General features: G+C 37.3%; 2 protein-coding genes across 2 annotated transcripts; both read left to right on the top strand.

Moving 5' to 3' along the window:
• The first annotated feature begins 36025 nt into the window (after positions 1–36025).
• LOC110910225 (ATP-dependent DNA helicase Q-like 1) lies at positions 36026–41303 on the top strand. Its single transcript, XM_022154920.2, has 10 exons — positions 36026–36177; positions 37098–37495; positions 37663–37929; positions 38010–38173; positions 38854–38950; positions 39024–39067; positions 39180–39294; positions 39371–39724; positions 40488–40709; positions 41006–41303. The coding sequence occupies exons 1-10, from the start codon at positions 36066–36068 to the stop codon at positions 41114–41116; spliced, it is 1884 nt and encodes a 627-aa protein (XP_022010612.1). The 5' UTR covers positions 36026–36065; the 3' UTR covers positions 41117–41303.
• A 25844-nt stretch (positions 41304–67147) lies between these two features.
• On the top strand, positions 67148–68443 carry LOC110913170. The gene has a single exon (XM_022158017.1). It carries the CDS (start codon positions 67148–67150, stop codon positions 68441–68443), a length of 1296 nt encoding a protein of 431 aa, XP_022013709.1.
• Positions 68444–69735: the final 1292 nt, after the last annotated feature.

A 69735-nucleotide genomic window follows, 5' to 3' on the forward strand; every position in this document is an offset into this window, starting at 1 on the left:
CGGTCACCTCTCTGTTGGGCAGAGGTGGGGGATAGTCAGATTACAGGACCAGAAATGGTAGTTGACGCTACTGAACGCATTGCACAAATACGACAACGCATGGCGGCAGCTCGTGATCGCCAGAAAAGCTACGCAGATAAGCGTAGGAAGCCATTGGAATTTCAGGTCGGGGACCGGGTTTTACTTAAAGTCTCACCCTAGAAGGGTGTGGTTCGTTTTGGCAAACGGGGCAAACTAAATCCGCGGTATGTCGGACCGTTCGAGATCATAGAGAAAATAGGCAAAGTGGCCTACAAGCTAAATCTACCAGCTGAACTCGGTGCAGTTCACAACGTATTCCATGTGTCGAATCTGAAGAAGTGCCTGTCAGATGAGACCCTGATAGTTCCTTTTAAGGAACTCACTATCGACGAGCGGTTGCAGTTCGTCGAGGAGCCAGTTGAAATCACGGACCGGGATGTTAAGGTCCTCAAACACAAGAGAATCCCTCTTGTCCGAGTTCGTTGGAACTCCAAACGTGGCCTAGAGTACACCTGGGAACGCGAAGACCAGATGACAGAAAAGTACCCCCAGTTATTCGGAACCAATGCAACTACTACTGAGGCTGAAGCTACTACTGCGGAATTTCGGGACGAAATTCCAAATCAACGGGGGGATGATGTGACACCCCAGGAAAACCAGTAAACGATACAACTTACCTAGCTTCCTCAGTAACCGCATGCTAAATTTCGGGACGAAATTTCTTTTAAGTTGGGGATAATGTGACAACTCGAATTTCCAAGATTTCTATTTCGCATTTATTACACGTTCATTGATTGTTTAGTTGTTTATTTGCACAATTAGTTGCTATGGACTTGTATACGCTTTGATGCAATGAATGGTATTGTGTGATTGTGCATGATTGTTGGTTAAATACTTAAAGACTTGACAAATATAAAAACTTGGTGGTGAAACTGTGAAATTGTTGTGAGATGGTGTTCTTGTATAAAATATAATACTTAGGGTGGTATAGAGTAATTAGTGAAACCTAAGCTATACTTAACCCTAATCCCTTCTTCACTAATCATTTGCACAAAAATCCAAGCACGTACTTTCACTTTCTCTGGCAATCATCACCAAGATATTCATCACTCTTGAATCCTCTCTTTCTCTAGAATCATTCAAGGTAATTGTTATTGATTATTGTAATACTTGTCAATCCTAATTGATTGTTTAATTGTATCAATTCTTGATTCTTGTGAATTCTTGAAAACCCTAGTTCTTCATATAATGTTCTGTGATTTTGATTTGATTCTGGATTATTGTGATTATGATGAATGATTAGTTGTATGCCGATAAGATTGTTCGCATAATGATTGTTGTAATCATCGATTGATTTCTTATGACTTTTGCAATATGCAAGATTGATTAGGGTTTTGATCGTACGAGTGTTAAATCGTAACTGTTGTTGAATTCTGTGAATTTGTCTTGGATAATCACATATGTTGTTAGTCCGACCTTTGATTTTAATGGTCTGAGTTTTGATTATGACACTTAGTCCGACCTTTGTTACACATGGATATAGGTTCGAACTATTAAACACGAAAATGTAATCTGAGTTTTTGATAAGGACTTAAGTCCGACTTCTTTGAACCAAAATAAGCATATGTCCGAGTTTTTATAACCCACATTAAGTGTCCGAGTTTGTGGGGTGTAGTTTGGTCCGACTTTTGTAACCTGCTTGTGATGTCCGAGTTTTAAACAAATAGCAAGGGTCCGAGTTTTATTATACAAGTGCTATCCGAGTTTTATTAGGGGACATGAATGTGGTCCGAGTTTGACAAATGAAATGGGGTCCGAGTTTCATGTTTAAACCCCATGTCCGACCTTTATGACCCCTACCCCCCCCCCCTATGATCTGTCCGACCTTTATGAATGTGATCTTGTCCGAGTTTTGGTGGGGAGCTCATGGTCCGACTTCTTGTGGTTATACTTGAGGTCCGACCTTTTGGAATGAAACAAGATGTCCGACCTTTATGTGTGTTATATCTTGTCCGAATTATTACATGATAACCTAACCCGAGTTTCATGCTTGATGCATAGCTTGAACATTATACTTGATGAATGATCTGACGTTGTAGATGAACTGTCTAAGTTTTAAGTTGATTACATGATCCAGAATGTTTGTAATGATACATACTCTAAATTCTGTTTATACTTGAAAAGACTGTGTGATTGTGGTGTAAGTTCAGAAGTCTGTATGAGAAACAACACACTACTATACCCTACCAGTATGTGATTATATGATACTGTACGTTACTAAATGATATCGTGTGCATGAACGATCCTTATCATATCCTGCTGTACACAATAAACACACGGAACACAATTTCTTGGATATCAACGATTTACAAACCCTAATTGGATGCAAACACTTACGTCAAATCATGTGCAATGTACTTAGGTCGTGAGTAACGGACTTAAACACGAATTAACTCTAGAAGTAATAACATACCGAGCAAACCAAGGTGAGTTCACACCCTTACTAAGGCATGGGATTCCCAGGGTTGGGAATGGGATTGAAGGAATAAGGTTGAATAGATTCATACTGACACTACCACTAGACTACCATACCAGCGTCCTCGGTTGTGCAGGACACATACGTAAACCTACGTATGCTTATACTACTTACTGTCCTCGGTTGTGCAGGACACATACGTAAACCTACGTATGCTTATACTACTTACTGTCCTCGGTTGTGCAGGACACATGCGTAAAGCTCACATATGCATATGCTTCTTACTGTCCTCGGTTGTGCAGGACCCCCACGTAAAATCTACGGATACTTATACTTACTACTATCCTCGGTTGTGAAGGATACTCACGTAAAACCTACGTGTATTTATACTTACTACTATCCTCGGTTGTGAAGGATACTTACGTAAACCTACGTAAAGCTTGTACGTATTACTGTTCTCGGTTGTGAAGAACACTTATGCTTACGAATAGTCTAGTGGTTATACAACATGGGAAGCCCCCACCAGTAGAACGCACTATCGGCCCAGTAGAGCCACATGTTATAAACGAACTTACTATTACACATTTACTTTCTGTGAACTCGCTCAACTAGTTGTTGATCCTCTGTTACATGCCTTGCAGGTCGTTAGATACATGGAGCTTGCACAGGGAGGAGCTGGTCGTTGTGGGCTTGGATCGTGATTGTCTTGTTAAACACTTACGACATTTGATACTTTATTGTGATGGGTTTTAATTATACGCTTCCGCTAAACAACGATAACTTACTTATGTTTTGGAACACCTTTCATATGGATTTGGTTTGGTTTAATGGCAATTACTTTTACTATATATATTGTTCTATGTGATTGGTGGCTTGGTCCTGGTCAGTCACGCTCCCAAGCGGTGATACTCCGCAGGTGGATTTTGAAAGTGTGACACCCTCTTCAGCCACTACTCCATCAGCACCTGCTCCAGCATCACCCCCGGGATTCTTCTCAGCATCAGCCGCTTCCTCCACTGCCTTGGAAGGCTCTTCACCCGCAAGCTTGGCAGGATATTCAACGGGACTTCCCCCGAGGTCTTTCAGTTTTGCCTCCCAAGCCTTCACATTCCAGGAAGGGCATTCAAAGCCTAAAGTTTTGGCTTCATAAGCCATCTTTAGCCTGGCTTGTAGGAGGGAGATTACAACTGATCCCTTGAGACCTTCTCGGTAGGAAGTCTTATCCTGCTCGAATTAGAGTTGGGCGGCGTCCATCTTGGCTTGGGCATCTTCGTTGGCCTTGTTGATAGCAGCTTTGGCTTCTTGGGTCACGGCCTTGAACTTGTCTTCATAATGCTGAGATTGTGCTTTGGCGATCATCCCTTGGTCAGCAATGGTTTCTTCAGCTTTCTTGAGCTTGATCTCCAGCATCTTGTTAAGCCCGCAAGCATCCTCGTAAAGGAACATGAGACGTTCCAGACCCAACAACCTAAAGCACAGGCATCAATATATATGTAAAATAACCAGTATATGCTGCAGGATATAGGTTAAGGATATGAACCTGATTAAGAAAGCCAGTCATGAAGCCGCTGGATTCAACAAACCCTTGGTTTTCAAAGGGGAAGGTCTTAGATGAGGCTGGAGAGTCAGTCTCCTTTCTTTTTCGGGAACTTGAGGCACGTGGCTTGGTAGCAGGAGAAGGCTTAGGAACAACTGCCGGTTTAGGGCCAGATGCTGGTTTGGAAGTAGAGGCAGGCTTGCTGGGTTCCTTCTTCACTTGGACAGGAATGGGATAACTATCCAATTCATCGAGATCAAAGACCTCTTGAGCTTTGACCGGTGCTGCTAAACAGGGAAAATATCTAAAACTTCACTCTTGTCTCTTACTATAATATTAATAAATGTGCAGAATTTATGAGATTCTTACCAGACATATATGACGAGGAGTACTGGCTTGAACTTGGAAGATGCTGTGAAAAGGATCTGTCACAATCAGGCAACTGGTAGATCCGGTTGATTCGTTCTTGAGATTCTTCAGAAGGAGGAGCTAACTCTTTGAAGTTTGCTGCAAAAGGGAGAAATCAGGATATTAGCACAGGATACATCACCAGGATACATTTGGGGATATCTAAAAACCCTGAACCCTACCGGAGGTCAACCATTTCACCGAAAGGCTTTCGCCCTCCGGAATGGAATCCCGTCTAACAAAGAAGAATTTTCGTTGCCACCCATCCTCGTTTTTTGAAGCTTTGAGGATGAGGGGATTGCTAGAGGTTGAAAAAAGCAAGAAGCGACTATTGTCGTGAGATCGGAGGCGGTAAGCAAGTGGAAGGTCTTCGATACAGAGATCGGGGACGTGAAGGGTTTTGATTTGGTTAAGCATAATCAGCACTCTCCAGACGATAGGCATCGTCTGGGCAAAGCAGAGACCGGTAATTCGAAAGAATTCCATGATGAATTCCGGGAATGGATATCGGAGACCAAGAGAAAAAGGATATGATGAGAAGCAAATCCACTCCTCGGAACTTATGTCGGAACGAATGCTCCGGTCGAATGGACGGATAATCGCTGTGTCGGAAAAAGCACCGGAGGTTCTTAACGCGTTGATATCAGCATTATCGAAGGAGCACACCTCCTTCTCGGGATTTTTCAGCAGATTCTGGTTGACAAACGACGAAGTGGACTCGCCGGAGTGAGAACGTGTTCTGGTGGCCATCGGGAAATTTGAACGAGAAAAAGTTAAGAGATAAGAAGAGAAAAGTACCTGAGAATTCCGAGAGAGATGATCGTATATCAACAAGAAAGAGAGAATATATAGGGGCTAAATGGATAGCCATTGAGTGAAAAACGCATTGGAAGTTGCACAATGTCACTTCAAGCGTCAATCCGATTTAATTGCCTCGATGTACGAAATAAATCTTAAAATATATCCGTTGGAGTTGGTATACCAACAGATATATTTTGGGGACAATTGTTATGGGCCATTTACTGAAACCATATCCTGACTAATATTCTGATTGTGATTGTTTATTTGTGATCAGGATACTGGACGGGGATATTGCTAACATCCTGGATAATATCCCGAGGTATATCAAATTAATCACGTGCAGGTTAAAGGCTGGGACTTGCTAACGGTCAATTGGACTTCTTCTCCTCAAGACTCGGGCGTATCTGTTGAGGGAGAGACGCTGAATCCGAAAGACTAGGTCTACAACGTTCGGCTAAGGAATATTCGTTGGATCCCGGTTTTAGAGGATAGTTAGTTACATTATCTTTGCTATAAATAGATGGGGGCGGATCAGCTTAAGGCACACAACTTTTCACTAACACTCTCGTACACTTTCACTCTCGAGCTTACTGCAAACACCACACTTGTATCCGAATTATATTGTAACACTTAGTCGATCCGCACCACATCCTGCACTGTATCCTGAAATTTGAAGCAATAACAAGAACAAGGCAGCTGCGATTGTCAGCTCCCGAGGTTTTATGCCGGAGATCTAGATCAATCAAGGGCTTTCCTCGTACATATCGTGTCAACCCCTTTACTTTTTGCTCATTGTTTGATCGTAGATACAGCTCGATATCCTGAGCCGTATCCTGAAATTGTTTTTTGCAAAGAATTTAATTAACACTTTTTTGAACATATTCTCTTAGCACACTACCTCACAAAACTAATTTGATCACTTAATTACTTAGGTAATTTTTGACCAAAATAAGTGTGAAATAAAAACCTAGGTGCAGAAGGAAAGAAACCTTTTTGTAAGGTATCTCTTTTTGGTTGTTCTGCATACCCCCTTTTCAAGAAATCAGTTTTCAACTCGGTTTTAGAAAAAGAAGTTTTACCTTTCTGATCATCGAGTTTAAAGACTTCTGAGATTGATTGTGGAGTAATTTGAATCGCTTTACCCTGTATAGAGGAGTTGATGGCTATGACGATGTCTCCTTGTTTTTCAAGGGTAGCATTTTTCCAGAACTCTCTCTGGGTTTGTTGGTAAATAGGAGCATCTGCTGTTAGCAAAGTTTTGTACTTTGATGCAGATATGGTGTCGATGATGGAATCGAAGGTGTGTGTGGTAGTTGGTTTTATGATTAAACCCACATAATTGTGAGGAGATTTGTATGGGATTTCAATGGGTTCAGTGGCCATTTGAGTGGCGTCTTTGGAAGCAGAGGATGAGGATGATTTTGATTTTGATTTCGTTATTTTGATGAAGAAGATTAAAGAATGATTTGTAATGAAGAGTGGGAAACTGCTTTGAGAAGAGAATTTTTGGAATTCAATTCGACAGTGTAAAACCCTGTTTGGGGTTTTGATCAGGGTTTTATTTAGGGAAAAAGTGAATGCTGATGTGGCAGCGGTTACAATGATCCGATGGCTAAAAACTGACCACGTGCCAACCTATGATAGAAGGATGAATAATGGAGGACAGTTGTTTTGAGAGCCACTGATGAAACAAACATCAGTGGTTACAACGGTAACAAATGAAACAGTGGGTGATTTTTACTATCAGTGGATAGCATATCAGTGGATAAAACACTAATTTTGAACAACAGTGCTTATCATGAAAATGAGAGAGCAGAGGTTGACTTTCAGCAGTGGACAGTGTTTAAGAAACAGATGTTTGAGCACAACAGTGGTAGGGAAATAGTGAGGTTTTGAAAGGCTATTACATCAGCAACTGTTAGTGCAACAGTGTTTGAACTTTTGACCAAAAATTTGAGCATCTGCTTGTTCAGATGAGGGGATTGATTTTGTCTTGTGTAAACACAATATCATGTCCAACATCTATTGATGGTGATTTATTAAACATATGCAGGAATGCTATACTTAACAAAATACATTTTAGATGCAAATTATCAAGTTTAATTTGTCAGCAGTTTTTCAAGGAATTTATGTTCGAGGTTTTGCCACATGTTTATTACAAGTTTTGAAGCTTTTATAAATTCCTGACAGTGGTTTAGTATCCCAGATGATGAAAACCTTTTTACTAAGGCTACTCATTTTGTGCCTAATTATTTGAATTAGAACATGAGTATCTCAGTAGTTTAAGATCTGTTAGCAATCAATTTTTGATCTTGTGATAAAACAAACTTGAGGTTGATATGACCTTGGCACTAGTACCTTTTCCTTTTGATCTATTTTTAAGGATAATATCACCAACAAAAATAGAGGTCCTATATCCTGACAGGAGATTGATACTTTTACTATAAAAAACAAGTAAAAGTACAAAATATATTATTCTAAAAAACAAAGAATAATATATCCTGTTTTATTGAGAAAAACCTTTTCAAGAAAAAATAATTAAAGGTTATTCTGAAAACAACATCAAAAAGGGTTCTGGTATATTTTCCAATTAAAACTCATAGTCACATCATTCTCAAGTTTTAAGAAAATGGTCAATGATTTGAAATGACTATTTTGTGTGACCATTTCCTTGTTAATTGATTGCAAAAAGAGGAGACATGTGAGGATTCTGAAATATTTGTCTAGTCCTCTTATCAGTTTCATCATTGGTGATACTATTGTTCCCTGAACTTCCCTGAATCAATGAATGCACATAATTGCTTGATGACCATTGTTTACCCAACTTTGGACTCTTAAGTGTTTTATATTTATACTCCTTTCTTTTGACTTCAAAAGTTTTGAGATAAATACACTTTTGAGTTTTGTTATTTTTCTTCTTCCCTTTTTACCCTTTCCATTCTTAATTACTAAAATACTTACTGGGAGGATTTTATTGAAGAAATACTTAGACTAGAATCATTTTTCAGCAATGTTTGGAGAGACTTGGACATTTTTGCACATGCTTATGTCAGATCTCACATTACATGTGATTTAGTCTGTCTTAACACCTGATTTTCTTAATGTGTTCTTAACAAAGTTGATTTGATCCTTTTAACAGGATTCTCAACCTGTTTTTCAACATATAAGATTCGATAACTAAAGTTTTAATTTCCCTCCTTTCATGTTAACAAAAACACTAGTGTTTTTACGAAACTAGGTTTTTGTTTACCAGAGGTTCACACTTTAATATCAAACATGATGGAAACAACACAAACTTCATTTCAACACTTGAAATCAATTTTGTAAATGATTATACCATAGTTATCAGACATATTTTCAGATCTGAGCACTATAGGTACTTTATGCATGATATCACTTGTTATGTGAAGTTTATGTGTCTTATGACATCTTGGTTGTTTTACAGAGTATTTGAATAATCACTTTGAACATGATTTCTCGTATTGGTGCATACGTCTGTCGACTTCGTCTTGTATCGAGACTTGTATTGTAATAGTTAGATCAGGGCACGCAAAACGAGAAATGTAGTTTATAGGTAATTCCGCATGGAATTGTAATTCCGCACGGAACCCTAATTTCGCTTGGACCTAATTCCGTTTGAGTTAATTTCATGCGGAAGCGTTGTAAACGATCTAATATCAATCAAAAGACAGTTTAAAGTGATTTCTTGTGCAATTCAGCTGAAATAACACCGATACATCTGTTTCCGCCTTTTGTATTGGTGAAGACCTCTTCTGATCGACTCGTTTGGGTCCCAAAACGATCCTACAAGTGGTATCAGAGCTCAGGAGGAAGAGTTCTTACCATTTCAGCTGCAATTTCTGATTTCTACACCTTCTTTTCACAATTAAACTTGATTTCACGGTCAAAATGGCTTGATTTTCAAATATGACGTGCGTAACAGTGTTTTAACAAACCCTTGAAAGTTTCAGACATTAATTCGGCTTAAAACAGTTAGAAAGTCTAATTTCGTTTGAAAGTTGATATTATTCCATTCGAACAATTGCTGTAATTTCGCACGGAATTAGTCGTAATTTCGTTTGGATCTGTAATTTCGTGTGAAAATCTCATACGAAATTAGATTTCGTTTCAAGTTACTTAATTTCATTTGAAACCAAGTTAATTCCGCACGAAATTATATTTCGTTTGAACCATTCGAATGAAATCACTAATTTCGTTTGTAGCTGATTTCGCATCAAGGGTCTTTTCGTTTGAGAGGGTAATTTCGCGTGGAAAGGGTATTTTCGTTTGACTGGGATTTCGTTTGAGAGAAAGGAATTTCGTTTGAAACTTGATTCCGTTTGAAAAGTAATTTCATGTGAAAGAGGAATTTCGTTTGAAACTGATTAATTGTGAACCTTTGAAAACCGAAACATGGAGAACGAGTTTTATAATGCCTTTGCTAGTCCAATGACTATTACTCAAAGTACATTGCTTGAAAATGAGATGGGAACAACACAAAAACCGCCTAAGCTTTTGGACATTGATGATTTTAGTGGATGGGCTGAACGGTTTGGTAATTGGGTTGAAGCATATCACTTAGAGGGATGGGATCATACTGAAGTTCAATATACTAGACCAGTTGGGAACAACAATGTGAAAATACCAATTAGAGAGTTGAGTGATGTTGAGAAAAAGAAATACAAAGATGAGAAATTGATGGTTAGTTTGTTGTAGCAAGCTATTAAAGAAGATATCTTGATCTTACTTCAACATAATGGAAGTGCACATTCGATATGGACAGAATTAGAGCCAAAGTTTCTTGGTAGTGATGACATGCTCAAGAACAAAAAGTCGCTTATGAAGAAGGAATTCGATTTGTTCCGGGGTTTAAGAAATGAAAGCACCAAGCAGATCATTGAGAGATACTGCAATTTGTTGAAGAATATGAAAAGATTGGGCATCAACAAAGATAAAGATGAGTTGATTGAGAAACTGGCTGATGCGTTGCCACATGATGTTTGGGGGGCGTATCTGATGATGTTGAAGAATAAACCAGAGACATCACGCTGAGCGAGTTTATTAAACATCTTGAAGCTCAAGAGATGGAACAAAGGAAAATTGCTAGAATGAAGAACTATGATGGAGAACAAGATATTGGATTGTATTACAAAAGTGGTGTTAATGATAAAACCAATATATCTCCAAAAGTTGAAACTGCATTTAATGCAACAGGTTCTTCTGACAAGTCATCTCAAGGATCAAGTAGTAAGATGGGATTTTCATCGTATCCATCGTTTGATCCACACTTTACAGCAACAAAGAGTGGCAAAGTACTTCAATGCAACATTGCATTAAATCTAGAGAATGATCAAAACTATTCAGAGGAAGTAGCTAAAAGCCATATGTCTTTATTGGTTACTGTACTTGAATCTTATGGTAGTTTAGTTGCAGGGAGAATCGGGAATCCAATGCTTACAAAAGAGGATTACGATCAAGTTGATGCTGAGGAGATGGAGTTGATGGATATAAAGTGGTGCTTGGCGAGCGTGTTGAGAAGAGCTGAAAAGTTTAAACAAATCACAGGCAGAGATGATTTTCGCGATGCAAATGTTTCTACTTTAGGCTTTGATAAATCTAAAGTCACTTGTTTTCGTTGCAGAGAAAAGGGGCATTTCAAGAGGGAGTGCACAAATCGCGAAGCAAGCGGAGCTCAAAATCCTTTCGGAAACAACGACTACTATCGAAAGGCGATTTATCATCAAGTTGCTCAACAGCCACATCAACAACAACAGTCACAAACTGTACATGCTAGAAAAGAGATTGAAGATTCAAAGAGAGCGTGTTTGGTCAATAAAAATGATGGAAGTTCATCAAAGGATTTCAGTTGGGATAAATATATTCCAGCTGATAATAAAGCTTGTATGATAAATCAAGATGATGAGAGATTACCAGAAGGTTTTGAGCTGGGAAAACTTTAGCCGGGACAAGTTTTGTCCAGACAAAGAGATTTTAAAAGCTAAAGTTGTTGTTGCTCAAGTTATCAATGATTATACTGATGACTATTGGGCAGAAAAGATTAGAAAACGGTTAAATGCTGTAGCTGAGAAAAAGAAGGAAGTTGAAGAAGAAGTTCAAGTGAAAGTAGTCAAAGAAGTTCCAGAATTTGAAATTAAAATAGATGCTGATGCTGTCAAGGTTTTTGAGAAATGCATGAACTGTGAATCTCTGATAAAGCAAAACAATGAACGGCTACACAACATAAAAAGACTGAAAGAATCATATGATGTGTTGAACAAAGAGATGAATAAATACAACGAGTCGAGAATTGAACAAGTTGTGGCAATGAATACACTTAAAGGAGCATACATGAGATAGCTTGACAATGTCAACTATTACACTGAAAAGTGTGCAGAACTCGAATTGAAGTTGGAAACACAAAGAATTGAAACTGAGAGAGTTAATAGTCTGTTAAAAAGTTACTTATGTTCTACTTTTGTGGTTGACAGGATTTACCCGATTGTGGAAGGTTTGAAGACGTTTGAAGAAGAAAAGACTTCTGAAGAGAAGAATTCTGAAACAATAAAAGATGATGAAGTGAAGACATCTGGTAAGAAACCAAGTGTTGTCTATAACAAATGTCCACCCCCGGTCGAAAATGGATATTCTCCTCGAAATCCAAATTCAGAAAGAGTCAAAAAGGCAACAAATTTACAGTGGGAGTCTGAGTCGTCAGATAACTTGCCAGAAAACATTGATGTCACGTTCACATCATCCGATACTGATCATGAGTCTGAATTAATAAAGAAAGTGGTCGATCAGGTGTTGGATAAGGATGAAACAGAGGAGTCCAAGTCGGAGTCAAAGTTTGAGTCCAACACGTCAAAGTCAACAGTCAAAAGGGACAAACGGGTTTATGATAAAGAATTTTTGTTATCAAAAGCTAATTTGAATGACGAACCGATCAAAGTAGCATATACTTTGAAAGATTCTGACAAATTATATTCTGATGAAAATTTTCCAATAAGAGGTGTCAAAACTGAAATGATCAAAAAGGTTTTCAAATTAATAGAAAGCGATATTTCTGAAATAAAAGATGTAGATCTTACTGGAAAACCCAAATCTTACACCTCAAGGTTTCAACAAAGGATAAACAAGAAAATGGGTTACGGTTCTGGTTATGGTTTTCAAAAGAAACCAAACCATAATGGTAATTTCAAAAAGAAAGGTCTAGGTTTTATTTCACCGTAAAATTATAAAAATGAGAAAAATTATAAAAATGAGAAAAATTATAAACCAAAAACTGTATTTGTTTTAGGTACTTATGCTGAGAGAGAAGAAAAGAGTTCATTATGGAAGCAGACGAACAAAGAATTCCTTGCCAAGAAACAAGAAGAAATGAAGAAGGAATTTATTCAGAAGAAGACAGAGACAAGAATTTGTTTTTAGTGCAAAACAGTTGGTCATATTGCTAGGAATTGTCCAAAGGCAATACAAACAAAACAGGGAGTCTCTGGTAAACTGAAAGAAAAAGTGATTGAATTTGAACCACCAATTGACAGATCTAAAGTTTTCAAAAATTCAAAATTTGAAATTGGTGAATGTTCAAAGACTGGTGTTAAAAGAAAAGAAAAGCTTAATAATCAAAAATGGGTTTTTAAAAATTCAAGTGACAGTTCAGGTGATGAATCTGATTCCACAAAATCAGAGGAGCCACAAGTTGAAGAAAAAGTTGAGAAAACAGTTCCGCCTTTGGATGATGAAAATTTCCACCATTGCGGGTTGATAGTTTTAAACAAAAAGTTGGGAAAGTTGAAATTTCAAATCAATTTTATTCTGAAAAGAATAAGTTTGATGTTGAAAAGACTTTCAACGGAAATGTGAAACACATTTTTGGAAAAAATGGTCAATGGTAAGGCGAAAGGAGTGAAAGAATTCTATGCTTCCAAAAAGCATGTTCACAAGTCTGGTGAAAGTGACAGTGGAAAAGAGAAAATTACACCTAAGGATGGTCAGGCCTGGGTGTCAATATTTTTCGAAGAATAAAAACCTGACTTGCCGGAGCTCCCAAGTTGGTAATCGCGGAGCATGAATCAACATCATTCTTGAAATATTTTTGAAAATGGTTAAGTGTGACTGGCCGGAACTCCCAGGTTGGTAATGTGGAGTAGGAATCGGCATTTTGAGATTTCAACCTACAAGTGGTAAATGTTGGTAAGCAAACCGCCAAGTGGTTGAAAGAGAAGTTTTATTTGCAAGAAGTTGGTAGTTATTTCTACAAGTGGTTAATCAAGGTCATTAAGTTGAACTTGATTTAACTATCATTCAAAAGATTGAAAAACAAAGTGATGAATGAATCCCCATCTTTACAAGTAGTAAAATCAACTAAACATATTTTCCGGAAAAAACCATTTTGATTAAAAGAACTTAAGTGTTTTAAAATCATAATGGGAAAATAGTTTGTTGACAGGGAGATTTCTGATTGTTTACACCAAGTGGATGGCGATTTGAAGCGATTTGAAATCAGTTGTCACTTTGTTTGTACAGTTGGTTTTCAAAATTTTCTTTTGATATGTTTGAATTTTAGAGATTGTAAGAATTAATTTCAGAAAATCCAAAAACATTAGAAAATTTGAAAAGTCAAAAACATGATAAAATCAAAAATGAGTTTTTGTTGTAGAAAAGAGGAAATGATAGTACATCAGTGGACTATCACAACACGCTAAAGAATTGGAAGTTCAAATGTGATAAACAATCTCACTGCGGATATGTCAGTAGGTTTTTATACATTTAGTAGATTGTGGTCGAGATATAAACCTAAATTTCAAACTTACTTATATCATGGGGAACATTTCTTGGATATATGGGTAACCCCCGAAATCTTGTTTGAAAGATCCCTCTTTCTGAGATACTAGGTCTTTATACTTAGTGATATCTGGGGTATTATTCCGGGACTTCTGATTTTGCGAAAGCAATGGCCTAGTCCCCGTATAATACTTTCTGCTTGCTTGAAATATAGCGCTGCCCTCAGTACAAAAAATGAGAAACATTGAAAAATGCTAATCATGTGATGTCGAAGAAAAGATTCTCTAAAGGGAACACACCAAAAGACGAGCCGTCATCTCTTTGCTGAACGAAAGTTCTGACATGAGCTCTCACGGTTTCGCATTTAACCCTTTACAGATATCATCTAGGTATACTCACCTGTAAGACTGAATATTGGGATCTGGATACGGGAGTATTGATATTCGCTAATTTACACATATTTTAGTCCCCCATTTTATCCCCATTTTATGCGTTTTCGGTCGTAAAACCGTCATTCGGATACTTAATCATGTATACTTTTGTTTACAGGCCTAAAACAGCATACCAGAAAAGATGATAGTGAAAACGAGGACTTTCCGGACGAAACGACAAAGCTGTGAACATTCTGTTGGAATTCTGACCTGGGCAAGCGGAACGGTCGTGCGACCTAATGAACGACCGTGCATCTCCGACAAATGCTGTCCAGCCTGGTAGTGAACGAGGGTGCGACCCGGCGTTCAAGCTTATCCCGGTGATGCACGGGCGTGCGTCTGATCGCACCCCGTGCGGTTTCGATGATCAGCCAAAGTCCAGGAAGGCACTGCCCGTTCAAGAGTCTGTGCCACCCCAACCCGGAGATGCACGACCGTGCCTCCAGCAGAACGGCCGTGTGACTTCGAAGACCAGTCAACTCTGCTGATGTCACAAAAGTATGGTGCAACGTAATGTAAAAGTGAATGGTCGTGCACTTTATTGGCACGACCGTGCGATCGCAAAATGTTATAAAAAACAGACAGTAGCATTCTGGTCGTAACTCTGGAATTTTGGAGAGCAATTCAGGTGATTTTCAGGCTCCGGAGGCGTTAGCTTTCACCCGGATTCAAGCCACATTGTCTCGTTTAGCTCGATTACTATCCGGATTCTCATTCTTATGCTTGTTTATGGTTTGAATTCTTAAGTCTTTCCATAATTTTGTTATGTTTCAAGCATTGAGACTGATTATTATGTATTAATGTAAGCCTTTGGGCAAAAACACAACAATCCCTTGCTTGATCTTAATCATTAGTATGTTAATCTTTGTTTGTAATGACATTTGGAAGTATTTTCTATGATTAATCTTTGATGATTAGTTTGCAACCTTGTTATTAATATTGATTTCTTGATTATAAGTAATTGTGTTGGATGATTGGTAATTGGTTAGTTGAGATAGTTGAAAAATGAAGCTTAATTAATCATGTATTAGTAAACTTTAAACTTGGTTAACTAGTTTAGCTTGGTTAAAATGTGGGCACCATGATACTAGAAATGGTTAGTGGTTTAATAAAATGTAATTATTGTTAATCAAGAAAGCTTGCCGTCACGTAAGGACCTTAACGAGTTAAATGGTGTTGTTATGAATTCTTGCCATGATTTGTTAGCTTAGTTAGTAGTTTAGGCCAAAATTGCTATCTTGGTGAATTTATGTGCAAGATTTGTAAAATGAACTTGGTTGTGATTTAATCTAGTTTATGCTTGTCTCGGTGGTTGCATTGTGTTTATCGGTGTCGCTTTCCTTGTTTAAGTGAGGTTAGAAAACCCCTAACGGATGACTAACTTATTTCTAAGAGATTTTCATAGACATTTATCAATTGCACGTTAAAGAACAATTTTAGGTGGTTAAAGTGTGTTTATCGTTTTAGCTTTCCGAATGATTGTCATGTTAGGATTCCCGAAAGGGATACTAATTGTCTTAAAAATGGAGAATTGACCGAATGCTTCTAATGCCAAAACTGACTTAGTTGACATGCTTTGGTTGTGCCTTATCTATTTTAGTATTTGAAATCTACTATGTTTTATAAATTATAAGTATTTATTTATGCTTACTTTAGTTTATTAAAAACCAAACAACTTATTTTTTTACCGGTATTTTAGTGACAAAGGTCTAGTATTATTTCTCCGCCCATTTCCTTGGATCGATACTTGGTTCTTACCGATACTTTACTACATATATGATGTGGTACACTTGCCTCTTTCGTGTGTGTTTTGATGTAAAAGTAATAATCACTTTTATAAATTTAAAACCAAATCGTGTGTAATTTCATTGTAAAAATATGTATACTCGCGCACACGTCAAGTATATTCAAGTGGTGGGACACGCGAATAAGTTTAAGTGCTTAAAACATTAATCTCGTATCTCAAAACAGTTGAACTTTGTGTGAAAATTTAAGAGGACCAGTATACTGACAATCTAGGTGAATTGTTTAGAACTTAAAATGTTGAAAGCTTAACGGTGTTGGTGATTTGTCTCAAAAACTGATATGATCCTCTTACAAAAGCTCACAAAAATATTGTTTGTAAATATTTCTTTACTGCATTTATTTTCATTCAAAAATCCAAAAAGATATTCGGAGTGTTTTAGCATAAATTTTGAAAAATTCAAAAAGATTTTCAACAACTGATTTTGAAAAGCTGATGTTCAAAATTCCAAGTGCTAAATATGAAGAACAGATTTGGAAAAGAGTGGGTGAGAATGATTGTATTTTTACAAGCGGTTTTCAAAGTCTAAATAGTTTTGAATGATTCCTGCAAGTGGTGTCTATATTTTAATTTTTGAGAAACTTATGTGTATGGTAGAGATTGTGCAGGAAAAGCCAGGTTCCGATACCAGAGCAGATTGTAAGCCAGGTTAAGATTTTAGAACCTGAAGATGGTGAATTCCATACTACGATCCCAGTATATCGAAAGGGGGAGTCTGAAGATTTTCAAAAAGAAAAGATTAGATCAAGTGTTTGAATCTGTAAATGTGAAAGAGTCAGATTCAGATCATTGGAATAAAAGAGATAAGAGAAGAAAGAAAGATTGATTGAGGATGCTTACAATGGAGAATCTTTGGAGAGAGCGAGCAGACTGATAAAGACGGAAGGTTTGACAACCGAAGACTCGACACTGAAGACTCGTCAACATCCGAGGGGGAGTCTGTTGGTGCATACGTCTGTCGACTTCGTCTTGTATCGAGTCTTGTATTGTAATAGTTAGATCAGGGCACGGAAAACGAGAAAGTGGTTTATAGGTAATTTCGCATGAAATGACATGTTGGTTATTTCATACGAAATTAATTAATTCCGCACGGAATTGTAATTCCGCATGAAACCTAATCTCGCTTGAGTTAATTTCATGCGGAATTAAATCTTGCTTGGACTATTTCAAACGGAATTAGTTCACCTATAAATACCTGAAGTGTCTGATTCATTTGTAACGAAATTAGTTCCGACGACGAAGCTCTGTCGAAGTGTCTACAGCGTTGTAAACGATCTAATATGAATCAAAAGACAATTTAAAGTGATTTCTTATGCAATTCAGCTGAAATAACACCGATACATCTGTTTTCGCCTTTTGTATTGGTGAAGACCTCTTCTGATCGACTCGTTTGGGTCCCAAAACGATCCTACATCTCGTTACTATGTTTTTCAACGAAATACAATCAACCTTAATATCAATGAATTTTGAGCTGAACTGTTATGTCAAATTTGACTGTTAGATCGAATTTGACTGTCCAAGCTCTGATACCAATTGTTAGGATCGGAGACTGTCATGATTGTGTTTGTTTGTATTATTTGAACAAATCAGTAGATATGATTTGAGATTGAAATGCAGCGGAAATGAAAACAAACTTTGTAAACACAATCAAAGGAGAAAATAGTTTTGATAAACCAATGCTTCATACTGAGTCAAATGATTACAATACAAAACAAAAGATTTACAGAGCATGCTTACAAACTAAACTCCCCCTCAACCTGATGCTCCAAGGTTGATTGCACAAGATGAAAGGATTAGACATGAGGAGAAGAACCCACTCAGTTAATCAAATGTAACAGTACAAGGTACTGTTACATTAATAGGCAAACCAAACCACTGAAGCATCTCAGCTGACGTCACCATGAAAGTGACATCTAACAACCTAACAAACTCTATCCACTGATTTATAACTACTGGCCATACAGACACTGATTACATTCTAATCACTGATGTATAAACACTGATTCTTCATTCCACTGATGTAGTCAACCACTGATGTTTGAGCATCAGTGCTTTCTTCAAAGGGTGATCAGACCTTGAATGGGCAGTGCTTTAACTCTTCAGCAGTGCTTGGATTCCGTCAGTAGATTGAGCTTCAGCCTTTAATCTTCATCAGTACTTTAGTAGAAATTGTCTTATTGAGCAGTGCTTTGAAGTCTGTCAGTTGCCAAATAACCACTGTCAAGGGGAAAGCTTAATGCAAACAGCTGCTTATGAATAATCCTCTGTTGTGAACCGGTTTTGGCTTTCATTATCTGTTCCTTTGGTAGGGTTCAATCCCAATAGTTAAAATAATTATTATTTTAACGAATAATTATAACTTGGAATAACATAAGAAATGTGACATCTGTGCTTGTGATGTCATTATACAAACTCTGAACAATACAATATTAATAAAACAGTGTATTTTGATCCCAATGTTTGTCATTTATGTTTGATTTTATGCACATGTTGATTTTTGATCGATTTTGAACTCCATATTGCTTTCTGGGAAGTTATACGCAAACGGATGCGTAAACACGATCAGTTTAATGCGAAAAACACTCCGGAATAGCAACATAAGCTTAACATAACTTAAATAACCTTTACATAACTTAGAAATAAGTTCTAAAGGCTTTGGTATGGCAAAAACAAGTTTATTCGCACTCAGGGACTATTTGCGTCAATTTGCAAAAGTCTGCCGTTTCGTATAGAACCGTGCAGTCCGGAACTTGATCATAAGTTAAACATACCATATATAACCTAAACATATCTTAGAAATAAGCTTTGATAGGTTCGATGTGCGAAAACATGCTTATATGATCTTACAGGGACTAAAAGTGTCAAAAACGGCGTAAGTTTGCATTTTCGCGCATATCTTACGTTCTGACCACATCTGGACATCCAAATTTTTTGTACACACTAAAATATTTTTATTTTAGTGATCGGCATGCAAAAATACCATTTGTCGCTTAATTTGGTTCGTTTTCGCCTCCGTTTGAGTTTCGTCGTAAATTAGCGAACAACGCGACCGTATGACCAAACGAGTCGACATCCGAGAGTTCTCCGAGCATATTTTGAGTCCTCTAAACTTTATTGACCTTGTAGAGCCTTGAAAATGGCTTAACGGGGGTCAAAAGTGCCAAAAATGGACTCAAATGCATGCAGGGACTAAAGCTGTAAATATGTGAAACTTTGCTAAACTGGGGAGCCCAGGCGGGGCGTGTAAGGCCCATGCCTATCCTTATGCGGGCCGTGTGAGGTTCCCAGCGACCAGAAATGTGTTTTTAGCATTCTGTTGCTAATTCAGGGGCTGTTTATGCAAATTTTTGGCGTGTTAAGCAAGTTTAAGTGATCACCAAGGCTTCTAATCATCTCCTAACACATGGATGGCCATGATTTAATCCCTTGGAGGTTACACAAACACTTGGAGTGATCTTGTAACTTTGCTACAAGTATAAATAGCCACACCAATTCACTCATTCCTTGCTCATTCCTCATTTCTCTTCTCTTATCTGCTTTGGAGCTCTCTCAAACTGATTTTGGGACTTGTCTTCTTTGTAGAAAAGATAGCAAGGACTTTAGTGAGCATTCTTTCATTCCTTTTATTGCTTTCTAGTTTAAAAAGTCAAACAAGTGTTTGACTTTCAGTTTGTCCAATCTTTGGTCAACACAAAGTTCGGTTGAACTTTGCAACGTGATTGTAATCACGTCGGTTATAATCCTTAGTGATTATACCCGCTGATTACCATGTTAACTAGGTGTAGTGACGAGTCAAAGTCCCGGTCAAAATGCGTTCTAGCATGCATTTTGCGACGGAACTACTTTAGGGTATCAAAACACTTTGTTTTGATACCAAATCAGTAGGTTAAACATGTTTTGACATGTTTAACTCGTCACTATTAGTTTAGTGCTTGTTTAGGCTCGTAAGTTAAGAAGTCTAGACAACCGCTTAGACTTTCGAATCCGACCCGTTTGGTCGATCTTTAGGATCTGACCAAGCTTGCTTAGTGATCATAGTTGCATAGGGAATAACCTCTGAGGTTATACCTTGTGATCACATAGGATTAGTTAGTCATATGCTAGTTAGCTTGTATGCCCATAGGAAATGACCAAAATGCCCTTTTGAAGCATAAATTCGTATTTTGACTATGTGAACATATTTTTGACATATAATCTGATTTAGTAACATGTTTAGGGAAAATTGGGCATGTAAGACTTGGCATAGCACATAGTTAACCATCCGAACATAGTTTTACGCTAACGACGCCTTATAGTAACTTATGTTACCATAATGTGTCGAAACGGGTCAAAAGCACTTAGGTAAACTTTCCAATCAGAATGTAGGGCCTATTAAATCATACCATATGAGTTCAAATACTCATTTGATTTATAGAACCTCATTCTATCCTATCTCCCGATTTAGGAATCCGATTATTAACATAGTTACCTATACTAGGTGCCGGTTGATTCCGTGATACTTGGAGCTTTAATTGGTCTTATTCTCAAGACTAATTAGCAATCCCAAGTGAGTACATAGTTCCCCTCTTTTACCGTTTTCAAATACTTTGGGGTGGTACACATGTACATACGTGTTACTTTTGTGCATTTCATGCTTTTATGACATAAACATGCTAGTTTCACCTAGTACAATTATAGTACATGCTTTCAATTATGTTTTGCTATGTATGTTAAGCAAGCTAGCACATTGATTTACTACACATTTGTTGCATATGTTTACTTAGCATATGTACACATTGTTTTACATGACATTTTTGCTATGTATGTTTACTGAACATGCTAGCACATCGTTTTACATGAACATTTCTACTAGGCATGTTTACTTAGCATTCCTAGTACATGGTTTTCACATGCTACATTGGTTATGACATTTGGTATGTTAAATTGGGACAATAATACATTCATTAACATTAGCTACGCCACTCGGACTTATGTAATGGTACCATAGGAATTGACAACTCCCGTTTCCGACTTCCTAGGTTTGTTTGAGAGTTGGGAATGACAGAATCCGACTACATAATTTAGATAAACCTTTAATTCGTTTAAGGGTTTGTCGCCACAGTCGCAAGGCTTGAATGTATACGATTAACATTACTGCATAAATGTTTGTAATCATAAAGCATTGTTTTTCTGCAAAACATAACATTTGATTTAAACTTATGTTTATTCAAAAACCTTGTTTTGTACATTTTTCCTATGGTTGAGTAATTTCTTGTTATTCACCATACATGACATTTGTTTCACATTGGCATCATCACATAGTTTAAGTAGATGATTTCCTACTTACTATGCATTACATTGGTTATACATGATACATGTTATACATGACATTTAACATGGTTTTCCCATGAACATTTGACATCGAACATTACATTTTGGTTGGTTATTGATAAGTGACTTATGTAACGGGGCTATGTGTTATATGATAAAAGCATGGTGGATACGCCGCTGGTACTTCCTATATATAAGTGCTTTTATCATATCATACATTGTTGCGTTATCTAAATCACTTGGGGCAAGACATGAAACATTTTATACAAGAACATGACATTGTTTTACAAAGTACACATTTTATCCAAATTCACTTTCACTTGGTTATTCATTTAACCATACATTGTCCTTTCATTATCATTTGATTTTCATATCGATTTTTACATGGTTTTACAAAAGAAAACATTTTACAAGGTTCATGACTACATTTTATTAAACACTTCTTTCAAATACAAGTCATGAATTTGCATAAACAAAATCTATGTATCTCACAGGCATTTTTATGCTGACGTACCTATTTTTACATGTGTTTTCAAGTGCTAATGCATGATGATGTTTGTGCTTCACTTAGGCGGACTCGGGCCTTAGTGACTTAAAAGACAGTTAATTATGTTATTTTAGTTTGAACTTAAAGACAATGTAAACTCTTTATTCAATAATACATAACTTAAATTGCCATGGTTGTTGAAACAATAATTCTGTCGCAATTCACTCCCCGGCGTTTCCGCCGCGGTTTTTTTGTTTTGACGCGGCCGGGGTGTGACAGAAGAGTTGGTATCAGAGCCATTGGTTATAGGGAATTAGGTTATTAGTAATGCTTTGACCTAGACTATAACTTTCTAGGACCCTAACACAAGTTTACTTGTGTTTAGATCTTAAAACAATACCTGTCACCTATCCTTAGGGGATTACCAAAACTTGAACACAACTTCCAAAATGATTTTGAAACCAATCATCTATCCTTAGATGATTTTTTTTTGGCTTAACGCCTTCCAAATTTTCAAAATCTCGTTAAAGTTTGGGTCTAAATAATGTGAACACGTGCAAACTGGAAGAGTGAATGTCTGTACCCTGAGTTTTCTGTCTAAGGCTAGAGTGTTTGTACAAATCCGCAATATCGGACCAGTCACTCTTACCTGGGAACTCTTGGGGTGAGTGTTCACTTATAGGCGAGCATGTCTTCGATGATACATTATTATGACTCATTTACTTTGATTTGTCATTGTGTGTGTTTGTTTGCTATGTGGTAACAAACAAATGACCACATTCCTTGCTTTTTGTCGATTTGATTGATATCTCATTTTTTTCATCACAACATCTCACTCGTTTTCTCTCATATTTCCTCTTTTAGAATGCCTCCTCGACGTAACGCTCCTCAACCTGATGACGAACTGGCAGCTATTATAGCACAGCAGATGGCTGCTATGCTACCTGGTCTGATAACTCAAATAAACCAAGCCACTAATAACAATGTTAATGCACCTGCTCCGTGCAACTTTAAACAGTTTAACTCGGCTAAACCGCTCAAGTTTAGTGGTACTGAAGGAGCAACAGGGCTTCTCCAGTGGTTTGAGAGTCTTGAGAGCACATTTCACCATGTTCAGTGTCCGAACAATCGTAAAGTCGAGTTTGCCTCGAGTGTATTTTAAAAGAGGGCTCTTACCTGGTGGAATGGGGTAATGAGAGACCGAGGTGCTGAGATTGCTTTGGGTCAGCCAGGGGAGGAACTTAGAACTCTCATGATGAGAGAATTTTGTCCTCGTCACAAGCAGGGGGCACTAGAAGATGAGTTCAATGATCTGAAGCAAGACAGTGGTGAACACCGGGCTTATACAGACAGATATGAGGAGTTAAGCTTGCTCTGTCCTACAATGGTCACGCCTTTGGATAAGGCAATCGAGAGGTACATAGACGGTTTGCCAGATCCTGTTCAGGATATTGTCACTGGCAGCCACCCTACTACCGTCCGACAGGCCATTGAGCTAGCTGCAACCCTTACTGAATCGCAAATCAAAAAGGGTAAACTCCACAGAAAAGGTGACAAAAAGCAGAAACAGTCTGATAGCACCAAGGATAACAAGGGCAAGAAGGCTGCTGAGTCTTCGAAGAAGTCTAGGAAGCGTAAGGCTTCCAAGAACTTCGCTGTCACTGCTCAGACGAATCAGGCTGCTCCTAATCAGGCTGCACCGAATCAGGCTGCACAACCTGCTGCCAAGAGGCAGTATGCGGGAAATGCACCTCTGTGCAACCGATGTAACAGCCATCACCAGCCACAGTTGCAATGTCGCATCTGCACAAATTGTGGCAAATCTGGTCATCTTGCGAATACCTGCCGTTTTGCTCCTAACCAAAATCAGGCAGCTCAAAACCAAGCAGCACAAAACCCTGCCCAGAATCCTGCACGGCCTCACTTTCCGCCTGGTTCGTGTTACAATTGTGGGGATCTGACCCACTACAGGAACAACTGCCCGAGGTTGGCAAACGCAAATCAGACACCGGCTCGTGGTAGAGCTTTTAACCTTAATGCAAATGAGGCGTGTGCGGATAACGAAGTGGTGAACGGTACGTTCCTTGTTAACAACCATCCTGCTTCTGTTCTATTTGATTCGGGTGCCGATAAGAGTTTTGTGTCCTTAGCATTTGAGCCTTTTCTTGCGATGACTAGAACAAAACTAGGAAAGCCCTTGACAGTAGAAGTAGCTAGTGGTGAACCCGTTGTACTCGACTCGGTTCTTCGAAATTGCCAGTTGAATCTCAATAACCATCTTTTCCCCATTGACCTCACACCGATGCAACTCGGGAGCTTTGATGTTATAGTAGGAATGGATTGGTTATCCAAGTACCATGCTGAGGTGGTATGTTTTGAGAAGTTGGTCCGTATACCGCTATCGACTGGTGAAATCTTAGAAGTTCGTGGGGAGAAACCCGTCAGTGGTCTTAAGCTTATGTCCTGTACCCAAGCCCGCAAATATCTACGCAAGAAGTATGTTGCTTTCTTAGCACATGTCGTAGAAGATAAAGGCAAGGGTAAGACAATCTAAGATATCCCTGTTGTTCGGGATTATCCAGAGGTATTTCCTGAAGAATTACCTGGTTTACCCCCCTGTACGCCAAGTTGAGTTCCGCATTGATCTTGTGCCTGGTGCAAATCCCATTGCTAAATCACCTTATCGTCTTGCACCGTCTGAGATGCAAGAGTTATCTAAGCAGCTTCAGGAGCTATCTGACAAAGGATTCATTCGTCCGAGCTTTTCACCTTGGGGCGCTCCTGTCCTATTCGTGAAAAAGAAAGATGGATCATTCAGGATGTGTATCGATTACCGTGAGCTTAACAAGCTTACCATCAAGAATCGATATCCCCTACCTCGCATTGATGATCTCTTTGATCAGCTACAGGGTGCTACTTGCTTTTCAAAGATTGATCTGCGTTCTAGGTATCATCAACTTCGAGTCATCGAAGAAGATATTCCCAAGACAACATTTCGTACGCGTTATGGTCATTATGAGTTTACTGTTATGCCTTTCGGTTTAACAAATGCTCCAGCTGTATTCATGGACTTGATGAATAGGGTTTGTAAGTCTTATTTGGACAAGTTCATCATCGTCTTCATTGATGACATTCTGATTTATTCTAAGACTCGAGCTGCTCATGAGCAACATCTTCGTCTTACAATGGAGCATCTAAAGAAAGAACAGCTTTTCGCCAAATTCTCCAAGTGCGAATTCTGGCTTAAGGAAGTTCAATTTTTTGGGCACATCGTCAACGAACAAGGTATACATGTAGATCCTGCCAAAATCAGTGCGATTAAGGATTGGGATACTCCTATTACTCCTACCGAGGTTCGTTCATTTCTTGGTCTAGCGGGTTACTACCGCCGTTTCATTGAAAACTTCTCCAAGATTGCGGTTCCTCTCACTGCTTTAACTCAGAAGAGTAAACCTTTTGAGTGGGGATCCAAACAGGAAGAAGCTTTTCAGACCTTGAAACAGAAACTCTGTGATGCACCTATTCTATCTTTGCCCGAGGGTAACGACGATTTTGTTGTGTATTGTGATGCATCCAATTTAGGCCTTGGCTATGTTCTTATGCAAAGAAACAAAGCTATGGCCTATGCATCAAGACAGCTGAAGGTACACGAGAAGAACTACACCACTCATGATCTTGAGTTAGGTGCAGTAGTCTTTGCTCTCAAAATCTGGAGACACTACCTTTACGGTACAAAGTGCGTAGTGTTTACTAACCATAAGAGTCTCCAGCATATTTTCAATCATAAAGAACTAAACATGAGGCAACGACGTTGGGTAGAACTCCTAAACGACTACGATTGCGAAATTCGCTACCATCCTGGTAAGGCGAATGTCGTGGCTGACGCATTGAGTCGTAAGGAACATGTCAAGCTTCACTGTTTTCAGGTTCGATCTGACATTCAAACTCGCATAATTCAGGCTCAACATACTTGTGTTACACAAGACTTGATGGGTAAGGAGTTACCGTGTCATACTAAGCCTGAGCTTGAACTGAAAGACTTTGGGATTTTCTATTTCATGGGCCGTTTGTGGGTCCCAAGTATAGACGATCTTCGCACCTTGCTTATGGATGAAGCTCACAAGTCTCGTTATTCTATTCATCCTGGTGCAGATAAAATGTATAAGGATCTTCGAACCTAGTATTGGTGGCCGGGTATGAAGAAAGACATTGCCTTATATGTTTCCAAATGCCTTACTTGTCTTAAGGTTAAGGCAGAACATCAACATCCCTCTGGATTATTGGAGCAACCAGAGATTCCGGTTTGGAAATGGGAAAACATTGCCATGGATCTCATTACCAAGCTGCCGCACACTAAAAGAGGTCATGATGCCATCTGGGTTATTGTTGATCGTCTAACCAAGTCAGCACATTTCTTGCAGATCCGTGAGGATCTATCTGCTGACAAACTTGCCAAGATATATGTTGATGAGATTGTATCTCGACATGGTGTACCTTTGAACATTATATCTGACAGAGATGCTCGATTCTCGTCTCGCTTTTGGAAAACCATGCAATCTGCCATGGGTACCCAACTTCATTTGAGCTCAGCATACCATCCGCAGACAGATGGTCAATCTGAGAGAACAATCCAGACACTGGAGGATATGCTTAGAGCGTGTGTGATTAATTTTGGTGGTAGTTGGGATTCGCATCTACCTTTATTCGAATTCTCCTACAACAATAGTTATCACTCTAGCATCAATATGGCTCCTTTCGAAGCTTTATACGGTCGAAAATGTCGTTCACCGGTCTGCTGGAATGAGATAGGTGAAGCTCAGCTTACTGGACCTGAATTCATTCTAGAGACTACAGATAAGGTCAAGAAGATTCGTGATAACCTTCAGACAGCTAGAAGCCGTCAAAAGTGTTACGCGGATCGACGACGCAAGCCCTTAGAATTTCAAGTCGGTGATCACATCCTACTCAAGGTATCCCCTTGGAAAGGTGTGATTAGATTTGGAAAGAAAGGAAAACTTGCACCACGCTCTGTTGGACCATTCAAGATCGTTGAAAGAATCGGAAAAGTAGCCTACAGACTTGAGCTACCTCCTGAACTTGGAAATGTTCATCCAACATTCCACGTGTCCAATCTCAGAAAGTGTTTAGCTGATGAGAACCTCCACATACCACTTGATGAAATTCATGTTGATAACACAATGCACTTTGTCGAGAAACCTGTGGAGATAGTGGACCGTACATTCAAACAGTTGAAGAACAAACGGATTCGGTTGGTCAGAGTTTACTTGGGAACGTGAAGATCAGATGAAAGCGAAATATCCACATCTATTCTCACGAGTTTCCTCTAAATAAATTTCGGGACGAAATTTCCTGAAGTAGGGGAGACTGTGACATCTGTGCTTGTGATGTTATTATACAAACTCTGAACAATACAATATTAATAAAACAGTGTATTTTGATCCCAATGTTTGTCATTTATGTTTGATTTTATGCACATGTTGATTTTTGATCGATTTTGAACTCTATATTGCTTTCTAGGAAGTTATACGCAAACGGATGCGTAAACATGATCAGTTTAATGCGACAAATACTCCGGAATAGCAACATAAGCTTAACATACCATAAATAACCTTTACATAACTTAGAATTAGGTTTTAAAGGCTTTGGTATGGCAAAAACAAGTTTATTCGCTCTCAAGGACTATTTGCGTCAATTTGCAAAAGCTTGTCGTTTCGTATGGAACCGTGCAGTCCGGAACTTGATCATAAGTTAAACATATCATATATAACCTAAACATATCCTAGAAATAAGCTTTGATAGGTTCGGTGTGCGAAAACATGCTTATATGATCTTACAGGGACTAAAAGTGTCAAAAATGGCGTAAGTTTGCATTTTCGCGCATATCTTACGTTCTGACCACATCTGGACATCCAAATTTTTTTGTACACACTAAAATATTTTTATTTTAGTGATCGGCATGCAAAAATATCATTCGTCGCTTAATTTGGTTCGTTTTCGTGTCCGTTTGAGTTTCGTCGTAAATTAGCGAACAACGCGACCGTACGACCAAACGAGCCGACATCCGAGAGTTCTCCGAGCATATTTTGAGTCCTCTAAACTTTATTGACCTTGTAGAGCCTTGAAAATGGCTTAACGGGGGTCAAAAGTGCCAAAAATGGACTCGAATGCATGCAGGGACTAAAGCTGTAAATATGTGAAACTTTGCTGAACTGGGGAGCCCAGGCGGGGCGCGTAAGGCCCATGCCTATCCTTACGCGGGCCGTGTGAGGTGCCCAGCGACCAGAAATGTGTTTTTAGCATTTTGTTGCTAATTCAGGGGCTGTTTATGCAGATTTTTGGTGTGTTAAGCAAGTTTAAGTGATCACCAAGGCTTCTAATCATCTCCTAACACATGGATGGCCATGATTTAATCCTTGGAGGTTACACAAACACTTGGAGTGATCTTGTAACTTTGCTACAAGTATAAATAGCCACACCAGTTCACTCATTCCTTGCTCATTCCTCATTTCTCTTCTCTTATCTGCTTTGGAGCTCTCTCAAACTGATTTTGGGACTTGTCTTCTTTGTAGAAAAGATAGCAAGGACTTTAGTGAGCATTCTTTCATTCCTTTTATTGCTTTCTAGTTTAAAAAGTCAAACAAGTGTTTGACTTTCAGTTTGACCAGCCTTTGGTCAACGCAAAGTTTGGTTGAACTTTGCAACGTGATTGTAATCACGCCAGTTATAATCCTTAGTGATTATACCCGCTGATTACCACGTTAACTAGGTGTAGTGACGAGTCAAAGTCCCGGTCAAAATGTGTTTTAGCACGCATTTTGCAACGGAACTACATTAGGGTATCAAACCACTTTATTTTGATACCAAATCAGTAGGTTAAACATGTTTTGACATGTTTAACTCGTCACTATTAGTTTAATGCTTGTTTAGGGTCATAAGTTTAGCGGTCTAGACAACCGCTTAGACTTTTGAATCCGACCCGTTTGGTCGATCTTTAGGATCCGACCAAGCTTGCTTAGTGATCATAGTTGCATAGGGAATAACCTCTGAGGTTATACCTTGTGATCACATAGGATTGGTTAGTCATATGCTAGTTAGCTTGTATGCCCATAGGAAATGACCAAAATGCCCTTTTGAAGCATAAATTCGTATTTTGACTATGTGAACATATTTTTGACATATAATCTGATTTAGCAACATGTTTAGGGATAATTGGGCATGTAAGACTTGGCATAGCACATAGTTAACCATCCGAACATAGTTTTACGCTAACGACGCCTTATGGTAGCTTATGTTACCATAATGTGTCGAAACGGGTCAAAAGCACTAAGGTAAACTTTCCAATCAGAATGTAGGGCCTATTAAATCATACCATATGAGTTAAAATACTCATTTGATTTATAGAACCTCATTCTATCCTATCTCCCGATTTAGGAATCCGATTATTAACATAGTTACCTATACTAGGTGCCGGTTGATTCCGTGATACTTGGAGCTTTAATTGGTCTTATTCTCAAGACTAATTAGCAATCCCAAGTGAGTATATAGTTCCCCTCTTTTACCGTTTTCAAATACTTTGGGGTGGTACACATGTACATACGTGTTACTTTTGTGCATTTCATGCTTTTATGACATAAACATGCTAGTTTCACCTAGTACACTTATAGTACATGCTTTCAATTATGTTTTGCTATGTATGTTAAGCATGCTAGCACATTGATTTACTACACATTTGTTGGATATGTTTACTTAGCATATGTACACATTGTTTTACATGACATTTTTGCTATGTATGTTTACTGAGCATGCTAGCACATCGTTTTACATGAACATTTCTACTAGGCATGTTTACTTAGCATTCCTAGTACATGGTTTTCACATGCTACATTGGTTATGACATTTGGTATGTTAAATCGGGACAATAATACATTCATTAACATTAGCTACGCCGCTCGGACTTATGTAATGGTACCATAGGAATTGACAACTCCCGTTTCCGACTTCCTAGGTTTGTTTGGAAGTTGGGAATGACAGAATCCAACTACATAATTTAGATAAACCTTTAATTCGTTTAAGGGTTTGTCGCCACAGTCGCAAGGCTTGAATGTATGCGATTAACATTATTGCATAAATGTTTGTAATCATAAAGCATTGTTTTTCTGCAAAATATAACATTTGATTTAAACTTATGTTTATTCAAAAACCTTGTTTTGTACATTTTTCCTATGGTTGAGTAATTACTTGTTATTCACCATATATGACATTTATTTCACATTGGCATCATCACATAGTTTAAGTAGATGATTTCCTACTTACTATGCATTACATTGGTTATACATGACTTTTAACATGGTTTTCACATGAACATTTGACATCGAACATTACATTTTGGTTGGTTATTGATAAGTGACTTATGTAACGGGGCTATGTGTTATATGATAAAAGCATGGTGGATACGCCGCTGGTACTTCCTATATATAAGTGCTTTTATCATATCATACATTGTTGCGTTATCTAAATCACTTGGGGCAATACATGAAACATTTTATACAAGAACATGACATTGTTTTACAAAGTACACATTTTATCCAAATTCACTTTCACTTGGTTATTCATTTAACCATACATTGTCCTTTCATTATCATTTGATTTTCATATCGATTTTTACATGATTTTACAAAAGAAAACATTTTACAAGGTTCATGACTATTTTATTAAACACTTATTTCAAATACAAGTCATGAATCTGCATAAACAAAACCTATGTATCTCACAGGCATTTTTATGCTGACGTACCTATTTTTACATGTGTTTTCAGGTGCTGATGCATGATGATGTTTGTGCTTCACTTAGGCGGACTCGGGCCTTAGTGACTTAAAAGACAGTTAATTATGTTATTTTAGTTTGAACTTAAAGACAATGTAAACTCTTTATTCAATAATACATAACTTAAATTGCCATGGTTGTTGAAACAATAATTCTGTCGCAATTCACTCCCCCGGCGTTTCCGCCGCGGTTTTGTTGTTTTGACGCGGCCGGGGTGTGACAAGAAACGCAACTCAAGACGTTAAACTCTAAGCCAAGGCACGGCCCGTTCGTCTAATAGACGTTAGTACATTGTAGGTAGTCGTGATTAGCTGTGGAGATTTGAGTTGACGATACTGAAGACGCACTACTGTGAGTTCATGTCCCCCCTTTTCCTTAAACTATTTTGTTTACTTACTTCGGGGGTGAAATACATGTTACAAAGGGATACTTACAATACTATTGGTATGATTAGCCTAGGAAAGAACCATAGATCATGTGATAGGGTAGGCGGATGCTTGGGACCATTAATCCTCGTATCAGGACCGAGTGGCATGAGTGATAGATCTATTTGGGTTTAGCGAGCCCACACCCATGAGGCCGGGGCCATAGTGGGGACTATGTCTTCCAGCCGGAAGCCTGTTACAACTTTGCTAGGTTTGAGTCTTCCTACACCGTCACACATATCAGTGGCCTTGCAAACCATTGGTGATCTTTTCCTTGTTTGCAATCATACCGGGACATACATACATTCACTGTTTACAAAGGTTTATACATACTCACATACACATGAACTCGCTCAACTTTTGTTGATTTTTCAAACTACATGTATTTCAGGAAACTAGTAGATCTGGAAGGGTATGCATGTGTCGTCAAGCTGCGTTTGAATAAAAGATGTTATCCATGGTTGTTGAGTTTAGGGGGTGTATCTTAATCCTGGACGGGATACACGTCTCTAAACTCAGGTTTTCTTTAAGTACTTTTGTTGAGTCCTTGTGAACTCATTTAAACACGTCATGGGTTGTAACTTAATGTGGTATTGATGTTTTCAAACAATGATATTATGGTATTTTCTAAACTTTATTAATGGATAAACATCTCGTGTTTTTATCATATAGCATTGTTGTGATTGATTGTTATGGTATTAAGAAGTCACACCAAATAACCACGCTTCCGCAAAAGTCAGGGTGTGACAGGGGGGATGTAGGTTGGGGAAATGTGGCGTGGTTTAGTCAAAATGTGCCTAAGCATGCTTTTATAACTTGGCTTGCTTCTAAATATAGATTGCTTACTCAAGATAGGTTGATTCGTTGGGGATGTGAGGGGGAACTGGAGTGTTTATTTTGCAGAAAGTGTCCTGACAGTCATAGACATTTATTTTTTGAGTGTGAATACACTAAGGCTGTTTGGTATAGGGTTAAAGTTCATGCTAATCTTTGTGGATGCTCCTGATGTTTGGCCTGATCTGATTGAGTATAAGAAGAAAGTTGGTAATTCAAAAACTATTTGGGGAATTATTAGGAAGTTAGTCTTGGCTGCCTCAATCTATTTTATTTGGCAGGAAAGAAATGGAAGACAATTCAATGATAAAATGAGAACACTGCAAGTGTTATGTGATCAGATTGTGGATGTTGTGAGAATGAGGCTTATGGGGTTGTCATATAAGAAGACACCTGGTGTTATGCTGGTTACTGCTATGTGGGGATTTTCAGTTCAGGAAAAGGGAGTTAAAAAAAGTATGATATGTTGAAAGACATTAATAGTAGTTTGAGTGATGGTTTGGGTTGGACATTCTGTATGATATTGATGGTTTGGGGAGGTCATTTGGAATGGTGGAATGTGGTTGTTAGTATGTGTGGGATGGCGATTTTGATGGTGTAGGTTGTGGTTGTTTGGTGGCAGCATGGGTATTATGAGAAGAGGTTTGGGTTTGATCCTGGAATTAAAGGTATATTTCAAAGGGTTTGGATTGGGATATATAGGTTCACTAGTGGTTATTGGTGTGATATTTGGGATGAGGGTACATTGGGAATTGCATAAATAAGGAGAGTTTATAAAGCGTGGGTAGTAATCTGGCCTTATAGGCTTCCTTCAAATCTCTTGTTTTTCTTCTTTCCTTTGTGTTGTGTTCTGAGTGTGTGTGTTCTCTTAATTCTTATGTTCATGTCTGAACATGGAATTAAGTCTGCTTATGATTGCTGGGATTTAGGATATTTTAGACTTGGGATAAGTCTTTACCTGGGAGTCATAAGGGTGGATCAAGTCTATGTGTTTAGGCATGAATTTCTCCTCTTAAATGTTTGCTTTTTTAGAACTATGCAAAGACTTGAGAACCATTTGTTAAGTCAGAAGTCTGAGTGTGTGGTGTTCCTTAGATCCATTTGGAACAGATCCTTTGGGATCAGGGGGTGGGTTGTATTTGGGTAACATGTGGAATAAGGGTTCTAAAAGCCATTTGGGTAGTCATCTCACTAAATTCCTTGCTTTTTAGAACTATTGGCTTTTTTCATTCTTGTTTAAGTTTTTGTTTTTGGAAATTTGAACCTATTTTATATTTTTGTGGTTGGTCTAAAGGGTACATTAACCATTCTAGCCACTTCAGCGTTTGTTTATGGGAGATTAGGTTTTGTTGTGTTGTGGGGATGCACTTGCCTGGGAGTTATAAGGGTGGAGATAGCCACTTTGTGTAGGACATTTATCTCCTCCCCAAATATTTTTTGCATTCTTATAGATCTTAGCAGTGGCAGTCAATCCTGGTATTTTTGGTTTCTTTCTAAACTTTTTTCTTGTTTTTCAGTTGAGTTGTTTAAGCCCAACCCATTTGGGTTGTGTGGGAATGTGATTGTACTGGGTTGGGAAGGAGTAACAATGGAGCAGGGGTTTGGGAGATTGGTGAAGAGATGGGGGTATTTCTGAAAACCAAGGATAGGGTGTGTTATAGGTTCAGGGGGTGGTTCATTGGTTGTTGTTAGTTGGTGGTGGTTTTTGGGGTTTAACTGGTGCAAGGGGGTGTTTGGATAGGGAGGTTAGTGTTAAATTTTGGATGATGATGGGTTGGGTTGTTTTGAATAGAAAGGGCTATAAAAAGGGATTGTGTTAATTTGGTTGTTGGTTGTTTGAGGAAAGTTTAGGAAGTTGGGGAAGTTTTTTGTTTTTGACCCAGGAATAAGAAGGGGTAAACTTGATTTTGTACAAAGATTGCTAGGTGTATGAAGGGGTGGGAGTAATTTTTGGAGTAATTGGTATGCTGTAGTTGGATACACTGTGGTTTTTGTGGCTGGTTATTGGGATCAGAATGTTTGGAGTAAGAGGCAGGTGTAGTGTGCTGAGTGGGGGTGTTTTAGGAATTTTTTTGTTGTTAAATAGGGATGGGGAAGGGTATTAGTGATCAAACATGGTAATAGGTGGTGGGTTGGGATGTTTTTAAAGAGTTTTTGCTCCTGTAAGGGTAGTTTGGGCATTTTGAAGCATGTTAGTGTTGTTCATTGGATCTTTATTGGGGTTGTGGTGGTTAATTTTGCTGATATGGTGATTGGAAGTAGGGAGTGGAGTTGGTGTTGGTTTGGTTGGATATTGGGATTAGAAGGGTATGAAGGTAATTTTGAAGATTGGTTTTTAATGGTTCCATGAGAAAATAACTGGAGTATGGTTTTGGATTACATGAATGATTTGGTTATTCAAGTTTATATTGAAGGTCTGGTGGTTAGTTTTGCCTGGGGGCAAAATTGGTATATTGAAAAATGGTTCTTTATTGATTTAGGAATTACAACATATAATGCTATTTTGTATAGTTGGATTAAAGGTTCTAGGAGTACTGGTAGCAGCTGGTATTGGTTGGTTGGTATGGACTGCAAGGGAGTTTGAATAGTGTTAGAAATATATAGATTGTTTGTGGCAGGATTTATAGTCTTGTGGTTCAGAAGATTGAGTTCCGGAGCTGCTGTATGGATGCTTATGATTTGTTGGATAGAGATTGGAGATTGCAGTTGTTCTAAAGGATGGTTAGGGATACGAGATGGAGTTTTGATATGCTGCTATAGGATTAGATGACGAAGGCTTATTATTTTTGTTTAGCTGTTTTGTTTTCTTGTTTAGTCTTTGTGTATAGGGCTGGGTTGGATTACTGTTATGTTTCGTGTTTGTTTTGGACTGATAGGTTTTGATTTGTGATTGTATAGGTTGGGCATAGGGCTGGGCTTGATTAGCCCATTTTGTTAGGTCTTTTTGTTGAGGGGTGGTGTGTTCTTTGGGTAAATGTCCCCGGAACCTAAGCCCTCATAGATTTGTATATATATTTTTTTCGCAATTTATAAAATTTACCGGAGGTACTGTCCTCTTTTAATAAAAAAAATATTCAAGTATTTTATCCATACAATATAGTACAATTTATGACACGCAACTTGTCAAAATCTCAATTACATGATTCTTTCATACTTTTCAACAATCCATTACATCAAACACATTGTATGCAAGATTTTTCATACTAACTTGTTAAGTTTAGTAATCAACAATTAACCACATATACATATCCCATAACATCAAAATGGATGATATACTCAATAAGCATCTAAAAGTCAAAGTATCAAACATCAAATACATCATTCTCATCAATATGTATTCTACATATCTAAATGATGTATGCTCTTTCGATATGATTTGGAAGCTAATAAAATTGGGTTGATTTAAGCGTTATGCTGCCGAAATTTCTACTAAATTAGTATTATTTCTATCCAAACTTCCGTCTAAACACTGGATCCGGGTCTTAGCACTATAAGGAATGGTTATGAGTAGAGGAAAGAGAAAACATTACTGTTTATCTGTAAATATACGGGAACACTATTCCCTCTTACCGAAAGTACTGGTACCGAAAATCCCCAAAAGTGGATACCGATACTGAATATACCCGGTACGGTACGGTTCGGTACCAGTATTTTAATGTAAAAACCGGTAATACCGGTACCGAACTAGTACCGAAAATGTCAAAAGTTGATATCGAATCGGTACTGAAAATATACCTGGTTCGGTAAATTCGATACCGGTACCCGGTACCATTTATTATGATGAGAAAGAAAAAGTATATAAAATATTATTTATTTTTAATTAAAAAGAAAAGGTTTTGATATTTTCTGAATGGTTATAAAACAAAAGAAGCGCGGGAAGGTTTCAGTGTAGAGACAATTGAGATGGTGGACAACCTAGAGATGGAGAAAGCAAGGTTGATAAGCTTGGCTCTCGAATTCGGATTTGACGAACAATCTGCTCGCATCTGCTTAGATCGTCTTGTTGATCTCTACGGTGATTAACCCTATCTATCTTATATAATACGTTTCATTTCGTCAGTTAAAACCCTAGAAAGAAATCACATCACCCTATTCGCATATTCCCGAGATTTCCTGTTAGGTTACTAATTTATGCACCACAGAGCTCTTTATTAGCTCTTAATTTGAATGATTGTTTCGTAAATGCTTATATTTTTGTTAGTGAAGTTGTTTTATGCTTTGGGTGCTGATGTAGATACATCAGTAATGCTATACAGACACCAACACCAGGTTCCGTCTGCTACGACAGGGCAAAAATGGTCATAAAAGTTGTGTGTGAACGTGTCCCACATCAGTCACTTTTGTGTCGGTATACCTCATAATACATGCCGCATAATTTGTGGACACCAATTCATAGGGCCCGTATAAAACATTATGGCCCGTATGATGATCGTGGTCACGCCAGTCACTTTTGCTGCCCGTATGAAAACATTTTGTCTTGTATGATGTTAGTGGTCACGTCAATCACTTTTGTGTTATTGTACCACATCATTTGGGCCATATAGTTTGTTGACACCAACTGTATAAAAAATTATGGCCTCCCGGTCGCTTTTGTGTGAGTGTATCACATCATACGGCCATATAGTTTGTCGAGATCAACTCATATGGCCCTTATAAAAACATTATGGTCCGTATGGGTATGATATGCCATGCCAACACGTTAGACGAGTCATGTAACATGTTATTGGTTTTTGTATAGTGTGTTAGTGGTGTTCTTTTAGACACAACCTATATTTTCTTTTTGTAAGAATGTTTCTTCGGTTTGTATGTTTCTTTTTGCTCTTATGAAGAAAACGAGCGGTTGGTTCTAAAATTACCGGCAAGAAGAGATCAAGCATGATTGGTCTGGCACTTAGTATATAGTTTGATGAATTAATATTCTAAATTGTCGCGTAGGCGATGATGGGTCGGACTTCATCACCGTGGAGCATTGTGGTGATGATTTTCTTGCATCACTTGCTGAAACTATGCAAGATACCGAGGATTGGGACGATATACAAACTTTGGAGACGGAAGCTTGTGGAACACTGGCCGACATGTTTAATAAGGACTCAATGAAACATAATGCAGTCGATGATGATGGTACCGAGGAACCTTTTGTCCATGTAGTAAACGACTCACCTGAAGAAGTTCAAAAACATCAAAACTTTATGCATTTGGATTCTACAAGTGAAGATGAAGACCCCGACTTCATTATCTCAAGCAAGAAGGATATAAAAACCACACACTCTTCATCTCGTAGTAATAGCAATCAGACACGTCCGCATTTAGAGGAAAGCACTGTGAAAAATAAGGTGAAAGATACTAGTTTATCATTTCATTTCATTTCACAAAATGTCTTTTTTGGTCATTTTGTTTATCAATCTGTTAAATAATTAGAATTTGCCAAACACTATAAGATTTAAACATTTAGTTAACCTAATTTTTACAACTTAAACATTTTGTTTGTTTTTCGTTGTAGGATGGCAAGATTCAAACAACACAAACTTCAGTTTTATCATTTTTTGGTAAGAAGACTAGCGAAACACCTTTAAATGATGGAACCGGAACTGGAACTCTTAGCTATGAAGAGTTGAAGTCACTGGATGATCTTGAACTGGCAAACGTTGTGATATTCGGTAACAAGGCATTTCGTCCCTTACAACATCAGGCTTGTAAAGCCTTTGTGGAGCAACGTGATTGCTTCGTTCTTATGCCTACAGGTGGCGGTAAAAGTCTATGTTACCAGGTTATTGTTTATGTGCTTGTCTGTTTTTGTATTTGATAGTTCTATATTGTTTATTTCATTAATATAGTTGTATCATGCAGCTACCGGCAACGATGAAGCCAGGTGTTACCATCGTTATCTCCCCTTTACTGTCTCTCATTCAGGACCAGATAATTACGTTGAACCTCAAGTTTGGAGTACCCTCAACTTTTTTGAACTCACAACAGACTACTTCTCAAGCGTCTGTCGTACTCCAAGAGTTAAGGCAAGAACTTTTGTTGTCAAGTTTGAGTTTATTATGTGTCAATTAAACTAGGGGTGTTCTTTGGGTTTTTTCGGGCTTCAGTTTTCCGGGTTGGGTTGTTCGGGTTTCTGGCTGGGAAAAAATGACCCGATAACCAACCCATTTAAAGTTCGGATGGGATGGGTTCGGGTCAGGTTGTTTGGTTTTCGGGTTTAGATGTAAAATGAAAATAAATATTTTTTTTTTTCTGTAAAATATCATTAAAATACATATTGCTACTAAAACAATATCATCAAAGTTCAAACATCATTTGATAATATGATATTTTAATGTTCAAAAGTCCCAAAACTTAATGTTCCGAATACTAGAGACTCGCCAAAACACATCTATTAAAAAACACAATAAATGTTTGGGTTTTTCGGGTCAGGTTTTTGGCTGGGAAAAAGTGACCCACTGACCGACCCATAGAAGGTTTGGGTTTTTCAGGTTTTCTCTAATTCGGGTTCGGTGGCTTTGAATTCATGTCGGGTTTCAGGTTTCAGATAAAATATGGACAGCCCTAAGTGAAACCTATAGATTTAATTTAGAGACCAAAAATTGGTTTTCAAGTGTCTTAACTTCACTGCTGGTTACTACTTAATTTTATTGCTATAGTTGGATAGATATTATATTTTACAGTATACGGTTTTTTCATGTTTTAGGAGAGAAAGACCATCATGCAAACTTTTGTATGTTACTCCTGAAAGGATTGCTGGGAACCTCTCATTTCAAGACACCTTAAAATCATTGCACCGCAAGGTTTGTTTCTAGATTGGTACAAGACTTGAAAAACAGAAAGAAATTCAAATGACGTTATAGAACATTGTCTCAGGGACAACTAGCTGGATTTGTCGTTGATGAGGCACATTGTGTGAGGTACAAGTGTACAACCCTGTTTTTGTTCTACTTCTGCTTATGAGTCGTTACATATGTATTTCGTTTCCTTTTTAAAAAGCGTATAGACATGTAATATCTTTTTGTTCATCAGCCAATGGGGACATGATTTCCGTCCAGATTATAGAGTATTGGGATGTCTTAAGCAGAATTTTCCAGATGTTCCGGTAATGGCGTTGACTGCTACTGCGACAGAGGCGGTTCGTAAGGTATCATTGCTCATTCGGTTTTACGCTTTTATACGTGTTACTATGTGCACCGTTGATGTTTCAATATATTATGCAGGACATTCTAAAAGCGTTAAGAATCCCACATGCTCTTGTTCTAGAAACAAGCTTCGATAGACCGAATCTGAAGTATGAAGTGATTGAGAAAAGCAAAGAGCCATTAAAACAGCTTGGAAAGCTACTGTCTGACAGTTTCAAAAACTCATCTGGAATCGTATACTGCCTTTCAAAAAACGAGTGTGTGGAAGTTTCTAAGTTTCTAAACGAAAAATGCAAGATTAAAACGGTGTATTACCATGCTGGTTTGTCTGCTCGTCAGAGGATGACGGTCCAGCAGAAATGGCATTCAGGGGAGGTGCATGTCGTGTGCGCCACTATTGCGTTTGGTATGGGAATCGACAAGCCCGATGTCGTAAGTCTACAATTTAAATTAAGTTTACCAAAAATATGTGAAACCATTATTTACATATCACAAAGAAACTTAGTGGGTGTTCGGATTTTTTTAGTTTTTGTCATGAAACTAATTATCCGATTATTGTAACTTGATAGAGTGATTTTGATTATCTGATTGTTTTGGGGTTAGATAGTCAGCTTTGAGTAATCGGTCTCATACATGTCGTAACAGAATTGATTATTTAGTAATTTGAGTTCGATAAACAGAATTTAGAGTAAAGTGTCATTTTCGTCCCTGAGGTTTGGCCTGTTCTTCGACTTTCGTCCAAAGGTTTGTTCTTCCGCATTTGGATCTAAAGTTTTGAAATCTTGCCATTTTCATCCAGCTCATTAACTCCATCCATTTTTCTTCGTTAGGTCAGGGGTATTTTTGTCTTTTTTGTTAACTTAAAGGGCAATTCAGTCTTTTGAATACTTGTACATAAAGTGAAAAAGGCCGAATTGCCATTTAATTAACAAAAAAGAGGAAACACCCCTGACTTAATGGAGAAAATTGGATGGAGTTAACGACCTGGATGAAAATGGCAAGATTTCAAACCTTTTGGATCTAAATGCAGAAAAACAAACCTTTGGACAAAAATCGCAAAACTGGCCAAACCTCAGGGACGAAAGTGGCATTTTACTCTGGAATTTAAATAATATCTATTTTGGTGTATATAACTGTGTACATGTTTCGTTGTTGGTTTATAAATTAATTATTTGACAATAAAAATTCTTTTCAGCGGTTTGTGATTCACAACACACTGTCCAAGTCAATCGAAAGCTATTATCAGGAATCTGGAAGGGCGGGAAGAGACAATCTTCCTTCACAATGTGTTGCTTTATATCAGAAAAAAGATTTTAGCAGGATCGTCTGCATGTTACGAAGCGGAGGTGCTAAAAAAGAAAGTTTTAAGACGGCAATGGAACAAGCTCGTAAAATGCAACAGTATTGTGAAAACAAGGTAATTAAGCATACATATTTTAGCAGGATCGCATGCGCGTTTGCTATTTACTTATAAGTATGTTAATCTTAGGGGTGTTCAAAATGCGTTAAAACCGCCTAGATTAGTCCAAATTGGTCGGTTTAAAATGCGTTATAAAACCGCCTAGATTAGTCTATAAATTGGCAGGTTTAAGGTTTGGAATACCGGGTTGAACCCAGCCAGTTTGGTTTGCCTTCATTAAAAACCGTAGTTACTGGTTTGGTTTAGAAATTCTGTTAAACCTAATTAATATAACGCATCTGTGAAATTTGCAGGAAAAATGTCGAAGACAGATATTACTTGAGCACTTCGGGGAATCATTTAACGCGAGAGTGTGCAAAAATGGATCCAATCCGTGTGATAACTGTCTCAAGTCGACTTTGTGATCAGTTCATGCACAGATAACAGTACCAATGGCGGTTAGGATTCTTTTGTTGTGTGGTCATCATCATCGTTATCATCTCACTTTTTATGTATTCTTTTTGAATTATCTTAATTAATTTAACAAGTTTGGTCAGATACTTATCTATCATATGTTTATATCATTTTGAAAAGCAATCAGGGTAGTAGCAATAATCAGTTTTTTACCTGTTCGTGTACGTTGACTTTTTATTTAGGCCTTTTGACGTACCCGTAATCATATTCAACTTCATTGTGAGTTTGTCGCGTAACGGATTAAAATGGGTTCATGTTGATATTTTTATCATGTTTTAGTACTGATATGATTTAGGTTGCTGGTAACACTTTTCAAAAAAGTTATTTACGAATAGGTTATGTATGATGGGTTAGGATAAAATGAGAACCACCTTGAGTTGTGAGAACCATTAGAACTGGGCTTTTCAAAAAAAAAAAAAAAATCACTTGTTTCAGCAATTTTTTTTAAAATACCGCATGCTCAAATTCACCTGAGGTGTAAAAAAAATCATCGCGGTAACAAAATTTACATCAGCCTGTAAACAAAACTTACATTAGGCAAAACTACTGACTCAACAATTTTTTTTTTTTTTTGTTTTTTTACAGATGTGTTTATAATATTTCATCTACGTTTGTGCAAAAAATTGTAGCCCAATTCGCGCGGGAAGTAGGAGTTCTCATGGTTCTCACAACTCATGGTCGTTCTTAATTGAATCGAAGCCTGTGTATGATTATTACTAAAACAATAGTACTACAAATAATCTGATATTTTGGATGAGACTATTTAAGAGGTATTCAGTATTGGCAGATACTCCTTTCCGCATGAATTTTGGATTCTCAACAACAGATTAACTAATAAAAATGTATACATTTTAAATTATAACACTAAAGGATTGTGATTTTTTGACTTTCCTTTATTGATTCTTTGTTAAATTTCATAATCAATTTGGTAGTGTAATAGCATTTCTAATTGATAAAGTATTCAATGTGTTTATTCTCTAGTGTGACATTATAAAATCTTAAACAAAAGTTTAGTAAGTTTATGCTGGAGTTTTTTTCTTTCAGTTAACAATGAACTATATGTTTAAACTAGCAATAAGCGCGCGGGTACATCGCAATAGCCGAATAGATTAGTAACCATATGAAAATGTACGTTTCGATGTATCTGATTGAACTCGATGTAACCTATATAAGCATCACGATTGGATCAAAACATAAAGTAAATCAAATATATATTGTATAATGATAACATATTATATTGTGAAAGGAAAATGGGTGATACATCACCCCTAATCATATCAAGATCACATTAAAAAGTTAGCTGTTGTACTTGAGTAGAATGAAATATAGCTAATAATGCATACAAAGAAAGATATTAAACCTACCACAACTGCTCTTACAATCTCGGATGCTAAGCCAAGATACGAAATATCCCACCTTCTAACAATGAGAATAAATCTACCACGGCTGCATGCTCAACGACTGCCAAGCGAAAGCAAAGTACCCACCAACAAACAAAAAAACCTCAACTTAGCCCAAACCTACACAAAGGCATTCAATTTAGCTATATGAAGTATTGTAAAGTGTGTTAGGGAATATTTAAGAGTAGCGGGTGTTATCACACTTGCATTTTGCCACCTATATCCGGTGACAATAGTTCATGTGATTAAAAACTAAAGAGATTAAACTAACAAATGCAAATGCCATGTGCAAACATGGAATTTCTTCACATTTGTATCAAATCATAAAAAAAAAAAAGTATGGACAATCATTGGATAATAAGATTTTTTACATACCTTCTAGCATCTATAAGGATATTGCGTATGCAAGAAGGTTTTGGAACATGTATAAAGATGTTTGTATTAAGTCTCCTATTCCCCTCAGCTTGTTGCATCCATTCTTTTAGTGACGTTACACGTGAGTTTTGCTTCTATTCAAGATTTGCAAACTAAGTCACATTATAGATGATGTAATTTAGTTTGACAATTATCTCACATATCTTTAAGGGAGTGGTATCGTGGAATCCCTTCACTGGTTGGTTCCTATCCCAAAAAATACATGATTTGTTTGAAATCTAAAGGTTTACGCATGCCCAAGTTAGGGACTAAATTCGTTACAAAGTGCAAACCACGGGGACCATTCATGTATTTTTGGAAAAGGTGGGGACTAAATGTGTTACAAAGTGCAAACCACAGGGACCATCTGTGTACTTTTGGAAAGCTAGGAACCAAATCCAGAATTACTGATAAACCACATGGACCATCTGTGTACTATACTCTTAAATTTTAAAACCATATGAATCATTTTTATTCAAAAAATTAGGTATTGCAGACAAAAAAAACTAACTTCTGCAATCATATTTCACAAACTAATTATTTATAAAAAGAAAAAAATTAAAGCAAAACGTGTTCTGAGCCAACCTGTGCACGTTACACTGCCATTTTGACACCTCTTAACTAATGCAGAAAATGAACAAAGCTAACTTCTATTTTGTAACAAACCTGTGTACCAAGGACGCCTATTTCACCGCTGATATCATACTCTAGTATTGTAATTTAAGAAATAAGAAACGAAACAGGCTTTTTCCAATTTGAAGTATGTTTGCACTATAGCTGGAAAAAATAACTAAATAGATAGGGTACTGATAACATGTTGAGACATGAAATATGGAAAAGTTGATATAATACTTTTAAAAGTTAAACAACATCATCTCATCAAACCAGAAGTAGCAGAGCGAATGAAAAAACTTTACAAACTAAAAATATGGTCAAAAGTTCTAATAGTCGCTAAACCATGGAGTGATGTATGAACCGCGAAACGCCATTTTACAATAATGGAGTTATCAAATTGAAATAACAAACTTAAAAATTGAAACTTGAAAGTATACAATGTTAACCTATAATACATGTTAACTAAGTGAATCAAATGCGTAAACCTTTGCTTTTGAAGAAGTGATGAAAACATGCCAAATAACCGCTTTCATTAGTTGATACATTAATAATTTAAAATATTAAGTTTACGATATCATTAGTAACAAAGATGGTGGGTTCATCGTAAGACCTACAACCATTATAATCAATAATGTTCACAAAGGATGTATCTTACAGGAATCTAAGGTTAATAAAAATGTTAGATATCCTAGTTGCAGCCCGTGAACGTAGGGCACACCGACAAAACCGCGTTAGATCTTTTTGTCTCTATTTTCTACTCGTAATTTTCTGTTTTGTTTGTGTGTGTCTTCTGCGAATTCAGAATAGCAGCAGCCAAACCAGTAAGTGCCGCTGCCGCCACTGTTCACATCGCCGCCACCTGTTGACCATCACCGGTCAGTGAAGTAATAGCCACTGTTGCATTCAACAGTGTTCAACAGAACAACCGTTAAGTTCCGGCCACCACCGCTTCAGTGTTTCATAACTGAACCCGTCTGAGCTCGTCCTAGCAGAAGGATTTCCTGTAAGATTAAATATATTATGTATTAATATTTAATCTATAGCCATTATAATCATTTACATAATATAGATCAAAATATATAATAACCTATTAAGATAATTAGTTGGTAATTGTTGATGGACCATATTACCCTTATTAATTAATTAGGTTTCCTCCTGGGTGCTTATATAAGGAGACTTATGTGGAGGTTAAGGGGTTAGACAGTTACACAATTAGACATACCCCATAAGCATAACATCACATTCGACCTCCATCTCCATAACCGATACCCTTGTCGGTTTTCTTAGTCACCATCATTAGTCAGCACCCTAAGGAGGAACCAGATCACACTGTCAACTATGTCGAACTCGATGTCATCTTCTCTTATTGGATTCTCCACTGCACTGTCTGCTGTAACAGGTATGTTTTCATGTTTTCCATTATGTTACAACCACTTTGCACATATGCTTAAATGATTACACTTCTGGCCAAAGCTGATTTGTCTTCGTTTAAGTAGAATTTTTTTAACTAAGTCTATTATTTTGATGTTAGTAATAGACAATATCACAGCTTCATAATGTAAAATGGTCATTATTTATGCCTGCCTTAGTTTAACGTGCCCTTAGATCACATTAGGACTTCTTCCTTAGTATCATAACTTGCTCATCTTATTTCCACTATCAGCGCCAAATTGCGGGATTCCACCTTTGACCGGTGATAACTTTGCTGCATGGAAGGATGCTCTCATGCTTACACTTGGATTGCTGGATTTTGACTATGCTCTAAGAGAGAATAAGCCAGCAGACCTTACCACTCAAAGTACTGCTGCTGAGCAGTTAACTCATGAAAAGTGGACTAGGTGTAACCGCATGTCTCTCATGTTTATGAAGCAGTCCATAAGCAATGCAATCAGGGGAGCCATTCCTGATTCTGAAGATGCTAAAACCTACTTGGCTTCTGTGGAGGCGCAGTTCAAGGGGGCGTCTAAAGCACACGCTAGTACCCTTATCCTCAAGCTGGTGACAACTAAGTATGATGGGAGGAGCGGCATTCGCGAGCACATCATGATGATGAATGACATGGCCAATAAGCTGAAGGGGCTGGAAATGGAGATCAGTGATGGTTTCCTTGTTCATCATCACTTTGCTCCCTTCATCCTTTGAAGCATTCAAGATCAATTACAACACTCAGAAGGACAAATGGACGATGAGTGAGTTGGTCGTTATGTGCGTGCAGGAGGAAAAACGTATGAGGATGGATCGCACTATCGATGTTGCTAACTTCACTACCTCCAACTCTAAGAACAGGAAGAACAATCATCAGAGGAAGGATGCTTCTAAAGTCCAAAGGCCCAATCCTAATACAAATGCACCTTCCAGCTCTAAGAACTCCTTAGGCAGTATCCGTTGCAAGTTCTGTAAAAAGACAGGACATATGCAGAAGGAATGCCCTGACTTTAAGGAGTGGCTGGCTAAGAAAGGTAACGATTATTTTATGATACTTGAGTCCTATAATTTAAGTGTTCCTGCTAATTCTTGGTGGTTTGATTCTGGTTCTATGGTTCATGTTACCAATTCAACTCAGAGATTCCTTTCAATCCGGAAGCTGGAAAGAAACCAAAGAACGGTTAAGGTTGGGGATGATCGAGAATTAGAAGTGAAGGCCATTGGAACATTACAATTAGTTATGAAAACTGGTTTATGTATTAGACTTTATGATACCTTGTATGTTCCTGAGGTAACTCGGAACCTTGTATCAGGACCAAAGTTAGACATGGACGGTTTTATTGTTTCCCATGGTCATCGCAAACTCTCTATCCTCTATGATTCTGTTCTTTATGGTACTGGTGTTCTGGATGGTGGTCTCTATAGATTAGAACTAGATGATGGCTTTTCCAAATCTTTGTTGTCATATAACATTAATGAAGCACTCACAAAGATGAAAGAGAAACGAGACTTAGAAACTTCATCCATGTTGTGGCATCAACGTTTAGGCCACATCTCAAGAGAACGATTAAATCGTCTCGTAAAGGATGAAGTTTTACCTCCTCTTGATTTCTCTGATTTTGGAACATGTGTCAAATGTCTTAAAGGTAAAATGACATTAGCGAATAAGAAAGGTGCCACTAAGAGCTCTAATTTATTAGAACTCATTCATACTGACATTAGTGGTCCCTACCAAATCGCTGGCATAACAGGACATACTTCATTTATCACTTTCATTGACGATTATTCTTGTTACATGTACTTGTATCTTATTAAGGAGAAATCTGAATCTCTAACAACTTTTAAAGATTATAAGGCTGAAGTTGAAAAGTAATTAGATCGTCAAATTAAAGTTGTGAGATCAGATAGAGGCGGTGAATATTATGGAAGACATACTGATGTGGGTCAAGCTCCTGGTCCATTTTATGAGTTTTGTAAGGGCCAGGGGATTGTGAACCAATACACCATGCCTGGTACAACTCAGCAGAACGGAGTCGCTGAAAGAAGAAACCGTACCCTTATGAACATGGTGCGCAGTATGTTAGCCAACACTAATTTACCATTATTCCTTTGGACTGAAGCGTTAAAAACAGTTGTTCATATACTCAATAGAGTTCCTTCTAAGTCTGTCCCTAAAATTCCTTATGAACTTTGGACAGGAAGGAAACCGAGTCTTAAATATATGAAAATATGGGGCTGCATTGCTGAAGCGAAACTTTACAATCCTTTCCTAAGGAAACTTGACCCTAAAACAGTTACATGTTTCTTTATCGGGTATCCTGATAATTCTAAGGGTTATCGTTTCTATTGTCCTTCCCATGTCACCAATATTGTTGAAACCAAGCGTGCCGCGTTCCTGGAGGATTTCAAGGTCAGTGGGAGCAGTACCAACCCTTACGAAGAATTGCAAGAAGTACAAGATGCGGGGGGGGGGGGGGGGAGAGACTCGTCGCTTGCCATTACTCCGATTACTCCTCTTGTACCCAATGCAACTACTGTACCTGAAGCTACTGCATCAACTCCAAATTCACCTCCACAATCAGAACCCATTATACCTCATGACGAAGGCACATCAAACGCTCATAACCAAGACAACGCTGAACCCGATAATCTACTCAGGAGGTCATCTAGGCTAAGAAGGCCTACTAATTGGGATGATTATGTTACCTACCTGACTGAAATGGATCCCGGAAAGCTCAATGATCCTATCTCTTACAATGAAGCCATTAGCAGTGATCAGTCTTCTGAATGGAATAAAGCAATGATTGATGAGCTTGAATCCATGAAGAAAAATGACGTTTGGGATTTGGTAGAATTACCCAACGGAATCAAACCCGTAGGATGCAAATGTGTGTTCAAAACAAAATTGGATCCGAATGGGAGCGTTGAACGCTACAAAGCGAGATTGGTTGCAAAGGGCTACACTCAGAAAGAGGGAATTGATTATCAAGAGACGTTTTCACCTGTCTCTCGTAAAGATTCATTAAGGATCGTCATGGCCCTAGTAGCTCATTTTGATTTAGAGCTGCATCAGATGGACGTTAAGACCGCTTTCCTTAACGGAGACTTGGACGAAGATGTTTACATGAAACAATCTGAAGGTTTTGAACCTGATGGTCAGGAGCATCTAGTCTGTAAGTTGAAGAAATCCATTTACGGGTTAAAACAAGCATCACGTCAGTGGTACCTTAAGTTTGAGGAAGTCATGAAGAAGCAAGGTTTTATGAAGAATCAAGTGGATCAATGCACCTACCTCAAGATGAGTGGGAGCAACTTTACTATACTTGTCCTTTACGTAGATGATATTCTATTGGCAAGTAATAGTTTAGACATGTTGCATGAGTCGAAGCAGTTACTCTCGCATAACTTCGACATGAAGGATCTCGGAGATGCTTCTTACGTCATTGGCATCAAAATTCACCTAGATAGACACAAAAGGATCTTAGGATTGTCCCAAAGGGCTTACATAGATCGTGTCCTTACACGTTACAACATGCAACAGTGCAAACCCTCCGTCGCTCCAGTAGTTAAAGGAGATGTTTTCGGTTCATTCCAGTTTCCGACAACAGAGGTTGAGAAGGAGCAAATGAGCCAGATACCTTATGCGTCAGTAGTCGGGAGCTTGATGTATGCTCAAGTCTGTACTCGCCCAGATATCGCTTATATTGCTGGAATGCTAGGCCATTATCAGATTAATCCTGGCCTAGATCACTGGAAAGCAGCTAAGAAGGTACTTCGATATCTGCAAGGGACGAAAGACTATAAACTGACTTATAGAAGAAGTGATCATTTAGAAGTGGTGGGCTATTCTGATTATGACTTTGCAAAATGCAAAGATGACAAGAAATCCACTTCGGGCTATATCTTTATGTTAGCAGGCGGCCCTATCTCATGGAAGAGTCATAAACAACAGTTGACCACAACTTCCACAATGATGGCATAGTATATTGCTGTTTATAACGCAACTTGTCATGGAATGTTGCTTAGAAATCTGATCACTGGACTCAAAATCGTTAATTCCATTTCTAGACCATTGAAGCTTTACTATGATAATTCAGCTGCCGTTAGTTTCTCGAATAGTAACAGTTCAACTGGAGCTGGTTTATATCTCGATACAAAATATCTGTTCGTACGTGAACGAGTTGAGGAAAATAATCTTTGTATCGAGTATATTAGTACTAAAGATATGCTTGCGGATCCAATGACTAAAGGTCTCCCTCCTAAGGTTTACGAAGAACATGTTTGGAATATGGGATTTAGTAAAGACCTTATTTAAGCATATTGTACTAGCTTATGTTTTATGTTAATGAAATTTCCTCAGTTTGATTTTGTATGTCTCTTAGAATATGTTCAACTGGTATAATGGCATATAGACAAATAAAGTTACAAATCAAACAAAGGGCTTATGCGTATTTTGATCATAACGATTAGGTTTTAAATTAAGGCTATAGTATGATTAATGGGGTCCTGAGTCGCATAATGATTCAACGGCTGTATTTCTCTGCTATAGTACTTGTTTAAGGCTAAAATGAGTATTAACTCCTGATCATGCTTATCTAATACTCATAGTAAATGATTACTCGGCTAAGTGGGAGAATGTAAGATTAGATATATTATGTATTAATATTTAATCTATAGCCATTATAATCATTTACATAATATAGATCAAAATATATAATAACCTACTAAGATAACTAGTTGGTAATTGTTGATGGACCATATTACTCTTATTAACTAATTAGGTTTCCTCCTGGGTGCTTATATAAGGAGACTTATGTGGAGGTTAAGGGACATTATAATCATTTACATAATATAGATCAAAATATATAATAACCTATTAAGATAATTAGTTGGTAATTGTTGATGGACCATATTACCCTTATTAACTAATTAGGTTTCCTCCTGGGTGCTTATATAAGGAGACTTATGTGGAGGTTAAGGGGTTAGACAGTTACACAATTAGACATACACCATAAGCATAACATCACATTCGACCTCCATCTCCATAACCAATACCCTTGTCGGTTTTCTTAGTCACCATTATTAGTCAGCACCCTAAGGAGGAACCAGATCACACTGTCAACTATGTCGAACTCGATGTCATCTTCTCTGACTGGATTCTCCACTGCATTGTCTGCTGTAACAGGTATGTTTTCATGTTTTCCATTATGATTAAACAAAACTGATCCAACATTTTCCCTTTCACCGGCACCCTCCTCAAACGCTGCCCCTCCGTAGGGCCTATTAAATAAAGTTCAGCTCTTAAAACACGAAATTATGCGTAGTTCTTACCATTTTTTGTGTAACTTGAAAAGTGGTTGCAGTTCTAGGCGCGAAAATCAGTCGGTCTCACCGATTTCAAATACACATCCTTTTCTGACTTCTGATCCTGCTTTTTCCGACACTGATTAACCTCTGATTCTACTACTGATCCGAGCAACCTTGTACGTCGGCGGTGCAACAACCCGCACGTTCGTGCGCTGTTACTACTCGTTTTACTCGTTACGCCTTGCACCAGAGATTCGGATCATAATGTAGCTATATCGAATACATCGCTACTTCGTTCTATTTTCGCATATTTCGCATACTTTATTGCTATAACACATCACATCGCACGTACTAACACTCACGATGACGTTGAGTGAGGACCTATTCTACCCTCCTCGATAGCCGTTTTGTGTCGCAACGCAACGCATATTCGAAACGCGCAACTCGATTATCGCAACGCAGACTTTGAAATGTGGATATTTAAACGACCCTTTGTGACTAATTATAATAAATCTATGAATATGTGTAAGAAAATGTGTAACCAAACTATCGCAATGCTTAACGAATGAAACGAAACGTCGAAACGCAACTCGCCGGATTCTACTCGCAGGAGCCCTAATTGCCGCCTTGTCAGCAGCCATATTCTACTTGCAGGAGCCCTAATTGCCGCCTTCCGACAAAAACCCCCAAATTTGTTGCAATGATACTTAAGACCCCAGACCCTAATCGATGCCTACAAACTTATTCATATCAAATTAATAACACGCACCTGTTGGCGTTGTGAATCGTCTCACCACCCCCTTGTCTGCCATAACTGATTACCGCCTCGCCGATAATATCGTAAATTGTTAGTGATCGAACCACCACCAACGCTCTACTTAGTTTTGAATGAAAGTATAGAGAAGGTTGTTGAACAAAGAAAGCATTGAGAAGGTTGCAAAAGTATAGAAGAAGAAGAAGAAGAGAACCTAAAAAAGGGCATATAAGCTAAGGCAAACAAACACACAGAAGGAGAAGGCTGAAACTGTAAGCAAAAGAGGGAACCAAATGGTAAAAAGCACCGACTTTGTGCTTTAAGATATATGATAATATATCAAATTATTAATATACGATTTTTTTTCTAAAAAAAGTTAACTATGAATATATATATATATATATATATATATATATATATAGGGTAAGGTTATTGTAAAAAAGGTTAAAAGTGTGAGAAGTGTGAAAAATATTGTGGAGATGACATGTGTCCTCAATCTAAATTAATTCAAAAGGAGAAACAAGTAATTTTATCTTTGATTCAATTAATTCAAAACCTTCTATAACCGCCACCTTATTTATAGGAACACGATTTTTTTAAAAGATCTCTATAAAAACACTACGAATAACACTGCAACCACCATTCAGCACGTATATAACACCATTCAATAATTATATAGAACCATTCAATAAGTATATAACACCATTCAATAAGTATATAACACCATTTTAAAGATCAATATAAAAACACTACGAATAACACTGCAAAATCACCAATCAGCACATATATAACACCATTCAATAATTATATAACACTATTCAATAAGTATATAACACCATTCAATAAGTATATAACACTATTAAAGACACTACCTCCATTTCGAGAATGTGTTCTTAGTAAAATGTTCATAGTATGGTTATTGTACATGGTGTTTTAAACCTACATGCATGGTGTTTTACATCTGCATGCTAGTAGATGTTCCAGATTCCATATGTTAAAACACCATGGTATTTTAAAACCTACATTCCAGTAGATAAAAAAACACCACGCTTTCCAGTATATGTTTAAAACACCACGCTTTGAATCACAATACAATTAAAACACCAATGTATTAACATAGAAAAAACATCATGGACTAAACATCTTATCGAAACATATTTTTTTCTCTAAATAAATATAGCAATATGGTACTCATATTAAAGATAAAAAACGCTCGTTATTATGGTGTATTTTTTTTTAAAAGTTACGTATAAAAGTTATTGACGTTTAAAAAAGACGGGGGGGGGGGGGGGGAGTTGCATGTGCATTAACGTTAGTTTCTTAATTTAAAAATGTTAAATTTAGCTGTATACCCTTAATCAAGAAAATTAATATGTTTAATAGTAAACATAATTTACAATTTTGCCATTATGATATCAACCATTAGATGTAGATTCTTTCTTACATTTCTCACAAAAAAACCCCTTTTTCACAGGAACCTCTATATATATATATATATATATATATATATATATATATATAAGGATCATTTCAGAACCATAAATATTTACAGAACTCGCAGAACTCCTAATAAACAATCTTCTTATTTATATATTTTTATGTTTAGGATAATTTTATCATTTTTATATGTAATTTTATAATTACACATATGTAATCTAGTTTTTTTTACATATATGTAATTAGTTATGACAATTATACATAATTTGGCTATTATACATATATAAACTACTTTTAACATGTATGTAATCAAAGAAATACATATAATAGATGATACAAAGATCCTAAATACAAAAATATATATATAAAATGATTGTTTATTAGGAGTTCTGAAAGTTCTGTAGTTATTTAGAGTTCTGAAATGAACCCAACCCTATATATATACTAGTGGGTTGGCCCGCACGATGCTGCGGGTGTCACCAACCGGTTTTGAGACGAATCAGTTGGATAATCATTAGATGAACAAGGAACACATACGAATTGTTGATGAGTTCTGCATTAAATCGTCTATTGTCAAATCATAATTTTTTTAAAGTTCACTTTGTTGTATAAAAATAATAGAAGAACCATATTATTTGTAAATTTACCACGTCCCAATTAACATCATCAGCTTCTTCCCTTGCTTGTGGAGTAAGCACAACTTTCCTTTAATGCTTTCCCAGTTCTTTTATACTTCCTGACAATTCTATCAAGTTCCCAAAGAGTTTCTATTTAGTGACAGTATGTACTCCTGAATCAAAACTTGTTAAGGTTAACATAAAAGCTGAAAAATATTTTTGTAATTATAAGCACATTAGTATCAACAACATATATACCAGTGCTCTCAAACCATACTGATGTTAAATATCTACACTTCGAATCCGATTATTTTGGATTTAACTAATCAAATCAAAATCACATTTATCTTGACACTCAAAACACAATATCGACAACTTTGCCGCGATAGTCAGATTAGACACAATATCAAACACCAATGTCAAGCCTCAAATTGACTTACCTTGAAACCGTCCGTCGAACCCTATATCCCCAAAATCATCATGCTCCTTTAGTCCCAAAGTCACATGATTTGATATAGGCTGAAAGTATAAACCGATTGTAACTACTTGTTTATTGCAAAAAGAAAGAAACGAAGATTATCCGGCACACCAAATATCTATCTTCAGTATATAAACAAGTATGTTATGTCATTTGTGCAAAGGGTTGTGGACTAACCCCATATCAGAAAAAAAATCTTTTCCAGGTATACCTTCATTTCTTCATCTAGAAATCAATCAAATTAAGTTCAAACCATCGAATTAAAAGCTAGATTCCACGAATAATTAAAATATCAAATAAACGTTTGTCTGCTCCATTACAGCATTTGGTGGCTTACTTTGAATAATTAAAACATCAAATAAACTAGAAAGCTCACTTGGGTTTTTGCTTAAAGATTAAGTCTTTACATTCTCACACTTAGTGTGTTGTCCATTCATTTAAAAAAATATAACAGCAGCATAGGGCCGTTCAAATCGCTCGTCGCTCACTCGACGCTCGTTCGGAAATTGATCGGAAAACGCTCGTTCGATTTGACGCTCGGTTGTAAACGAGCCGCTCTGCTCGGTTCGGTTTGTAAACGAGCCAAGCATGAGCAAAGGTTCGCTCGGCTCGGTTTGGTTTGAATTATTATTTTTAATTAATAATTAGTATATATATACATAAATATAAATTATACATACACACACACACACCTATATAGACACACACATTACACATACATATATACTTAAATATGAATTAAATTTATAGTTTTATATATACCACTCTATTAAATTTTGGTCCACTATATACAAATTTACAACTGTATCTATACGTATTAGCCCAACCACGCCAATAAAAAAATTAATATCAAAACCTAAAAGTTAAATCCTAAACCGATAAACGACAAGCTGCTCATCGCCTCAATGTTTCATGTCGTTACCCTAAGTCGATCGTCTCCTGCTGTCAACGTAATTGTTCATGCAATATGATTATCGCCTCATCGGCCACAACATTGTTATTTATAAGAAAAATATTATGTCATGAAATGTGCATGTTTTTAAAGACATAAAAACTTGAGACCAAACATTGTCACTGTCTCTCTCAGCGAATTTCAATCGGGCGACACGGATGTCCAAATCGCTCGAACTTTGCTCGACACTCGCTCGGAATATTTACTGCTCGAAAAATGCTCGCTTGATTTGAGGCTCGGTTTTAAATGAGCCGCTCCGCTCGGTTCGGTTTGTAAACGAGCCAAGCATGAGCAAAGGTCGCTCAGTTCGGCTCGGCTCGTGAACAGCCCTACAGCAGCATATACATATGATTTGGGTTTGCAATCATCATATCTTGCAATAACCCAAAGTGTGTCGTAAAAAGTTAAAATAGGAAAAAGGCAATGGAATGTGACCTTCAATAAAATATAGGTGTACTCTTCAACAAACTATCATATGATGTCATAATTATAATTATAACTATAATATAATTAGTGGAGACCTCAATTTGTCGACTATTGACAGGTATCCACTGCTCCTTGATTATAAAAGAGACTAAAAACACAAGAAAAAACATATCCAATTTAATTCTAAAAAATCAAGGAGATACTACACCTGTTTCTTGACTTGCTTTACAGATTTTTCATTCTTGTCATAAAAAGGTAAACATGAACCGAAAACACACACCTCATAACGAATCAAAATCCCTACAGCATAACCATTTGCTTTTGGTGGCTTCTACTCAGTCGACAACACCTGAAGACATTTAAAACATGATATTACAAACAAAACTATAAAAGATGCAAAAAAGAATCCACCAAACAAAAACAAACCTGCTTCTGCATTGCTTTGTCAATATCAACGCCAGTATCAAAATTCTCTGACTCTGCTTGAACAGACGTATCAATCTCCATCTCAGCAATCTGGTTTCACTCTAACCTACAAACTTCACTCTAACCTACAAAATGTTTTTATTATATTATATTATATTATATTATATTATATTATATTATATTATATTATATTATATTATATTATATTATATTATATTATATTATATTATATTATATTATATTATATTATATTATATTTTTTATTAACATGTGTCTTCATATTATTTCCCAATATGAAGACATATGAGCGAGACATAAACACAAACACCTGGTGTGCAGAATACAAACCTGTGAAAGTTGATAGAAGAGAGCCCCGCGTGGGCAATGCCATCAAATTTCATGTGAAACAAAATCAACTATTTAGAATTGAGTTTGCAACAATCACTAACATTTATATTTCAGAAATTTAATGTGAACTTATCTGGTGATATATTGGAGTGTTTTTTTTCAAATTTTTTTGGGTAACTAAACAATATTCTCAGCATCCTGTAACAAAGAAATACAACAAATTTACAGAAACAATACATAGTGAAGGTTAGGGCAATCGATAGTGACAACCGAATTTCATCGATTTGGAGATGTACCTGGAGATGTTTGTAACTGATGGGCGATTGAGAGGAAAACCATATGATTGCAATTTCAGCACAATTTCCATTGAATATGAAGCGACCATGTTCTAAGCATCCAGGTTAGATTAATTTGAACTTACACACAACGATTAGCAAAATTTAAAACAGCAAAATCCTTAAAACCAGAGCAGAGCAATATTGAAGAGGTTTTACAATATACCTTGTTTCAATTGGGGATTGCTCTTGTATGCTCTTGAGGCTTTTGGTGTAACTGCAACCGATGCGATAATGGGTGTGTTGGACATTCAAAGGTATGGGTCTTAAAGCATTCATTCACGGCCGATCAGTTCTGCTCCCCCATCATAAGCCGACAGTTGGGATTCTCCAGGAGGAATTCTCGTATTTACCCCCACAGCGTCTTAAAATGTCCCTCTCAAAAGGCTTTGGGTTCTTTGTATACATTGCTTCAAAATTTGTACCAATAACAAAATTACCTTTTTGTACATCTGTAGGATCGTATTCTGACCCAAACGAGTCGTTCAGAGGCTTTCTCCTTGGTTTCAGGTGCGGAATAACAAGAAACTAAGGTAGAAACAGCAGGCAAATCACTTTAACTACTTGTTTATTGATTTCAAACGTTTACAGCTCAAATCTCGCTCCGGCAGAGCTTCGGCACGATTTCTACGCAATAAATTACAAATGAGATCGCTCATCATGTATATATAGGGCTTTGGGACCGCTTATTGGACAGGCCCAATAAGCGGCCCATACATGATGTCACATGAGCGGTCCATAAGGTGTCATTGGAGCGGTTCACATAAGTTGCCACTCGAGCGATCCAACATGATCACTCAAGCGGTCCACTAACCTAATGGTCCTAAGAGCGATCCAACCTCTAATTCTATACATTTTCTCCAATTTCTCATATTACATTCCCAGATCTAACGTTCTAAGACAGTGACTCGATACAAGACGGAATCAGCAGATGTAGTGCACCAACAGACTCCCCCTCAGATGTTGATGGAGTCGACTATCGAGTCACAACAATGCTGTCTTCAGTTCTTCAGTCTTGATCAGTCTTTGGGCTTCTCTCTCTTTATCATTCTATCATTCTAAGACACGAACGAAGATGTAGTCGACAGACAACTGCACCAACAGACTCCCCCTTGAATGTTGACGGAATCTTTAGTGAGAGTCTTCAAACATTCACAACTCTTCAATCTTGTTCGGCCTTCTTCAGGAACTCAACCTGGAATAATATCTTCTTCAGGAATTCCTTCCTGGAATCACATGCCTGGATCATTCTCTGGCTCTAACTTTCATCAGACTCCCCCTATCATAATGCTGGGATCTCTGTCTGGAAATCGTTATCACCATTGAAATCAACTCCTGGCTTTCTCTGTTTAAACTCTCCTCTGGTTCTGATGTGTCTCCTGGCTATTCGTAGCAACAGGATCAGAAACCTGCAAAACTCAACCATACTATTACAAACTAATACAATTTGCAATTCAACTTAATGAATCAGCAAATCATATAAGAAAAAATATGAAGATCAAACTGTAGGTTACCATTCAACTTATTCATCAAGTTAATGAACCAAATTTGCATTTCAAATCTTCACAATTTAACACACTCTCCCAAACCACAAGTTCAACATGTTTAGTACTTGAAATGTTAAATATCAATTCTTCACACTCTGTTGTCGAAAATCTTTTTGTAGTTTTCAAATATCAAACAAAAATACAATATTTTTGGATTTTTGAATTTAGAGAAATACATAAATGAACACTATTTTTGAGAGATTGTGCAAGAGGATCATATCGGTTTTTGAGACAAATCACCAACACCGTTGATCTTGATTAATCAGCAAATGTTAAAAACAAATTTACTTCTGATTGTCAGTATTGTTGTCCACTTAAACCTCTACACAAATTTTCAATTGATTCAAGATACGTATTTAATGTATTAGCACTTAAACTTATTTGAGTGTCCCATCTCTTGAATATACTCCCGTATCCAGATCCCAATATTCTGATTTACAGGTAAGTATACTACAAATGATATCTGTATATAAATTAGGGGAAAATGCGAGAACTGAGGGATCTCAGGTCAGAACTTCCGTTCAGCAGAGAGATATCAGCTTCGACTTAGCAGTGGGTCCCCTTTAGAGGATCTTTTCAGCTACAACAACTGATCATCAATTTTATTGTCTAATCAGCTGAGGGCTTTATGCTATGTTTCAAGCATATGAAGAAAGTATTAGCCAGGGACTAGGTCAGAACTACCGTTCAGCAGAAGTCCCGGAATAATACCCCAGACATCATTTGAGTACAAGAACCTAGTATTTCAGAATAAGAAACCTTTCAAACGAGATTTCAGGGGTTACCTATATATCCAAGTAGTGTTCCCCACAAAATAAGTAAGTTTAATTTTATGTTTATATCTCGAATACAATTTACTAACTGTGTGAAGCCTACTGACACATCATTAGTAAGACTCGTTTAAAAACAATTTTGACTTTACAAATTTCTAGCATGCTGTGATAGTCCACCGATGTACTATCATCTCCTCTTTTTGCAACAAAACTCATTTTCATTTTTCAATTTTTTTAAATTTTTCAAAATTTTATTACTCCCCCTAAAATCAAAATATGTTTCAATTTTGATTTTCAGAGGAAAAAAAAATTGAAAACAAACTATACAAGAAACTTGACAACATAATGTGAATTACCTCAATTCACCATTCTCGTGCAAAACAATCAGAACTCCCCCTCACAACAAACTATTTTCCCATTGTGATTTCAAAACACTTAAGTTTGTTTCAATCAAAATGGTTTTTCTGGAAAAAATTAGTTTGTGTTCAAACCATTTGTAGGTTCGGGGTTATCTCTTCATCTTGTTTTCTTCGAACATATAAAAGATTTATCATTTCCAGTTTTATCATAAACCATCAGTAGAAAATCAAGTACAAATTAATGTCCCTGATTTACCACATGTAAATCGAAAAATCACCAAAGTGAAATTTCTCAAGAAATGTGCCGATTCATGATCCACGATACCATCTTGGGATCTCCGGCAAGTCAGGTTTTTCTATTTAAACAATTTCACCCAAGCCTGACTGTCCTTGGGTGATTTTGAATTCTTGCTCAACAATGGTGGAAAGTTTTTCTCATCCATTGTTAAACTAGAATTCTCAACTTTTACCTCAACTAATGGCTCCTCTGGTTTTACCATACCAGAATCATTGCCTGCAGGTGGCTTGTCCGACTTTGATCTGTCAGATTCATCGCCGACCATTTCTTTCTTCTTCTCCTCTTTTGTCCTCAGATTTGTATCTGATGAATTCTTTTTGCTCAACTTTGCAGATGAAGGAGTAGATTCATTAGAACTATTATTCTGTTTGTCCCGTGAACCCGAGGACAAAATCTTCTCGAGATATTCTCTCGCTTTCTTCCTCTTCTTCCTCAGTCGGTCTTTCTGCCCCTGTGAAAGTTTAACTTTCTTTTCCTGAATTGACTGTACTGGAACTTTAGGTTTCAGAACCTTTAGCTCCTGGGGCTTGACTTTGACTGGAATCTTTGCCGTTTTCTGAGAATTAACCCTCAATCTTTCACTTGATTTCCTTGGGCAATCTCTGGCAATGTGACCTTTGATGTTGCAGTTAAAGCATCTCCTGGTCTCATAATTCCAATAGTGGCAGTTAACAGCAATGTGTCCGTGATAGCCACAGCTGTAACACACTCTGTTATCATACCTATCACCATTTTTAGTCCAAACGCTCAGATCAAAGCATTGTTTGGCTTGGTGATACTCCTTCCTCAACTTTGCTGGATTTGGCTTTGAAGCACTGTGGTCTGTCCTGCACCACTTATTACCCACAATTTTTGAGTTTTTATTTTTTAAATTTTTTGATTTTTGATTGCGATTGGATGATTGAACTGATGAGCTTTTATTTTCTTTTTGAACACTTTTCTCATTTTTAAATTTTTGTTTCTGTTCTACTTTCTTCTTCAAAGGTTTTTGCTTAGAGCATTCTCCCTTTTCAGTCGATTGCAAAACAGTTTTCTGAAATTTTTCTTTTAATTTCAAAAATTTTTTCTTTTTCTTAATTTCAGCATCAGATTCTGTCTCAGACTCATCTGCTGAATAAAATTCCTCATTTTCATCATCAGTTTTCTCATCACAATCTTCAACTTTGACAGAGTCAAAGTTTGTGACATTGTCACTTATTGGCACTGAATTGATTGGTTTTGGGCAGGGAAACTTCAAATTGTCTGATGAAGCCACAAAACCTATCAATTTCTTTTCAAGTTCATCAATCTTAATTCTTGAATTCTCAGCTTCTTTTTCAAGCTGAGAAATTCTCTCAAGATGAGACTTGATAGAATTTTCATTCTCAATCTTCAAATTTTCAAGAACAGATGTTTTATTTTCCAGAACTTTTATCTGTTCTTGAAATTTTGATTCATTTGCTTTCAAATTCTTGTTTTCCAACTTGATCCAGAAATCTTCATCTTCTGATGATTTCTGTTTGTTTTCAAGCTCTTTTTCCAACTTTTTGATTTTCACTTGAGCGTACTCACCTTCTTTTTCAAGTTTGATAATTTTCTGAAGATGGGAATTTATCATTTTCTGTTTTTCAATGTTGTTTTTACTAAACACATTTCTCCCATCTTCAAGAATTTTCATTTGATTTTGAAAATCTTTCTCAATTTTTGATTTTTCAATTTCACAATTTTTAACCTTTTCTTCAAACTTCTGACTTTTCAACATCAAACTGTTAAAATTACTTAACAGTTTGTTGTTTTCAACTTTCAGTTTCTCACAAATACCCTGAACCATAAGAATCTGTTTTTCAGCAGTATGCTTCTCGTCTTTCAACCTTTTGACTTCAGATGCCAAACTTTCTGTCTCTTTCATGAGTTTGTCATTGTTTGTCTTCCAGTTGTCACATGTAGAGCATACTAACGTAGAACTTAAAGATCCAGACTCTACAGATTCTCTGATTTCTGAAGCTTCATCTTTCTTTTTATCGTTAATTTTCATCTGTTCTTCAATTTTTCCAATGAGTTGACTAATTGTTAGACTAGAAAATTCTCCAGAACTTTTTAATTTTAAGATGTAATTTTCCCATTCCTCTTGAGGTAAAGCACTGGCAAATTTTTCGACCCATTCCTCTGATGCTTTGGTTAAACCAAATATGGACATTGAACTAACAAGATGTTTGTATCTCTCAATGACACATCTTGTGCTTTCTCCTGGAAAACCTAAAAATGAATCAAACTCTTTCGTTAGTACTTTTCTTCTATCACATTCTTCTTGAGTCATGTTAAAGATATTGAACTCCATTATTCGGTCAAACACTTTGACTAATCAATGAAAATGTAAGATGTACACTTGAACTAGACTTTGACTGAAAAGCAAACCAGAAAATGACCAAACACGTGGATCGTTCAAATGAGCGAACTAAATGATGATCAAATAAGCGGTCCAGATGAAGTGTTCAAATAAGCGGTCCAAATAAGCGATCCACCACTCGTCCGTATGAGCGGTTCAAAGTAGTCTGAATAAGCGGTTTACAACAGTGAATTTGGAGCGGTCCAAGATCAATTCGACCGAATGAGCGGTTCACGATCCGTCCGGATGAGCGGTTCAAGAGCAATCCGACCGAATGAGCGGTTCAAGATCCGTACGGATGAGCGGTCCAAGAGCTGTTCGATCGAGCAGTCCACAATTTCAAATCCAATTTTGACCCACTTAAACTTCGAATTTTGATCTGAAACTTTCAAGGGTTTGTCACGGTACTATTGCGCACAATCTGTGAGAATTTGAGTGAATTCCGACCGTGAAATCTTTCTGAATCAGAAAAAGAAGGTGTAGAAGTAAGAAAAAGTGATGAAATCCGGCTACTTTCTGCAGAGAACCTCCTCCTGAGCTCTGATACCAATTGTAGGATCGTATTCTGACCCAAACGAGTCGTTCAGAGGCTTTCTCCTTGGTTTTAGGTGCGGAATAACAAGAAACTAAGGTAGAAACAGCAGGCAAATCACTTTAACTACTTGTTTATTGATTTCAAACGTTTACAGCTCAAATCTCGCTCCCGCAGAGCTTCGGCACGATTTCTACGCAATAAATTACAAATGAGATCGCTCATCATGTATATATAGGGCTTTGGGACCGCTTATTGGACAGGCCCAATAAGCGGCCCATACATGATGTCACATGAGCGGTCCATAAGGTGTCATTGGAGCGGTTCACATAAGTTGCCACTCGAGCGATCCAACATGATCACTCGAGCGGTCCACTAACCTAATGGTCCTAAGAGCGATCCAACCTCTAATTCTATACATTTTCTCCAATTTCTCATATTACATTCCCAGATCTAACGTTCTAAGACAGTGACTCGATACAAGACGGAATCAGCAGATGTAGTACACCAACAGACTCCCCCTCAGATGTTGATGGAGTCGACTATCGAGTCACAACAATGCTGTCTTCAGTCTTCAGTCTTGATCAGTCTTTGGGCTTCTCTCTCTTTATCATTCTATCATTCTAAGACACGAACGAAGATGTAGTCGACAGACAACTGCACCAACAACATCACTTCTCCTTTTTATATTAATATAGATATATTTAACTCCTAATGTGTTTAAAAAAACTTGATGTGAAAATAGCTTTCTTTACATTATTTTCAACTAGATGATTGAAAATTTATATACTATTAATTTGAAAGATGTTTGTTCATAGTGGTTTGTACATGATGCTTAATGAGTGTTTTGTGCATAGTTGTGTTGTACATTATGCTTAGTGCTGTTGTACCCCATGTTTTGGGGGTTTCAAAAAAAAAATTGATGTTTCACTTTAAACCCAAAACTACTTGATTTTGTAGTTTTAACCCAAAAGTTTATAGTTTTTCCAATTTAACCTCACAACCTTTTTATTTTCAACTTTGATCCCCTATGTTTTTCATATTTTGCAAAAATTTTCGTTTTACGTTTAGATATAAATTTTGCAATTGATGTGTGTAAAATGCAACATATAAATTACATCAAATGAGGCATAAAACTAACCCTTTTTAAGTACTAATGTTGGGAAAAGAGTGTTTTTGTCTTCCTTTTGTATTTTCAGGATGAAATGAGCTCAAATTCACAAAAGAAGCAAAAAGACAGCTAATTCTAACATAAATACAAGAAAAGAAACAAAAGTGGATTGCCCGACCCCTCAACGACATCCTCCCAAGCAAAGAAGAGAAAACAGAAGACTGAACACGCCCCGTGCTCAGCCAGCACGGGGCCGTGCCCAAGAAGCAGCAGAAAAGACAAACATATAGAAGCTTCTATTGCCCACCACGGGGCCGTGTCAGTGAGCACGGGGGCGTGAGGAAAGTATAGCAGGCGCATTAATTGTAATTGCGAATTACAATTAATGAAGAGAGAGAGTGTCAGACGGGCACGGGGGCGTGTCCAGCGGACACGGGGCCGTGCCCAGCCTTCTGTTCAGCCTATAAATAGGAGTGCTTGGTTTCATTTCAACTCATCCCTTGGCACACCACCTCTCTCACACTTCATCCACCACCCACCACCACCATAACACCATCATCCACCACCATCATCCATTGTCCATCGTAGAGTGTGTGAGTCGTCTCGGGATCCAAGATTGATCGTAAGAGTTCTTGACAATCAAGGCCATGTTTGCCTAAGTCTCTTACATCACTTGGTGAAGACAAGTGTTTAGTATAATACTTTTTATTTTTAATCTTTTGCACTTTTTATTTGGTTTTGTATTAATGACTTTAATAACTAGTTACTTATGTTGAAGGTGATCTTTCCTTATCGTTTGTCCGTGGTGTCTTGGCATTATTTTACTGTCTATATAAAATAAAAGATTTTCACCATTCATATCTCCACGGTCTATATGGAGGTATGTTGGCTACCTGGTCGGGGGTTAAAGGAACGGTTTGGTAAGGGTCTTGCCCTTGTTCAGCGTTTAGATGTCCTGCAAGGGACCTGGGTCAAATTTAGTAGGATCTCCTTCAATGCCCATAGGTATTGGATGGCGGGGATCCAAACTCTTTGACCCCCTCATAAGTTAACTACTATTAATACTATAACCCGGCTATTTAGGACTGTATCCCTGCTGACTCAGACTACTTAGCCGAGGGTAACGTCACCGCCAAAAGCGGGGCCTACCACAATTTGCATTAATAACTTAATTAATTATCTTCCAATAATCCAACCCTTTAGGATTGTATCCTTGCTGACTCAAACTACTGGGTTGAGGGTAACGTCGCCTTCAAAAGAGGGGCCTACTACAATAACTAAGATAATCTCTTAAACAAGTGCAAAAGTGCGAAAATAATCAAAGGTTATACTAATACACGAGTCGGATCCAAGTGATTCATCTTGTCTATCTGTTTTTATTTTATTTTTATTTTTCAGCATTTAGTTAGTTTTTATTTTCTTAGTTTAAAAACCTTTCCTAACATTTTGATTTGATTAGACGTTGAGGATAAACCAGTACTAAAAGCTCTTGTGTCCTTGGACGACCTCGGTATCTTACCAACACTATACTACGTCCACGATGGGTGCACTTGCCCATATGTGTGTTTAGTGTTAGTAAATATCGTGTTTTATAAATTTAAAACTTTGCTAAAAGTGTAAAAAGGGGCTTAAAATATACATCAAAAATATATAACACCTAGCACACATCAAGTTTTTGGCGCCGCTGCCGGGGACACAAGGATTTTAAGAAAGTTAGGAATCAACGGCCTAATCATATTTTTATTTTTCTTTTTAATTTTTTAGGATTTTCTTAGTTTTTCAGCTTCTGCAGAGCTCAGCACGGGCCGTGCCTGGTCAGACACGGGCCGTGCGCAACATCGTTACTGGCAGTTTTTAGTTTTCCAAGTTACAGAAGGCTGACCACGGGGCCGTGTCGGTGCAACATGGGGTCGTGTCCAACTTTCCAGTAACTGGGATCTGGAAAACAATCACTGTAACTCCGACCACGGGCCGTGTTCGCTGAGCACGGGGCCGTGGTGAACCTTCTGACCAGCATTCTTTTCTGTTTTTATTGCAGGACTTGGAACCAGACGCCAATCCTACATAGTGTATGAGCTCCAGTTCTAATAAGGACATAAAAGAACCTCTAGAAGAACCCGAACGCTTTCTCAGAAAAAGATTAAAAGCTAAAAACCAAGAGAAAGTTTCGGGTGATCCACCTCCAATGGCGGACCAACGTACCCTCATGGGTTATCTACGACCCACCGTAGGTAACCTAGGCGCCGCTATCAATGCACCGAATGTTGAAGCTAATAACTTCGAACTTCGGCCACATTTGATACAAATGCTTCAAAACTCTGCAACCTTCCATGGGCTTGCGGACGAAGATTCCCATCTACATATTACTAATTTCTTAGAAATATGTGATACCTTTCGGATCAATGGAGCATCAAATGACGCCATCCGCCTTCGAATGTTTCCTTTCTCGCTAAAAGACCGAGCAAAAGCTTGGCTCAACGCCCTCCCAGCTGGATCGGTAAATGTAACAACTCTCACTAAAATTAATATTTAATATGATAATTATCCAATAAGGAAACCCTAATTGAGACACCCAAGTAATTCTGCATAAACCCTAAAATTTCCAGAACAATCGGAATCGGGATTAGGGCCCCTAAAACTCAAAGGGGGTAAACCCTAGCTAACGATTATCAATATAAAACATTGTTTAATTCTTATTGGTCAAAATCATCAAGTCAGCAAGGCTAGTCCCGAACCTAGGCAGCCTATAAATAGAATGCTTCCCTTACGGACCGTAAGGGATATGGCTTACGGTCCGTAAGCCTGCCAAATTTCGTGTATAAATAGCAGACATTGGCACTTGCTTTCTGTGATTGAAACGACGTCAATTCTCACTATGTACGTCGAATTAGAGCAGTAGTAGTGCAATTAAACACACACGGGTCACGAAGTGCTGCTATGATGCCGGGTATTAACTCGATCGCTGTTCAATTCTTTTCTTTCCGTCAGCTTTTATTTTTGTAAATAATAGCTCGGGATTTTACCCTCTAAATCCCTAAACTCTGCTCGTTATCAGGGTAATAACTCTAATCGCTGCTACGATTCAATTTCTGATCGATTATAACTATCCAACGATTATCTGAGTGCTGCTCAAATTGAGTTATACTTTGTTATTCATCGTGATTTCGACTTGAATGTTTGAGTGTTGTCCGAACTCGGGCTATACTCTGTCATTCGTTGTGAATCCGCTGAATTGTTAAGTATTGCACTTGTAAATCGTTGTGAGGGTTTCTATCTCGTGATTATCGTTAAAGTTGAATTAAGTTAATACACTAATACGGGTTCCCTTGTATCTAGAAATTAGAACTCGTAAGCAGGGAGCTGCTAGAATACTTAAAAGCTAAGTAAACTTAATAAGTTAAATAAACTTAGCAGTTAAGTTAGCTGAGTAGATTAATTAATTTGTTAATTAAGTTTAGTATGATTAATTAATCAGTTAATCAATATTAATTAAGCTAACAAGATTAATTAAGCTAAGTAAGGTTTATTAAAAATAGATATATATAGGGTCGTATGAGAGCGTTTAATATTAATGATTAAATATATTACTCCCTCCGTCCCTTAAAAATTGTCATGGTTTGAAAAACACAAATTTTAAGGCAGACTTGATGATTGCTTTCTTTTGCTTACAAAATTACAATAATACCCTTGACATACATAAAAAATCAATAATATAGAAAATGTAAACAAATGTATTGGCCCTACTAAAATTGTACACTGACAACTTTTTTCACACATGATAACTTTTGACTTTCTTCCATTCACTTACATTTCAATATACCGCCAAAACTATTTTATTGAGATTAACCATTGAATTTTAGAGCCAACTTGACTTTTAATTTGACTATGTACCGCCAAATTTTTTTTAACTATTTCAATACCGCCAAAATAAAAATCCAAATTTACCGCCCATTTTTCAATTCATTGATAAAGTAGCCTTTTTAATTCTATACAATCCCATTTGTTAGTTTGAAGAGTACGTCTTTCACTAAGCTTGTCTTTGTATTCATATGGTTTATATTCAATGGATAACCGTATCAACTTAAACACTAAGCCCAGATTGACAAACTCCGAACGTCGAACTATATATGAAGTCATATTGGAGCAAAGTAATGACGGGAAACTAAAATATGGATCTATAAGCGATGTGGCATCACATTTCTCCGTATCTACCCGCACCGTGAGTCGCATTTGGCATCAAGCTAGATTTCAAGTCCAACATGGATATTTGGTTGACGTATCAAGGAAACCACATATAGCTAAACAAAAAAGGATACAAATCAATTTCGATCAAGTTGCACAAATAGCACTACGTCGTCGAACCAATATTCGATCAATTGCGAAAGCACTAAATGTTTCAAAATCAACCGTGCATCGAAGAATAAAAGAAGGTGAACTTCGACCACATACGAATGCCATAAAGCCGAATTTGACTGAGGAGAATAAAAAAGAAAGGTTAGAATTTTGTTTATCTATGATTACACCGTCTTTGTCTAATCCTTCATTTTATGATATGTTTAACGTCGTTCACATTGATGAAAAATGGTTTTACATGTCAAAACCATCTAAAAGTTACTACCTTGTACCCGGTGAGGATGAGCCATTAAGAAAATGCAAATCGAAAAAATTTATCACAAAGGTCATGTTTTTGGCCGCCGTTGCACGACCAAGATTTGACACGTTAGGTAATGAAATTTTCTCGGGAAAGATAGGTATCTTTCCTTTCACAAAACTTGAACCCGCAAAACGTTCAAGTAAGAATCGTGTTGCGGGGACTATGGAGACTAAACCTATCTTGTCGGTGACTAAAGAAGTAACGCGGTCATGGTTAATTGATAAAGTACTACCGGCTATTAGGGATAAATGGCCGCAAGGTCATACGGGTCCAATATTTATTCAACAAGATAATGCGAAGCCACATATTAGTATCGACGATGAACAATTCGTTCAAGAAGCATCTCGAGGTGGGTTTGATATTCGACTTCGTTTTCAACCTCCAAATAGCCCGGATTTAAATGTGTTAGACCTCGGGTTTTTTCGCGCTATTCAATCACTTCAAGAACAAGAGGTTTTAGGATCGATCGATGAATTGGTTCATGCGGTACAAACTTCTTTTCACAAAATGTCATCGCGTGAGCTTAACAATGTCTTTTTGACTCTACAAACATGCATGAAGGAAATCATGAAGGTACATGGTAGCAACAATTATCAAACACCACATATCAGTAAAGGTCGACTAGAACGTCAAGGAAGGTTACCGTTGCAAATCGAGTGTGATAGCAATTTGATTGATGAAGCGGTTTCGTGTTTAAATCACTAGGAAATGATGTAAAAGATGAAGCAGGGAAAATGACTTCTGAGTGCATGCATATTTAAAAATGAATTGGAGAAGAAAGATCCTTTTGTCTTGTTCACCTTTTGTCTATGTGGTGATGTAAATGTATGAAGTCCGAAGTTACAGAATGTAAATGTAATGTACTGCTATTTTTGGGAATTAAAAGAAGGAAGTCTTTTGTCTTGTTTTGTTAGTTTATCAATATTTTTATTAATGTTAGTTGTGTAGGCCTAAGGGTAAAATTGGAAATTTGACTAGTAACTTTTGGAAGTGGACAATTATAATGGGACAAACAAAAAAGGGAATATGGACAATTTTTAAGGGACGGAGGGAGTATATTTTTTTTCCTTACTCCGTTTTTAATGAAACTTAGGTTAAAACGTAGATAAAAATATGCTCGTTCTAAAGACATATTCGTCGTTTTATAAAACATCATATTTTAAAAGCTATAAGAGAAAAACGAGTGAAGCAGCTGAATTAATATATATAAGCAAGCTAGCTAGCATGACAAGCAGGTAGGTAGGCACGTCAAATCTATCCCACATCGGCCAGAAGATTATTTGAGGTGCTTGCTTGCTTGCTATAAATAAGAAGCTTAGGATTCATTTTTCTTTGCTCATTTCTCTTCTTCTTCTCTCTATACGTTGGTGTTCTAACCAATAATCATCGATACGATATTCTGTTCGGTCGATTCAGGAACCAACTAACAGATGCCAAAGTATTATACTTTGTGAATTTCGTTAAACGGAATCCAAAGTACTATACTTTGTGAATTCGTTAAACGGAATCCAAAGTACTATACTTTGTGAGTTCGTTAAACGGATGCCAAAGTACTGTCTGAATAAGACTACACTTTGTGAAGTTCGTTAAGGTTCGAATCTCGTGACTATCGTTAAGGTTCGAATCTCGTGACTATCGTTAAGGTTTGATTTAGGTTTTACACAAATACGTATTCCATTCTGTTAAACTATATGTTTAACTACCGAAAATACTTCCCACTACACACTCGCAATCAAACAAACTATTAAATCATCAGAAGATCCAGAATAATAAAGTGCATGCTTAATAATCGGAAGAAGTAGAATCAAGAAGCTTGTTAACTCAATCTTGCATGCTTATAAAGTGAGTCATTCTCTTTTTATCAACTGTTTTACAAAACTCCAAATTATTTTCAAAGTTATAATTACAGTGATTAAGTTTATGTAATCACCAAGTTACAGCCGGTATGTGGGGTTTTGTATACATTACTTGATAATCGTCACCATTGGGGCAGCCAT

This window comes from Helianthus annuus, chromosome 6 (genome assembly GCF_002127325.2).
Source record: "Helianthus annuus cultivar XRQ/B chromosome 6, HanXRQr2.0-SUNRISE, whole genome shotgun sequence".
Taxonomy (NCBI): domain Eukaryota; kingdom Viridiplantae; phylum Streptophyta; class Magnoliopsida; order Asterales; family Asteraceae; genus Helianthus; species Helianthus annuus.

Bases quoted from the DNA above. Each gene is read 5' to 3' on its own strand.
- LOC110910225 (XM_022154920.2), top strand. From the start codon at position 36,066: ATGGTGGACAACCTAGAGATGGAGAAAGCAAGGTTGATAAGCTTGGCT. The intron at 38,951-39,023 runs GTTTGTTTCTAG...ACATTGTCTCAG, and splicing joins TAAAATCATTGCACCGCAAG to GGACAACTAGCTGGATTTGT. The intron at 39,295-39,370 runs GTATCATTGCTC...TATATTATGCAG, and splicing joins CGACAGAGGCGGTTCGTAAG to GACATTCTAAAAGCGTTAAG.
- LOC110913170 (XM_022158017.1), top strand. From the start codon at position 67,148: ATGGATAACCGTATCAACTTAAACACTAAGCCCAGATTGACAAACTCC.